Below are 70660 nucleotides of genomic sequence, written 5' to 3'. Positions count from 1 at the left end.
GTGGAAGGGGGAATTTCCGAATAATCTCGATTTTTCAATTATTTCCGTATAGAGGAGAAAAACACCGAAGAATTCGGAAACCTGGGGTGACATTTTGTGTTTCTTAAGGAAACACTTATCACGCAAGTTTGCCATGTAAAAGACTACGATTGTCTGGCAGGGTAAGGTAGGATACAAAATATGAACTTTTTAACATGTTTTAAATATTGCACTACCTTTACCCCATGTAGTAATCGAATATGCATTAAATCGATAGTTTTTGATATGGCGGAGACTTATTTAATAGAATTTTCTTAAGAAAGTTGTTGCGGAGAAAGGCAATATTTCAATTTGGCTAAATTTATTTAAAATTGTATTGCCAGCACAAATTGGGAGGTATGGAAATACATAAATAAATGAATTTTATATTATATTAAATGATGGACATAGTGGGGATATAAAAATGGTTTATCAAATTTCCAACTTCAGACATAAGTGCAAAGTAAACGACCAAAGAATTCTGAACTTTCAAATCAAAGTTAACAGAACTTTAAGAGATTATGTTTTTAATCCTGGTAGCTAAATAATGACAGAGCAAGATTCACAATCGCAAATCAATTCTCTAATGAAGTCGAATATTATAGAATACAAATTTCATTACTTTTCTATCTATGGTATGGATATTAAAATTAAAGACAATTTTGGTTCAGCTTGTAAATTTTGACATTGTTTGAAATTGTCAAATATTTTTAAAAGCTTTTGATCCGTGGTGTATAAAACCTTCAATAGCTTTTAAAATGTGAATTGAAGTGAGTAAAACGTTTTTAATTTTGAAAATCGGCCTAGAACTGGCGGAGATTTTGAACTTCAAAATTTACAATCTGAACCAAAACTGTCTTTAATTTTAATGTACGAACCATGGTGCGGTCTTATTTCTAATATTCTGCAAGTGGAGATGGATGAAAATCTATCATGAATTTGAGACCCATCGCACGTCTCGCAACTTGTAGAATTCGATATTTGCAAAATCGACGGGAACACTAGTAATAAATATTTCCATGCTTTTTCCACATTATATTTTAAAGAAATTATAGATATATCACACATTAAAATATAATGTTATAATGTTCAAATCTATATTATAAAAAACCCTTTATTTCATAGCTATAAAAAATTGCATCGTACTTACATAAAACTCTGAAAATAATTAAGATAGAAATTTACTGTCTCAAAAAAGCAATTTAATTAATTGATGAAAATTCATAAAGTAAATCAGCATACATTTACATACATACATATCTCAAGTGCTTTCAATAACTGGTCAATATTTCATCCCAAATTTAGTACCAAAAAGCCATTACTTAATTTTGAACAGGTATGTATGCACCTAATAACTTAGAGATGAAAAGCAATCACACTTTATTACTTTTCATTCATATTTTAGCATATTATTTAATTTATACATTTTTTATGACCTTCTGGACAATTAAGTTACTCTTTACCATCGATCTACAAGATTTTAAAGCCAACCCGGTGTCCAACAATACAAGAAAAGCTGTACGTTTTAAACTTCAAATTTCCAACTTATTTTTCAAAATGGGTCAAAATTCGAATCTAGAAATTTCATCTAATTCTCCAAAATATCGTTTCAAGTACGCTCCCTTGCCCATAATTAATATCACTTGGACCCATTTGGTCACAATTTACGGAATTTATTTAATCCTCTCGGGTCACATTTATTGGAAAACAATAATTTTTTCTTGGATTTACGGTTTCTGTGGACAAATCGGAGTACATGGGGGTGCACATAGATTATGGAGTCATAAAAGCTATAAAGCCAAACTTCCCCTCGTTTTGGTACTCGTTTGGTGGCAGACCATAAGTGGACAGGTAGATTGATAAGTGACTAATATTGCGAAATTAATTGCAAGTGTGATCTGGTAGTATTATTGCGAAAAAATTTTTAACAATACATATGTTAGTTTTTTTTTTTTAAATCGGCAACATGCATTCTAAAACAAATGGGGTATTCACGTCACCGTTCTAGCAAGCCTACGTATGACAACGACTGTAAATTTTGCCAAATATTTTTGCAACTTTACTACAAATATTTTTTGCACAACACCTCTAATAATTGTTTGGCGGAAAATTTAAATTATTCAATAAATACTTAGTAACTCTTTATTTATCAATTATAAAATTAAATTAAAATATTTTTATTTGATGCCATTCCAGAACTCGATCTATGAATGGGCCCGAGATCACAGGGTCCATCACGCCAACACAGAAACAGACGCGGACCCCCATAATGCAAAACGTGGCCTTTTCTTTTCCCACATTGGCTGGCTCATGGTTCGAAAACATGTCGATGTTATCGCAGCGGGGAAAAAGATGGACCTCTCTGACCTTGAGGATGACCCTGTCATCATGTTTCAATACAGACATTACAAAATTCTTGCGACAATTTTCACATTTGGGGGACCTATACTTTTCACATGGTACTTTTTTGGAGAGAGTTTGTTCAACAGTTGGGTCATGGTTGTTGTCCGGTACGTGCTGAGTCTTCATGGAACATTTCTGGTAAACTCGTGGGCCCATTGGTACGGGACGAGACCGTATGATAAGTAAGTTGCAATTAGAATTTCCCAAGTTTTTGTTATTTATTTTTTAAGGGAAAGTACCAACCAGGAAAGCAGGGTATGTGTAAGCGAGAGTAATTGCTTGTTAAAAGGATTCCAGGACAGTACATTCCCCACCTTTCATTCCGCCACATTTAGCAAAATCGTTCCAGTGGTTGACCGGTGGGGGTCAAATAGGTGATGGGGGTAATATGCCCCAAATTTTCAAAATAGTGATAGGAAGCTGAAATTTGGCACAAATTGGGATCTCTGATGACTTCTAATGAAAGAATATGAAGTGAAATTATAAAAAAATTCTTCTGGAGGTACCCTAAAGGGTGACCCACCGAGTTTGAAAAATTGTCTAATAAAGACGAAATTTGGCATAGGAGTCTTCAATGGCTTATAGTGACTTATTTCGACTTACTTCGAGTGTGGTGAATGGGAATGTGGAGGAATGAAATGTGTTGGGTATGAAATGTGGGGGAATGAAAGATGGGGAATGAACTGTCCGGACACCGTTGAAAGGTTATGTAGCGGAATTGTTATGCGGGCAATATCTAGGCTCTCAGATAAGAATTTCAGATAAGGATTTGATCTCGTTTCATTACGCAGACCATCTGTTAGGTCTCATAAAATGGATATTCTAGGATTTTTAAAATTTGTATTTTTCTTTCTAAATAGAAACATTAATCCATCGGAATCAATATTTACATCTGGTAAATTATTTATTATACATTGCTATTAATTTTCTGATAGTTTCGTTTTTTAATCTCCTAGTTTTTTCTGGCGGTGAAGGCTGGCACAATTACCACCATACGTTTCCCTGGGATTATAAGACTGGAGAACTTGGAGGTCATAGGTTCAGCACGACGACAATGTTTATAGATGCGTGTGCAAAATTGGGATTAGTTTATGGGAGAAAGTCCGTGTCTGGTGAAGTGGTCAAGAAGAGAATGCAGAGAACTGGGGATGGCTCCAGTTAATGGTCGTACATCATATTAATGATTTAATAATATGGTTAATTAAAAAATGTATATTGATTTAAGCAGAATAAATATTGTGCAATGAATTTGCATATCGGCTAAAATAAACCAAACACCTCGTTTATAACGCTTTTCGATTCTTTTGCGACGACAATATAAAGCAGATCTACATAATACTCTAATAATTTAATCTAATAATACATAATCAAATTAATTCGAAATACAATTATGCAACTATTTTATATTACTTGTATTTAAACGAGACTAAATTATGTTTTTATCGTTATGTTTTTCACGCTAAGCTAAATAATATTTAATATATATAATATAATTACTAATTTACTTGGTTCTGACCTAGAAAAAAACTAAATTAAACATATCTAATACAATTAAACCTTTTTGGTTTGTTCGTCTAAGTTTTTAATTAAATTTTAGAAATAGACTGCAGATAATTAAGTAAAATATTGCACGCTGAAATTGGACGAATTGGAGTAATGTCATCACATTTTCTGCGACGTAAGCTATGTAATTGTATTATTTTAATTGGAGTTGCACTAATTAAATTTTAAATATAAATACGTGCAAATTTTTGTTGAAATTCGAATTTATTACTATCTGTCTGTTAGGAAAAATATTAGATGAGGTGAAAAGTTTGAATTTTCTGACAATTAATGAAAAAATATGTACCATACGGTAGCAAGTTTAAATTTCCGTAAAATTATTTTTACAATTCTCACATCAAAATTTTAAAGTTTTAAAGTGGCTCTATAACGATTTTGATTGTTACATTTGTTGCACAAAGTAATTTTTTAAAGTAGGAAGCATGACTAAGTTCTTAATTTTTCTAAGAACCTCAATTCTACCAATTTATCTAAAATTTTTTTCCTTCGCTGAATCTCTATCCGAATCTAGATTCAAATTTATCATTACCCATCTAAAGTTTTCCTTGTTAACTAGCCCCATCCCTGTGCTGCTTGATACAGAGGGTGAGATTCCTAAATTTGTGGGACGTACGGCTAACTGGAAATATTTGTTGAAATGGTACTTTGATCTGGCAAATTTACTATTCCAAGTTGCCATTTGTATCAAGTGGCTGTGGAGCGAGATCTGTTTATTCAGTGTGACAAGTCTAGGGTGCCAAGATGCGGTTGAAACTTGGCAAGTCGTATTAGTCGTGTTTTTCGCACTACTCTATACCATCCTTTGGTTGTGGTTGGTTCATTCGGTGAGATCGTTTAATGAAATGTTGGCCTTACAAAATTTTTGGATGGTGGTGGATTACTGTGAAAATGAGAGATATCGTAAGTACACTGGAAACTATAGGTAATGAGGTAGAGAAATTTGGTGTGTACTAAATATTTTGGACTGTCCTCGACAATTGATTTGCGAAGTCGGATAAAATCGTTCATTTGATATGGTGAAATGGACGAAAGTATCAGATTAAAAAATTATGGTTAATAAAGTTTGCCGACAGTTTATATACAGCTAATTGCGCCTATTAACCAGGAAACAATTCAGAAAGCATTTGATCTCTCTTAAATTGGTAAATCGCAAATCATGCGAACCTGATTTACCACTTCACGCAGTACGGATTATGACAGCTAACAAACAAATTCCTTTACCTCTCTAATGTTCCCACTAAATATTGCAAAAAAAGTTTGTTAAACATGGATTTTTCTAGGTGACAGGGTTACTTTGAAAGACGTGTGCTTGATCACATTCTCATCAGCGGTACAGTTTACTGTCATCTTACCCTTGGCAATGGTTGCCTTAAGCATTTTTCAACCCTTCCTCCCCCCTCTGATTACAGGGATGGTGGGATCCGTGAACTGTAAATCGTGGGACGATGACGGAATCCAGCTCGGGTTATTGCCCAGGGTAGGACTTGGACTGTTGGCGGCGTATACGTGGCATTTTGTCCCGCTTTTTGGCGGGCCTGGAATAATTATGTTGATGGTGCACCCGACTCTGGTACAAGGGATTCTTCTCAAAGATGTTGAAAGGTTTGGGAAAATAGAGTTTGCAATCTTCAGAAAAAGTTTGACGGATTTTAGCAGATTTTGCAAAAACCTATGTTTCTAGTAGCCACCTAGCGGCGTATATCTTAACCATGTAATTTTGCTTGATGACGACTATTAAATTCATAAAATATCACAGAAATCACACAAACCGCAATAATAGCACGCTGATACTACTATGATTCTATTGTAGACTGATTAATACCGGACACACCCACAAAGTTCGAAAATATCGAATCGCTCAAATTCACGGACGTTTACATAACGAAACTTGGCGACACCCTTCTATGGCTCTGCTCGTGTGTGGCATCATCCTAGCCGAGGTGACCTGTCTTTACATGACACTTACATCGAGGGATGTCTTATCACCGCCAGGGTTCTTTATGTTTGCATTAATTGGTAACAATATGGTATTTGTGATCCATTATTACTTCAAACTTGTCTCCTACCCGGATATAAAATCGGACAAGTTGCGAAATACTTGGAAACAGAAGAAAGATAAGTGGGTTCGTGCTTATTTACGAAGCTGTCACCCTATCAAGTTGAGTTTGGGGGATGGAACGTTTTTCGATAAGATGACATCTCTGAAAATTTGGCAGTTTTGTATTGAGACATTGGTCGATATTTTACTGATATAGTCATACAGGGTTTGGATTTCCTGGTGTCAATTTGTCACCAATTGTGATAATTAAAAATCGCCAAATATACAATCGTGGGAGTCTCGTTAGTAACCACACGGTAATTAATTTACACCACGCTTGATAATTTTTTCGCAATATAAGTATACGTACATATGTATTTGTAGTTGAATTAATTAAGCCGGAATTAAATATCCACACACATATACATAATCGTCATTTTATAAATCAATTAAACTTTAATTAATAGCTATGCATGGATATTTATAAATATGTGTATAAATAGATATTAGTAAATATTGCTGCATAGTACTTCTGATAGTTTCGCTATAAGACGGACGACATGGCCACAATCGTATAAACGTCTTAAGTATTAATAAATGAAGAATACAGAATATGTAGAATATTGATGTTAAAAAAGCTCAGTAAATAAATTCAAACTTTTCGGCAGTTAAAATAAAGATAAAGACTTAGACAAGTATATAAATATGCAATATTGAGATATTTTTGCGGCAATAATTCCACTATCCTAAAGGTGCGCAGGTATTCTTATTTAATTACTTACAATGCGAGGCCGTCAAATGTTCACCTCCGATCTTGATGGGACTAATTTTATTTTGTTCACCGCAAAAAATAAGCAGACCCATAATTTTGCGTTTTCGATAATGCTCGAATTTGAGCGCGTGGCGGGAATTTCAAACTTTTTTTCAGCCAAAATCACGAATTTTAAAATCTTCAGAACTTTTCAATTTTGGCGCGAATTAAAAAATCCAAAAACATGTATGTTCAGAATTACTTCCTTGAACTTGAAAAAATACTATTTTTCGAAATTTCGAAAATTTGACTTTTTGTGTAGGGTTTGATTTTCGAAAAATTGCAAAACTCAGAAAATTTCAAAATTTTCGAAATTTCGAAAAATATTATTTTTTCAAGTTCAAGGAAGTAATTCCGAACATACATGTTTTTGGATTTTTTAATTTGCGCCAAAATGGAAAAGTTCTGAGGATTTTAAATTCCGGGTTTTTGGCTGAAAAAAAGTTTGGAATTCCCGCCACGGGCTTAAATTCGAGCATTATCGAAAACGCAAAATTATGGATCGGCTTATTTTTTGGGGTGAACAAAATAAAATTAGTCCCATCAAGATCGGAGGTGAACACTACACGGCCTCGCATTGTTAGTGTTATGGAACGATTTAATAAATATTTGATAGTTACCGTATTAGTTTTTAGTCTTTCCAATAGTAATAATCTTTCCTTTATTGCATAGAGAAATATAAAACTCAGTAATTTAAATTTTCAAAATAAATTGGATCAAGATTTAATCAGTTGAGACTTGATAAAACTAAAATTTCATAAATTTAATATCTAAATATCCTGCAGACATACATACACAGTGTATGTATGTCTGCATAATGTTAGTAAGATATGTGTATTATACAGAAATACTCTTTAAATATTCCTCAGGATAATGTAGACAAAACGCTAAATTCGAGAACTATCTAAATAAGAATTTTAATTCTACAAACCGTAATTCTATAAATTTGTTTAAGTTTCGCAGTCAGGTAATGCCTTTACATCGGTCACCACGTTAAAAAACAAGTTTGCAAGTTAGCAAAAAAAATATTAAAATGGCCTGAAATCCGATTTGCGAAGATCTCGAAGATCGAAGGTTAATATTCAATTAGTCAAATATTTTTCGAAAATTGCGAGTATGCAAACTCGTGATGAATTCGCTAAAACCTCAATTTAACGTTTAAATCCAAGCACAGTTGCAGAAATATTAGAACAAAATTCCGTATTTTCCCAAATTTTAAAAATGTCTGACAAACTTATATCTTTTCTTGTGAACTCAACCGTATTAAAACTGCACTGGGTTGAATCCTTGTTTGAATCACGATTCAACTTTATCATTGCCCACTTAAAAATGGCCTTGATAACTAAACCAGCTCCCATCAGTTTAGATTCGCAACGAAAAATCCCACAATTAATAATCCAAGGGAAAAATTGGAAATCAATGTTAAAATTAAGTTTCGACCTAGCAAATTTATTTTTCCATTTCGCCACTTGTCTAAAATGGCTGTGGAGTGAGACATGTCTCTTTACTTCTGACCCAAGATGTAACTCTGACGATGAAGAAACCTGGAAAGTTGTCATGATGGTGTATTTCGCCTTGCTTTACTTATTCCTCTGGTACGGCATGATTCACTTGGTGAGATTTTCGAAAGAATTCGTCACCTTGTTGAATTTAGGAATAGTCGTAGACTACTGGGAAGATGAGAGGGAACGTAAGTTAATATTTTGGATGGTGCAAGGCTTGCGTATAAAACTAAATCAAATTATTGCTAAAAGATTTGATTTAAAAATTTGCATAAATTCTGACACGGAAGTTAATTATTATGAAGGCAGTGATAATTAAAATTCTGAGGGACACGTTGCCAATTTTTTGGAATTTATTGATTACGAAATCAATTTTGACACACGTACTTATTTAGAATTTTAAAATTCCAAAAAATTACAGCCGGAAAATTTCGATTATAAGATTTATACACGTTATAATTTTTTTTATTGGTATTTTTTACTGATAAGGTTGATTTGAGACTCGTATCAGAATTTAACTCATTTACCATGATGCTGGGAAATAATTTATTTAAAAAATTTGAAATTCCAGACAAATTCTCTCGGATCGGATTCTTGAAGTTAAAAAATATCGAATCGCCCAACTCCACGCTTCCGTGCATAACGAGACTTGGAAATCTCCATGCATGGCGGTACTTGTATGTGGGGTCATCTTAGGCGAGGTCGCCTGTCTCTATATGATTCTTACTTTATGGAAAGTTCTCCCTCTCCCAGGATTCTGCATTTTTGCACTGATCGGAGTCAATTTATTTTTCGTGATTCATTACTTCTTCAAACTTGTTTCATACCCTTATATAAAATCCAGCAAGTTGCAGGACACATGGAAACAACGGGAAGATAAGTGGGTTCGAGCTTATCTTCGAAGCTTGTACCCTATCAGGTTAAGTTTAGGGGATGGAACGTTCTTCGACAAGATGACATCAATCAAAATTTGGCAATTTTGTATTGATAAGCTGGTCACAATTTTGCTCCTTTAAAACATAATAATATTGTCAATATTTATAACATTTTTAATTTGTCGTTTTGATATACATAATTGATAGTTTCACTAAATTCCATAGTCCATATACAGGTTTCAAATATTTGATGAAAGTTTAAATTCAAAAAATTTAGTGCTACCGCTCCCAAATGTATATGGCGGAAGACATGACGACAATCGTATAAACGAATTGCCTAAATAATGAAGAATCGAATATTGACGTTTAAAAAGTCTAATAAATAAATTCGAATTTAGCCGCTGTAAAAATAAAAATGAAGCCTTAGACGAGTATGTATGTAATACATATTTTGACATTTTTGCAGCAATAACTCCGCTATCGTAAAGGTAAGCTGGTATTCAGGGTATTCCGACCCTGGGTTTTATTGGGTTTGGGTTTTTGGGTTTTTGGGTTTTAATGGGTTTTAATGGGTTACAAATTAATAAAACCCTATGGGTTTTACCATGTTAAATGGGTTTTATTTGGGTTTTATTTGGTTTTATTTGGGTTTTAATGGGTTTTATTCGAATTTTGCCAAGTTTTACCATAAAATTGAATTTTAAAAGTTAGAAAACCTTAGAAAGAGTGTTTATACTGCAAATGAGAAACTTTTTTCATTATTACAATTTTCATGTAAATTTGATAAAAATCGATTGTAGACTTTAAGCTTGACAAACTTGGTAAAAAAATAAAAAAAACTAAAACAACTTCGTACAGTTTATACATACTGAACAAGGAATTATATATGCTAACACTTAAATTTTCAAATAGTTAAAAACTATTTTTTGTTGAAATTCTTAATAAAACCCAATAAAACAAATTAAAACCCAAAAAACCCAAAAAACCCATTAAAACCCATTAAAACCCGTAGGTCGTAAATTTTTGAATAAAACCCTGGGTTTTTTCTACCCCTGGTATTCTTGTTGAATTACTTACAGTTGTGGAACGATTTAATAAATATTTGATTGTCCAAATAAATTGGATGAAGCATTTAATCAGTTAAGACTTCCTTGGAAAGACAAAAGTTTTCATTAATTTAGTAACTAATAAAACAAGTCTTACTATCATTGTGTAGATATACATACCTACACAAATACTCTTCAAATATTCCTCAACATAACGTAGCAGACAAAACGCTAGATCCGATAAATGTCTAAAAATTTGAATTCTACAAACCACAATTATATTAATTTGTTTTAATTATCACAGTCAGGTAACGACTCTCAATCGTTCGCCACGTTAAAAAACAAGTTAGCAAGTTAGCAAAAAAATATTAAATTGGCTTGAAATCCGATTTGCGAAGATTTCCAAGGTTAATATTTAGTTCGTCAAATATTTTTTTCAAAAATTGCGAGTATGCAAACTCGTAATGAATACGCTAAAACCTTGAATATGTAACTTATAAGTTCAACTACAGTTTTAGAAATATTAAAAAAAGTTCTTATTTTCCAAAATTTTAAAAATGTCTGACAAACTTATATCTTTTCTTGTGAACTTAACCGTATCAAACCTCCACTGGGTTGAATCCTTATTCGAATCACGGTTCAACTTTATCATTGCCCACTTAAAAATGGCCTTGATAACTAAACCGGCTCCCATTATTTTAGACTCGCAACGAAAAATCCCACAGGTAATCTTTGGGAAAAATTGGAAATCAATGTTAAAATTGAGTTTCGACATATCAAATTTATTTTTCCATTTCGCCACTTGTCTAAAATGGCTGTGGAGTGAGACATGTCTCTTTGCTTTCGACCAAAGATGTAACTCTGAGGATGCCAAAACCTGGAAGGTCGTCATGATGGTGTATTTCGCCTTCCTGTACTTAATCCTTTGGTACGGCCTGATTCATTTGACGAGACTTTCGAAAGAATTCGTCACCTTGGTGAATTTAGGAATAGTCGTAGACTACTGGGAAGATGAGAGGGAACGTAAGTTTATATTTTAGATGGCACAAGGTTTAAGTATAAAACTAGATCAAATTCTTGGTAAAACGTTTGTGGTAAAATTGTGCATAAATTCTGGAACGGAATTTAATTACTTATTATGATAGAAGAAACAATTCAAATTTTTAAGGGCACGTTGCGAATATGTTGGACAGTATTGATTATAGGTTAAATTTTAAGACCCTAATAATTTAAAAATTCCAAAAATTTACAGCCGGATAACATCGGTTATAAGTTTTGTACACATTATAATTTTTTAAATTGGTCGCGCCGTTCAAGAGATAGGGTAGATTTTAGAATCCGACCATAATCTACTCATACCTTAGATGTAGCACAATTTAAGGTTTACATCTTCTCAGGAGACAAATTTTGTTAATAGCTGAATTTAGGGATAGTTGTGGACTACTGGGAAGATGAGAGGGAACGTAAGTTTAAATTTTAGATGGTTTAAGGTTTAGGTATAAAACTGGATCATATTCTTTCTAGCAAGTTTGATTTACAAATTTGCAAAAATTGTGACACGGAAATTAATTATTATGATAGCAGTGACAATTAAGATTTTGAGGGACACGTTGCCAATTTTTTAGAGTTTATAGATTACGGGATCAATTTTAGGACACATATTTAGAATTTTAAAATTCCAAAAACTTACAGCAGGATTACTTCGGTTATGAGCTTTACACACGTTATAATTTTTTTTAATTGATCGCGCCGTTCAAGTGATAAGATTGATTTGAGACTACATAGGATAAGAATTTATTCAGATCAATTTCAAGGTTGTATGTTTTCAGGTGACAAATTTTGTTAATTATAATTTATATTCTGTCCAAGGTAAACGAGTCACATTGAAAGATTTCTACTTGGCGACGATGTCATACTCTATTCAGTTTGCTTTGATCACTATACCCGCGGGAATAATGACGTTGAGTGTACTGCAGCCATGCCTACCCCCTTTGGTGACAGGTATGGTGGGAATCTTCAAGTGCAGGGGGTGGAACGATGGCGAAAAAGAGATCGGATTCTTCGCCAGGGTCGGGTTTGGACTTTTGGGAGCGTACACGTGGTGCACTGTCTGCATGTTGACAGGACCTGCAATGATGATGACGCTGGTCCATCCGACAAAGGTGCAAGTAATTTTACTCGAAGATGTCGAAAGGTGAGAAAAGATTCTTACTTACAAATGTTATACGTAATTTTACGAAGAACGAAAAGTTGAAAATCTATTAGGTGTATTCAACATTTAGTCCGAATTCATGATGAAGTGTTCCGACTGTGATAATCACGGTTCTGTTGCTTGACGTGCTTTTTATGATTAGCACAATTTCTGATTATAATTTGATTTTAATGTTCGCCATCTAGCGATATTACATATTTTGAAAAATACGCCGATAAATGACGACAATTAAAATCGCAATAAATCATAAAAATTGCTATGTATAACTCAAAATTTAAAAATTCTAAAATTATAATCGCTACAAGTGGAAGGATTATCGTTAGAATAAGCTACAGTAATCTTAAGAAATTTGAATTGGTCAAAGCTAAAAAAGTTCGGAACCTATCTCGATGAAATTTTTTTTAAATAGTGTCTAGCAATTGGAGGATCCCTGTTGGCTTCGAAGATTAATTCATTCATTTTGGAAGTGACCGAGATTTGTAAGTTTTTAACATAACTGGCAGTAATTTTTAAATATATCGTATCCATATTGGCAAGGTGTTGCATATTTAAAGATCAACTAAGGCATTTTTGACGCCATATATTCTTGCCAATATCGAAAGTTTAAGTTTACAGAAATTTGTTCAGAAGAAGTGGTAAATTGTGCAGGTGGGTCTATATGCTCAATGATTGGAAAACTAAAATGTATACGCTGCGTATTATAAATACATAATTCTTCCTTTGTCGAATCCCTCCAGGATATGTCTCTATTCCCTTATGAACGAAAATATACGAAGTGTTCACCAAGTGTTAGATACTATCCTCAAAAAATGTAATCGAAGTAACTTTTTTTTCATTTTGACCATTTTAAATTTCTTAACATTACTGTACCCATTAGAATAACCACACCCTTGTCATCAAATATCGACGTGTTACCATGATGTTGGGAAATCGTAAATTTAAAAATTTTAAATTCCAGACAAATCCTCTCCGATCGGATCCCCGAAGTTCGAAAATATCGAATCGCCCAACTCCACGCTGCCCTGCATAACGAGACGTTGAAACCTCCTGGCATGGCGTTGCTTGTATGTGGCGTCATCGTAGGCGAGGTCGCCTGTCTCTATATGATTCTTACTTTATGGAAAGTTCTCCCTCTCCCTGGATTTTGCATTTTTGCACTGATAGGAATCAATTTATGTTTCGTTATTCATTATTTCTTCAAACTTGTTTCATACCCTTATATAAAATCCAGCAAGTTGCGGAATACATGGATACATCAGAAACATAGGTGGGTTCGTACTTATCTTCGAAGCTGCTATCCTATCAGGTTAAGTTTAGGGGATGGAACGTTCTTCGACAAGATGACATCAATTAAAATTTGGCAATTTTTGCATTGACAAGCTGGTTACAATTTTGCTACTTTAAAGAAACACGGATCAAGTAAACCTCTAGCATCATCATTTAAATAAATAGTTATACTGAATAACTTTACGTATTAATTAAATAACTCAATTTATTGTAGTGAAAAGTCAATGCACGTAATATTTTACAATAAAAAATTTAACTTTTCTTCATAAGGAATTAGGCAATCGATTTATCAAAGCAATTGTGCATTTATGGCCATGATTCTGAGAGGAATTTGATCTAGGTTAGTAGTTCAATAAGTTTTATTTGCATGAAAAGGAGTTCTGAGCATTTAGGTTAGTGTAGCATTAATCAGCATTTTAGAAATGTTTCATGAATTTTCATATAGAGGTTATCCGGATATTTTACTAAATAAACAACTCCATAAACTAAGTAGTATTGACAGATTGAAGCTGTTGACACCTAGAAATAATTTAATAATTTCTCACTTGGGTTTACATAATCGTGATATAATGTTAAAGTACAATATACACAATTCCCAAGATGTCAATGTTCATAATAATAATGATTGTACATTTATTGCGCTGCCATATTATGGTATACATAGATATAAAACCATAGTACTTAAATATTTGTACCATTGCCTATGCAATTTTATAGGAGACGCAGGAAAGGCATTAAAAATAAGAATTGGATTTTATATTCCAAATACTTTAGAAAGATGCACCCGCAATTAGGAGAAGTTGTAGTTATAGCCATCTATCTTCAAAGTACAGTTTCTCTATTAATTATATGTATCCTGAATTTTCTACCGCACTTTTTACTTTGTGAAGGCAATCTTACTTTAATTATTCTTACACGGATTGATTTGTCATTTCTACAAATTAACCATTAATTTATTATTTATATATCTATTTTAATAAATCTTCCCCCAAAAATGTGTGTGTAATCATGAGGTAACTTTTACTTAATTTAAGCGAGAATATATGAATTTTGATTCTAATTTATATAATTATTTTAGATTTTGCATTCATAAACTAGTTAATTTATTATATACCAATTAACTTGTCCACTAATTAGGTGTGAGGTGAGTTTGTATTCAAGAATCAACGTGTCATATATATTTTTTTCAAAAGTGTGTATATATTATAAAATATTAAAATTAATTATTGTATTTAGCCTGATGATGACTTTGAAACCGGTTGCTCAACCATTACTGTGCAAATAAATATACATCTTGAAGAATAGACGTTCTGGCTGCATTTATTAACCAATTTTTGCAAAAACCTACTAAATCATTATTTTCACACCTAGAAATATTTCCTGTGTCGGCTAAATTCTAGCTTCTCTAGCTTCTCACTCCTAACAGTTTATCTCAATCTTTATCTCAATGGAGAAGCCAAATTGAGCAAATTCTTCCTACACATTGATGTACATATGTAACCATACATATATAAGCAGCATGTATGATTCAATAAATCAGCTGGTGTTTCTCGAATTCCTCTGTTCTTTTCATATTCGCTATCATCCGTTCACCAGCTCCACTCTTTCAGATTGTAATTAGCTCCACGTGTACTTGAATGTTCATTTTGAGTAAATATTTATTAAAGTAACTCCTTCCAATCATCACTTAATGGATATTTTGTTACGAAATTCAATCTAACGTAATACTTACATGTGTCCAATTTAAATAGAAGTTCAATTTAATTGCTTTCCAAGTATTTGATTTTTATCTATGGCTTACTAAATTGTTAGGTTATAGCTTGTATATTACATGCACATGTTTCTGACCCTTAAATATATTTTTAGATATAGTTTGTCAAATATTGTATTTACCAACCTCCAATCGCAAATGATTAAACGTAAATTAGTTATTGTTTTGAAAGACTAATACTTTTATATATATAGTGATAACCTAAAAGCATAAAGATTAAACTTTTTCATTAAATTGGACGAATAAATTTTAAAATCAATATTTAACAGCCCATGCACATACCAACCTAAAAGTTGACAAATAACTAATTTAAAGAAACGTATCAACCCACTCTTGCCAAAATAATATCTAAGAAACGATTAAATGCGAATTAACTATTTACATATGAACTCTATTGCTTCGAAAAACCTACCCCTAAACTTTTCCATTAAATGGTATTAATAAAAAGATAAACTTTAATTTATACATTTCGCTAGGTATGTTGTATATTTCAAAAAGTATACCTACCCATACCTACGCTAGTATTGTTCAAATGTTGACAAATTACAATCGCTACGAAAACCAATCCTATCACATACCTAAAAGTAACGAAAAACATCAAATATGTCTCAGAAACTTATTAATTTTCTTAAAACCAGACCAATATTTCAAACCATATACCTGTGGATTGACTCCATATTCGAGTCAAGGTTCAACTTTATCATTGTCCATTTAAAATTGGCGTTTAACACGAAACCATTCCCCATCGTGGTTGATACGAAGGACGAAATTCCAAAATTTGTACTATGTACGAAGAATTGGAAATACAAGGCGAAATGGTGCTTGGACGTGGCAAATCTAATTTTCCACTTCGCCATCTCCATGAAATGGTTCTATAGCGAGACGTGTCTTTTCGATGTTTCGTGTAGCATTGAAACCGCGGAAGTATGGAGACTTGTTCTGATGGTGTTTTTCGCCCTAATTTACTTCAACATGGGATACTTCATGATTCGCGGGCTGCTCAAGGATATCGTGGGTCTATTAAATTACGGGATAATGATCGAATTCTGGGATTATGAGAGGGAGCGTAAGTATAAATTTGGGGGTGATGTTGGAATTGACTTTTTATTAGTAATTATTCGTTTGACATGGTAGAATTATCGGCTATGCATTAATAGAAGATAAAATGATTGAATAAAGGTTACATATATTTAAATGTTTACAGATGGAGTTAATTTCGGGTTGCATTAGATTAAATAGTATAATCACAGCGATAATTTAAATTTTGACGGGCAAATTGTGAACTTGTTAATCTAGATTAATTAACGTGTAGGTAACCTCTCCTGAAAATTCGAGGCATGAACCGGTTTTAAATATTTAAAAAAAACTTCAAAAATTTAAATCTGATTTTAGTGCCCGGTTTCATTTTCATGGTTAAACAAAATTTAAATTCCTGATCTATTTTATAACAATTTAATTATTATATTTCTATTACAAAATTTGCAAACTTAACTTGTTAGTTTATATTAAATTTGTTAAATTTTATAACATTTTCTAGGTAAAAAAGTCCAATGGACAGATTTCTACTTGTTCGCGTTATCCTTCTCCATTCAATTCAGCTTGGTCACGGTACCAGCGGGAATTATTGCGTTGAGTATTTTACAGCCCTGTGTTCCCCCCATGGTAACTGGAATGGTGGGAATATTCGACTGCAATTCTGACGACTTGGATATTGGAATCTTGACACGACTTGGATTTGGATCTTTAGCTGCTTACACGTGGTGCATAATTTGCATATTCACCGGACCTGGTATCATAATGGGGTTGGTGCATCCCACAACGGTGCAGATGATTTTGGTGGAGGATGTAGAAAAGTAAGATATTCATGAGAAAAATTTTAATTTCTAGAAATTCATTAAATATTAAAAAAATAATTAGGACCAAAACTTGATTGCGTACCGTAGCATAATATTGGTAACAAATATTTTAAAGTCTAATAATACACCGACAAAAAAATTATTGAAGTGCAATTTCGCAACAAATTTGACAAAGTGCCAAAAAAGTTTATACCACGATTTAACAATTTCAGACACCTTTCCGCCGGTCGATTCCTCCTCCTGCGAAAATATCGAATCGCTCAAATCCTAGCAGCTGTTCATAACGAGGTTTGGAAAGCACCCATCATGGCGTTGTACGTTTGTGGCGTTGTGATAGCCGAAGTTGCGTCTCTTTACATAATTCTGACGTCATGGAAGATATATATCATTGCCAGGATTCTGCATTTTCGCAATGTTCGGAAACAACACCTTTTTCGTGATTCACTACTTCTTCAAACTTGTTTCGAAACTTGTTTCGAACTTGTTTCGCGAGTTGCGAAATACAGCGAAACAGAGGAACGATAGGTGGGTGCGGACTTACCTGAGAAGCTGTTACCCTATCAGGTTGAGTTTAGGGGATGGAACGTTCTTTGACAAGATGACGTCGCTTAAGATTTGGCAGTTCTGCATGGATAAATTAGTCGCTGTATTGCTATTGTAGAAAATTAGTTAAATAAGTAAGTTGTCTAGTTTCCTGTAAATTAATTTAGTTTTGCGATATTGTAAATTACGTACAGTACGGTGCATTGAATCGGTAACATGGACATGGTGTACCTGATGCAGTAAGTCAAGAATTATTAACTAACGAAGTAATTAATTAACGAATTACTACATACTGTATAGTTTCATATTTTTAATTTTAAAGTTGTAGGTTTTCTGAGTACAAATCTGATTTCTTGGATTTAGACAATACTTTTGAAGGACACATTATCGTCATCTTTTCGAGTGATTCGTCCAATTTTAGATACTGTATATTAAAGAAACTAATTCATAATAAATTTTAAGCATAAGGGCATGAGTTTGCGCCACCAATTGCCTCTTCAGCATTAAAAACTCGATAACCCCGTGGTATTTAATTTGGGAATCTGTCAATTTTTTCGTTGACCTGCTAACCGGTTAACTCTTGGAATTTACTGTAAAGTCAATTCTTCACAGATCGACCTGAAAGAAATCAAAGTTACCTTAATATATCTAAATTTATTGTAAGTAAAAAACTTTTTGGTCAGAACAATGTCCTGCATGGTTACCAAAGTACCACCCTAGTACAAATATCCCACAGTTAATTTGTCCTTGGTTATATAGTTTCCTTCATCAAATTTATGTAACTTGGAGTAATAAAGAAGCATCCAACTTAATAAATAAAAGCAAGTGATTGATTTTGATGTTGAAATTAATTAACTTTCTAAACTATAAAGTTTTGCAAATAAGTAATTTCTTCCAACTTTCTTACAAATTCGAATATGACTCAAAAGTCGTTTAATATTATGTTATTGCTAGAAATTAATCCTATGATCATTAATCCTTATGCTATCATTATGCTATCTGGTGAATCGTAATATTAATTTAGATTCCATGAAAATAAATTGTTATATGTTTACCTAATATTTTAAGCATTCCTTTAATTAACACGAGTTTATAAATTGTTTAATTACTGCTAGAGAATATAAGCATGACAACTTTCAAGACTGATTATTATTATTAGAAGAATCAAAATTGGAAGTCAGTACAGGACGGTAATTACTGGACCTGTAATTTTCCTATAATCGAAATATGTTTACAAAATCTAGAAATAAATACCATAAGCTTAGATTGCCACGTGCCTAATTAAATCTTGTCATTCAGGACATTGACTCAATGTCATTGAGGTCAAATATCACGTTCCTTGAAAGGTCTTTATGTGTCGCAAATTCATCACTACTATCTCAACGGGTGGACAGAACGCGTTAAAATTTAATTTGATCCGACATGTCATACAACACTCAGTTTATCCACCAGCTTAAATTTCACTTAAAAGTGTGTCACTTTCTAGAATGCGTACGGTACGAGTATGACCCCATATCGGAGAAATTAGTAACCTTGAAAAATTCCAAGATTACCAAAATTTCTAATTTGCAAGCAATCTTGTCCATGTTGTATAGTTGCGTTTTGTTCCTTAACCTTTGCTTCGGGCCGTTCGGAACGAGGGATAAGTTACAAGGTGCCGTCTTCTTTCTACTTGTCCTAGTAGCATCAGTGATGAGATGGAATCAAGGTTTGGAGGATAATCAATCAATTCAAGTGATCAATTCGTTCCTACACTTTGAACGTAACCGATTAAAAGGTAAAATCTGTGAAGATATTTGTTTAAAGTATGCATCACGACCTGCATCACAAAAATACTTATCTTTGAAACTTTTGTGGTGATAAAAGTATCGTAAATTTCAAATTATAACTAGATTTAGATTTCCTTGAAGTTTGCAAATAACTATGTTTTTTTATAAATACACAGATCTTGGATTACCAGAAATTCCAAAATCTCGTATCGTCCTAGCAACCAAGGCGTTCATCTGGCTTGTCGAGGCATCCATTCCTGCCGTATGTCTCCTCCACTTCGTTCTTCTCACCGTCGCCCCATGCACGCCACCCTTCCTTCTCTCCATGTCGCCAACTTGTAATAAAATCCAATCTGCCAGTATCAGCCATAACATCGTGACACGAATCGTCATCCACCTCTTTGAATCCTGGATTCTGATGCATACAATATATGCGGCGGATTATTCGATCCTCTTTGTCTTATTTGCTGGAATGGTGTCTGCCTTGACGTACTATCAGATACTGGAAAGGTAATTGTTTTTCTTAGTGATTCTTGCATTAAGGGGTTGTCCATAAATATAGTAACGCATATATAATGTATAATACACACATATATATCTACACATAGAGGTACATATATAAATACACATATGTAGTGTTCTTCAAAATAGCAAAAAAACATGGAACGATGCAATGCTAAATTGCTTTCTGTATGCTATTTTGCTGTTTTCCTCCTACTTTTTTGCTGTTATGCTGTTTTGCTACTGCTTTTATGCTGTTTTAACAGTCGCCACCTAGCAGCATACTAGGCATACTATACAACTACCTGTGTTAAAAGCTTCAATGAAGCAAGACAACAGAAAAGAATCCGATTTTGATAATCAAAAAAGCTATTTTTCAGCAAAAAAAGCATTTTTCAAAAAAGCGCTTTTTTCCTTTGGCCAACACTGCATGCGTCTTTAGAATATATTTTTTTGAATCCCTATGTCCCTATTCAAATTCAATATTATTTGAAATTTTAAACTCTGCAGGAAAATTGAAACTCTTACCTTATCTAACATCGCGTCATTTATCCATCTCTACAGAAGTATCCACATCTTGGAAAAATTTCTCAATGACTTCCTCATGCATAGAATTCTCCCCGCGTTCCTACTCTGTGGGCCGGGTATTCAAATAATTGCACAATTCATAACGATCAAACATCACAAAGATATTGCGATGCCGGAATTTTTGGTGTTTCCCATTCTCACAGGAGATACCGTCACCGCAAACATGCTCCTTCTCACGTTAGCATCATACGTCAACAAGGATTCTAGGAGAATACTTCACAAATTGATGTCCAGATGGGTGGAACGAGCTGGTAGGAAACCGTGTCGAAGTGCTCGAAAAGAATTGAAATCTCTGACAGAAATGAAAATCAAGTTCGGATCTAACTTCATTGACCGCACGACTCCTCTGATTGTCCAGACTTTCTGCATTAATCAGACGATATCACTAACTTTGATAAAGTAGAAGTAAATAAATTTGATATATCAATGATTAAGTAGTGGTGAAAATATTTGAATTGTAAAACTATATAATTGTACAGAATCAATAAAAACTTTATGTGATATAAAACTTGTAAATTATGTATTTTTTTAAATTAAATACATATTACATCATCTGATGAATATTTATTATGTAATTAGGATTATCATGTTTGGTACATAATGTGTGATTTGATCGCTTTTTCCGATTGTTTCGACCAACTAAATTTTTTTTCAAATTTGTAAAAAAAAACAGTTTAGAATTTAGCTAGCATGCCGTTAATAATTTATAATTTGTCTGAATTTGTATTTTACACCATGTACTATTTTATTATGAAAGTATGCAGTTTCAGCATGATATTACATACAATGAAAATCATACAAGTAAGAAGAACGATGTTGCAAGATGAAGATGTTTCATTATTATTTACACTCGTAATTAATATGTACATACTTCGTAATTTCTTCTGAAGACTTGATTATAAGTTATTGTGAATGTTAGAGAATACTACCACAATCTACGCATTTGTCCAAATGTTGGAGAAATTTCAATTAATTTGCTTTCTAGAATCAATTAATAAATTGTGCCGAAGTTTTAATTAAAAACTTAATAAATTCATAGCATTCAGTAAATATATTCACTAACGCATATTTAATTTCGCCTCCATTAACAACTCAAAGTTTGAAATATTACAAAAATCTATTCATTTTACTGTCAGTTCAATTGAGACGATTGGGTATACCTAAAAAATTAATAAAATTAAAATTAAAATATTCACGCAAAACATTGTTATTTTATTAGTTAGAATTTATTACTTTCGGAAAATATTGCAACTATAAGTTTATTTGGTGTGTACTTATATTTATATGTAAATAAGTACAACTATAACTGTAAGAACTATAAGTTTATACCGTATCATTTCCAATGCAATCATCAAGCATCAAATTGAAATCCAAAATGATTGAAAGCAAATTAATTATTTATATGTGTACTTTATTGCTTCGAAGAACCTATCGCATTTTTTCGTACACTACTAAACTAAACAAAAATGATTAGACTTTCCATTATATTGGTTCAATAAACTTTAGTCAATTCATTTCATAAGGTATATTAATATTTAAATAGTATGACACACTATACCAATCATAGTATTGTTAAAAATTAAATCTTTATTGGTTCATAAAGTTTGCATGATTATTATACTATGTACATATAAAAATATTAAGAAAAAGCTGACTACGCAGGGGATAAAAATTAATAATTAAAATCGGTACAAAAACCAATCGTATCAGCGTAACAGTTACCAGTGTGAATTTGATAGGTAATTCTAAGTCTTTAAAATGTCTAAAAAACGCGAAGTGTCTCAGAAACTTATACATTTTCTTAAAATTGGACCCATACCTGGAACCTATACCGGTGGATTGATTCCCTATTTCAATCAAGGTTCAACTTTATAATTGCCCATATAAAATTGACACTTATCACGAAACCATTTCCCCTCGGTATTGATACCAAGGGCAAAATTCCAAAATTAGTGCTACGTTCCAATGATTGGAAATACATGGCGAAATGGTGCTCGGATCTGGCCAATTTATTTTTCAACTTCGCCATCACCATGACATGGTTGTGGAACGAGACGTGTCTCTTCCCAATTTTAATATTTTAATGCAAATAACGTACCTTGCTTTAAATACAAAGCCTTTATTGAAGAAATATAAGTGGTATACATTATTATAAATATTGAGCATATTAATATCTGAATTTAAAACAATAATAAATTTTTCACACTTATAAATTATAATTGAGCTATGATTTTTCCTCTCCGTTATTCACAACCTTCTCCCAATCCCCACCTCCGTTCAACAATTCCTCATGACTTTCAATCTTTGCCCTAATATCTTTACATATATCTTCCACCTGTCCACACAGCTTGGGTTCTTTCCTCCAACAGTCGACAATCGTTTTGATATCGAGCGCGATGAAGACCACGCCAAGTCCCACCATGAAAGTCCTCGCCCCTAATTTAAGCCCGATAAGGGCCAGCCCCTTGTTCAGTTGCGGTCTCACGACACCAACTAACAACCCACCGAGCTGTTCTTGCGCACACATTGACGCCGTTAACCCACTAATTCCATAAATGTCGCGATTTATGTAGAGAAATTGATAAATTTTGGCAAACGAGATAACCTGGGCGGCATTTGCGGTCGCGGACACACCCATCGATGCGATATCTAACGCTTTGCTGATTTGCTTCCCGGTAAATTCGTACTGTTTTAGGCGGATTTCGAGAAGAGCTTCGAGCTCTTTTACGGTCCTCTTGTGTAAAATGGATTTCGTGACATCGGTACCAATCGTGGTGCCGACGCCGGCAACGGTGGTGGCGATACCTGCAAGCATTCAATAAATTTCTGATTGGTATTTGTTGCAAATTATGCGTAAAATGGTAGAGTATAGAGAAAGGCTATCTGCATAAAAATTAGTTTCCTAAATTTACTATCGTAAAATCAATAGATCATTTTAAAATTCAATTTTAATTTAATTTAAAATTTTAAGGTATCATAACTCTTTGCACTCATCGCGACTCTAAGTTTTCCTAACAATTGGGAGTGAAGTAATTTCATGCACAAATAGTTAAGTCATTCGTGTTTAAATGCACAAATTTCAAAATTTTAGATGATTTTTTTGGAATTTGTGTCGTCTATAAAATTTGTACTGTTATCACGAAGGTGATGTGAGTACCCCTAATAATTAGATTATAATATTTTTTTCGTTGCGTACACCGTGTACCCAAGTGAAAAATAATTCGCAATTTTTCCTCGCCGAATTAGTAGTAATCCAATTACCTGCCGCTGTCGCTGTGAGAGACAACCCTGCCGTAAAAGGTGCCAATAAAACGCCCGAAATCGTCAACACCGATCCCACAATGGACGCCGAACTACTCGCAGTTTTCGATATGGCACAATTTTTATGCCGTTTTCTTAATATGACACATATTTCGGTGAGCTTGGCCAGTAACTCGGTTTCAGACTTGATCAGGTCGACGATACATTGTTCCATGGAGATGGGGGATGAGGCTGATAGTTTGGGATCGTTGGGGTGTAGCTCGGGATAGATATTTGTGGGAGGTGGTGGAATTTCTGGGTATAATTTGATATAATCTATAATCTCTTCGCCTTCTTGGTTAGACCCCATTGTAGGAGATGAATTTCGGATTTTGCACAGATTTTCTGCAAGAATGAAAATGAAAATGAAAATGTATAATAAGATGCTTGGCAATCCAATGGTATGGACATTAAAGTTAAACACAATTATGGTTCAGCGTATAAACTTTGAAGATCAAAATCTCCGCTATCTCTAGGTCGATTTTCAAAATTGAGAATGTGTTTGCAAGCTATTGACCCGTGCTGTATTAAAAATTTTTAATTTTGAAAATCGGCCTAGAAATGGCGGAGATTTTGAACTTCAAAATTTACACGCTGAACCAAAATTATGTTCAATTTTAATATACGAACCACAAGAAATATCATAATTCATCCAGATTTTTTTTATTTACAACGTTTACCTCAGTTTACGACGCTGACGTGAATACCCCCATTATATATAAACTCATTTTAAATTTTATGATTTACCCAAGAGTTTACTTACATGTTTTTTCCTTATTTCAATAATTTACCCCTAGTTGATAATTCGTTATTGTAAAGTGCGTAGTTATCACCGCAGATAAAAGGATATCTGACATAACGTTGTGCTATAACTATACACTACCAAAATTAAATTGCAAACTAGTAAACTAGTAAAATAAATTTCATCTTAAATACTTAAATAATCACCGTATTTAATTAAATTTCAAAACAAATAATAAAACAAATCCGATAGTAAATACTTATCCGATTTTTAAGTAGTTTCGCAGCTGAGCAGATCCATTCAATGATGAATGAGTGACTGCATTGTCCGTTAACAGTTGGAAGAATTAGTGTGAAAGTATGTAGTACATGTAAATGCTGACATCATCATGGGACAGATCATCGCGTATCTATCTACTCTTGTTCAGTTGTTACTTGGCAAATGTCCATCTCACTCGTATTTCTGTGTCTCATGAAATCTGCATGACTTGCTTTTGTTCCCATCCCTACAGTGGGGGAAAAGGATTGTACTTTGTTCAGTATATATGTATTTCAGTCGTTATCATGGTACATTATGCATGCTAAATATGTCGGAGCATTATTACGAGATCAAATTCTTACTGATAGGTTTGCTGGTGGAGATTTGCAATTACTATTTGCTAGGACCTTAAGACTATGATAAGACATTTACATGAAAATGTTGCTAAATAGGGCAAAAATGTAACGCTTGATGATTTTAGTGATGAATTAAATATTTATCACACGTATTTATTTTTCATATTTTAAACTAATTTTATAACGAGGCAATTCAACTCCCCCTACTCCCCTTTGTAATAGTTTAGGAAAAATTTTACAAAATTAATTTTTCCTAGAAATGTTTACAGTGTTTACGAAAGAGTATGTTAATTGCCACGATATGTACGCAAATAAAGGTAAGATATACGTATCAACATTAAAAATATATATCAATCTGTCATTGTCAATAACTTATTCAGATATACGTACATATTTTGTATATGAAATTGGAGAAAATGTGAAATTAAGTTAATTTTTACCACAAATTTAGATATTTGCATTTAAACTTAATCTCCGAAATAGATCCAGAAGAGGCATCCTTTCATTTCACATAAATAAGGAGATAAATTATCAAAAAATTCCGTGGGCAAAAAACAACTAAGAACGTCTAAACAAAGACTAACCCCCTAATAAATCCCCCTTTCTCATCATCATATGAATATCATCCTCCAAAAAGCCATACTTTCTCCCCATTCTAACAAACTCTTCCACCCCTCTTGTCCTCTCTTCCCTCCACTTCTTGTCCAACACGTGATACCCCAGGTTCGGAAAAGTGGTGCGGACCCGCTCAAAAAACTCGGCCGTATCCTTCCACTCCCAGTAGTCACTTTTAGCGTCATCCTCATTATTACAGGCGTCACTTAAGCTGATACACTTCGCAACCCTAAACTTCACCCCAGCCGGGAAAGGGATATCTAACCGTTTCAACGTTCCACACGGCGTGGTACCCTCTGCCATAAAACTATTGTATAAAAATGGAACCAGTGCTTCAAAATAGGTGCCATCACTTAGCAAATCTTGACCCTCAAACTTCCCCTCGCTCCAATCCTTCTCAACGATAATGGACTCCAAAGCGGGAAATTGTACCGCGTAGTTCAAAACTTGACTCTCATACGTTAACGTAATTTGAGGTATTTTACCACTCCATCTCTCCTCCCCATAGGGAACTCTTGATAGTTTGAAGACCTTTAATTTCGGCAATATTGGCATCATCATGGCAAAAACGTATTCCTTGGGACAATCCCGGATCGAAACGATGTTCAAATGGACCAATGTATGGGCTAGCTTTGTCCCAAGGTTGGAACAAAGGAGTGGTTGCCAAACACTTGAAATGGGGGAAATCACAAGCCTCGTAATGTTTAAGGTGACCAAATCAATTATCGGGATGGGTGGATTTAGCTGAACGTATCGGATAGAATTTTTCACAGAAAACCCTGTCAGCGCAGGCGCAAAAGATCGCCACCACGCGGCATATTCCTTCGTCATTGTCCACCCCAGAGGACGTTGCCCACCCCAAGATGTGTAATGTGGGGGAAATGAGACACTATTCTGGGAATGAGATCTCTAACCAGTGCCTGGATATTAGGATACTCAACCCCGTGTTTGCCGATTCTCGGTTGCACGTTAATCACCAACTTTTTAACTTTCGGGAGTGAAAAGTTCAACGGGATGAGGTCAACGTAGTCATCCGATTGGAGTGATGGGGCATCCCGACCACGTCCTTGGTGCAAGAGGGGACACAACTCTAGAGATGTTAGGTTCGTAAATTTTTGTAAACTTTCAAAAAAGGAATTGTTCTCGTATCTTTCCGCATTCAAATGCCAGTCAATGTCAAGGTGGGTGACGAATGTTGCATTTTCCATGGCAAAAAAGTTAACTTGCATGGGTAGATTTCTCAAGTCTTCCTGTCTAATGAAGTAGAGGTTGACCATTTTGTGACAGTGGGACCGATACCGCATCAGGGTTACATAACGATGTAAGTTGGACGTAGTTATGGTAACTGGACGTCGGGAGAGGAGATGTTTTCGAACTTCCGACTCCCACTTGGAATTTACTTGAGTGCAAGAAATGAGGTCTCGACTAGGGAGGAAGGTTGCAATTTGATGAATAATCTGAAAGAGTGTGAGAAATTTCTAGGAATTAAATTGATTGATTATTTGGAAGGTTGCGTGTAAATGAGTAGTATGTAGTATCTTACCAAATGATTTGACCCGATTTCCCCAACTTCACTATATGTATCATTGTTGCTCATCATTTTTGCAGTATTTCTAAGAAATATAGAAATTATCTGTAAGGAAGGATTCACTAAAATTGTACAACATGGGGTTTAAATATTTACTTGTATTTCACCTCGTGTTTTTTTGCGAAGGAAAATTATTCGCACTTTGAAAAGTGTTGTGCTTTGTATTTAGAGTACACGAAACCAATGCGTTTTCCAAAATGACAAAACCGTTCCCTGCCCTGTTAATAACGGACTGTCCAACATTCACTAAAATAAACTAAAAATAGAAAGGTTTCCTGACTACTTTCTTTAAACACCAAAATAGAAAGGGACACACATTCTAATCAACCAACGGTTTCATTTTGGGTCAGTTGGGTCAGTAATGACCCAATTTACCCTTACTCAACTAATCCCTTCGACCAGTGTTCCGGATGGCATAAATTCCAGTGGTAATAACTGGTTTTAACCGGCCAGTTTGGCCAGTCAAAATGCATATCGTTGACGGTCAAAATTGGCTAAAATTAAATTTTTGTTTTGAATTTTCTAATTTCTAAGAATATATATAATAATACCCATGGTATATCGATAATTCCAAATCTAACGCAATTAACATGCTCGTCTTATAAAATCCAAATCTTCTACAGTATCAGAAATGTAATCGTATCAAAGTCAAGGGGAGAATACAAAAAAATAAATAACTCTCCACTTTCGTGATGTATTTTTATTCGTTGAGATGAAAGTAATTTACATAATTTTGCATTTCGACGAAGTTTTGGCAGTATATAAGCTTCCACTAATTTTGACCACTTCTAGCCGGCCACTGGTCAAAATGACTTGGCCGGTAGAGATGGAACACTGTCTTCGACCATTCGAAGAACTATTTTACGCAACCTTTTTCCAATACGAATCTCTATGGTTTCGTTCGAGCTGGTACCCAGTACTAAAGCTTATTTCAAATTTGCTCAGTTTCCCACAAAAAACGGGAGTATGGGGATTTTTCACCTGGGTGGGTACGTTGCTTCATCATCCCCGTTTTTGTTTTTTACTCAGGTGAAAAATCTCCATACTCACCATTTTTTGTGGGAAACTTGAAATAAGCAAATTTGAAATAAGCTTTAGTACTGGGTACCAGCTTGGTTTTGTTAATACTTTGCCCAGAATAAAAATATTTTTGTGCTAATCACATTTCCACATGATTGTGAACATTTTTTTTCTAAAACCAACCCACAGCATTCATCGCACTTCGGTAGTATTTACATACATATGATGCTAACAATACTTACGTATATGTATATATTCACATATATATTTAGATAAAATGGATGGTATTCACAAAGAATACTTTTTTTAATGCTTTGTTGTATAAAATTCTTTTAAAAAATACTCTCATAAATATATTACTAGAAGCAAAAATCAATGTGTTTCAAATTTATGCGATAGATATAAATATTACTTAACATTGATAAAGTTTAATATACAAGTAGAAACTAAATATTTGAGAAATGTGTTTCAAATCGGGTAGCAAAAAGTGTTTCATGTTATGGTTCGTACATTAAAATTAAAGACAATTTGGTTCAGGTTGTAAAATTTGAAGTTCAAAATCTCCGTCATTTCTAAGCCGATTTTCAAAATTAAAAAGGTTTTATGCACCATGGGGCAATAGGTTTTATAACCATTTAGAAAATCGGTCTACAAATAGCGGAGATTTTGAACTTCAAGCTGAACCAAACTTGTGTTAACTCTAATTTACATACATGGTTTATATTTATAACATTATACATTTTTACACCCAATAAGTAAATTCGCATGTCTCATCATCATGTGGATGTCGTCCTCCAAACATCCCAACTCTCTCCCCATTTTAACAAACTCTTCCATCCGTTTCACCCTCCCTTCCACCCACGCCTTTTCCAACACGTGATACCCCAAATTTGGAAACGTGGTGCGAATCCGCTCAAAAAATTCTGCCGAATCTCTCCACTCCCATCCATCGTCAGCATCACGCCCCACCCTGAACTTTAACCCCACCGGAAACGGGATATCTAACCGCCTCAACGTTACACACGGCGATGTACCTTCCGCCATAAAACTTTTGTACAGTAATGGAACCATTGTTTCAAAAAAGGCGCTGTTCGGCATCTCACAATTCGGTCCATTATTCCTTCCCCATTCTTTCTCGAAAATCAAGGCCTCCAAGGAGGGAAATTGGACCGCGTAGTTCAAAACTTCATTCCCAAACTTGAACATGACTTCGGGTACTTTGCCATGCCAGTCGTCTGTCCCGTGTGGAGCCTTAGTTAGGTGGAAGACCTTCAATTTGGGCAGGATTGGCAGCCCAACGGTGCAAACTTCATCCTTGGCGTAACTCCGGACACCAGAATATCGCAAATGGGTTAACCTTGGTGCCAGATTGTTAACAATATTTGAAAATTGGTCGGGAGCAGAAATGTACGAAATGCAGGAAATATCTAGCCTCGTTATGTTTATAGTGACCCCGGCAACAAACAAGATTGGTGGAACTGCCCTCACCAAATCGTCGTGGGTCTGCAGGGTAAAACTTGTCAATTTAGAGGCAAAAGAACTCCACCATGTGACATAGTCTTTCCTCAATTGTCCCCTTGTCAGGGGGACGTTTCCCACCCCGAGGTGGGTAATATTGGGGAAATGTGGAACTATCTTGGGAATGAGATTTCGAACAAATCTAAACACGTTGGACTTGTGAAATTGGACCCTAGGATTTCTGGAATCGTCGGGTTTTACTGTAATTATCAATTTTTTTAATTTGGAGAGACTAAATTCTGGCGGGATGGGATTCGGGAATGTGTCTGAATGCAGGGGTGGTTGCCCGAGACTTCGCACGAAGGGGCATAACTGTAAAGATTTTAGATTTGTAAATTGTTGCAAAACGGAGAAAAACTTGTGATTCTGTTCAATCGCGTTCAAATGCCACTCGAGGACCAGGTGGGTGACGAATGTTGCGTTTACATCGGCAAATGAGGCAAATTGGGTGACTATAGTGCTCAAGTCGTTTTGTCCAGAGAGAGGAAGGTTGACCTTGTTGTGACAATAGGATCGATATTGCATGTCTGCCAGGTATTTGGGTATCTTGAATGCAGATAGGGTTACGGGACAGCGGGAGAGGAGATGTTTCCGAACTTCTGTTTCCCACATGGAGTTTACTCGAGTGCAAGAAATTAGATCCCGATTGGGCAGGAAGGTCGCTATTTTCTGAATAATCTGAAGGAAGAGACATTTTTATTAATTAGAAACTGCTTTGGTTTATGAAAGGTTAAACTGTACCAAGCCATTTGTGCCGATTTTCTCGACACACGCGGTGCTTTCGTCATGGGGGGCCAGCATGTTCGCCTGGTTGAGAAATTTGTGGGATAATTTTTATCTGTAATAATGATAAGATTATTCACAGTTTTCCTGAAATCTTATCACAGCGATATGAATCACATACACATAAATAATAACATAAATCAAGTGGGATTTATTGTGATTTTAACAATCTCCAGGTAGAAATTTACTTAGATAATATATACGCTACAAGATGATGACTATTAAAATCACAGAAATCAATGTCTAAACTATGGTTATCCTCAGTTTTAATGATACGTAGTTGACTAATATTTAAATATCTTAAAATGCAAATTATTTTACTTCGTATTTTTTGCCAATGAATTTATTACCAAAGAAAAATATCAGAAAGGGCCGAATATGACTATGGGTAGAGGAATTAAAGTCCCTCGGCAGAAAAACGAGACGTGCTGCTGCTTCTCTGTAAAACTGGGAGGAATAGAAAGCACAAAATATTTATGAAAGGGTCGAAGTAAAAGTACAAAAATAAAATAGAAACCTTTACAGTGTCCTTGGATTTAGGAACTTTCCCACAAAACCAGACCAGAAGAATAGAAAGGGTCAGAATTCCTCACACAGAAAGGGACCAAATGTACCTTTCATTTAAACTCACCTAATCATTTTTTCGACCCTTCTCGAACGAATGGAAAATATTTTATTGTTGGGATCGTTCAGAGCATTCTACAATATAAACTAACCAGTGGCCCAGGGTACGGTGGGGGCACATGTATTTATATTGCAGGGTGAGAGGTGGACTAGCTTATTTAAGTGATGTAATAAGATGCATATAGAAACTGCGCGTCCCCACTCTTCTGCAGTACGCACTTCGATAAGGCATTGTCCAGAATTGACGTCAACTTTAATTACATTATGAGATAGGGAGTTATAACATGGAAGGATAGGGATTTTAAGTTGACGTCAATTCTGGACAATGGAAATATTTTTATGAAAATTTAACCTCACATATTCACGCATGACCTTTTCCTCAAACCGTAGGAGAAGTACCTAAGTAAGGTACATGCAGGGTACCAGTGGTACCACAGAACATTTAATATCTCTCCATGAATGCAATTCGTGCCCCAAGACGTTCTCCTCGCTGCGACGTTTCGAACAGCATTTCGACACTCTTAACCATGATGCCGAAGTTAAAGTTGAGGTAAGTACATAGGTGAGATCACAAATTGTGTCAAACTCTTATTTGACACCCCCTGGTGTAAAAATTGTTCAGAATCATGATTCTTCAGCTCGAAAACATGGACAAGTTGGAGCGTCTGGATTTATGCGAAGTTCCGGAGTTCAGGGGGAGTATTGTTATCGGGCATATTCTGAAGAAGGGGCATGTTTGGAGGGGGGTGACACAGTTCACAGTTGAGACTGTGTGGGTTAGAGAGTGCAGATTTGATAGGGAATATTGGTGAGTTTTTTTTAAACTTGGGAATATTAGGGTGATTTGCAGGGCTGGGCAAAATACATGGTTCTTAAAATAATGAAAATACATTTCTGCTAATGTACAAAATACAAATACAAAATACTAGGGTTGTCTTAAAATACAAATTACAAAATACTTTTCGCAAAATCTACAGAAGTCTAAAATACAAATTACAAAATACAAAATACTTATTTAAAATACTTTTCAAAATACATCGTAATTAATGTTGATATTTATAAACCCTTAAATGAAACAAGTTTCAAAATTGGCCAAATTTAATACCGAATTTTATTTCACAAAATAAGTAACAAAACATAATTAGAATAACTTGTTGAAGGAGTTAAAACTTGTTAACTCAACAAAGTTAGAATTTCGGAATTCTAATCAACAAGACTTCGTCGGTTCGGTGTCGAAATCATTTTTGAATAATTAAAGAGCCTTTTAACCTGTCCAGAAGGGAAGGGAGTGTTATATTTTAAACACACAGATTTAATAGGTGGAAACTTGTTTAACATTTGAATATCAACAATTGAACATTTGATAAAATTTTCATACTCTGTTCTAACTTTTTCTTCAAGATTGTTGGACGAATCGTTTGCATCCTCAAAATTACAGAAGTTCGAATCTTAAGAGTTCATTATTTCATTTGATTCGTTATTCTTTTAAGGAACTTGCATTTAAAAATACATTTTTGTATTTTACCGGGTTCAAATTGGAAAATACAAAATGCATTTCAACCCGCTGACACAAAATACAAAATACTTTCACGTGAAACATGGAGCTTAAAATACAAAATAGTATTTTGTAGTTTGTAGTTTGTATTTTGTATTTGAAATACTATTTTGCCCGGCCCTGGTGATTTGTAGTATTGGGGGTGTTCATGTCATCATTGTAAACAGCGTAACTTTGGTAAATGTTGATAAGTAGGTGAACTTTTACCATAGTACAATTGTTTTCTACGGTGACGTGAATACCCCCATTTGGAACAATTTTGCCAATAAGTATTTTGCCAAAACTTGCAAAATATTTATATCTACAAATATTCAGAGAAAATTTTATCTGAATTTTGTAATTTGTTACCTTTTTAAAATCGTGACGTGAATACATCTAATATTTGTTTACAAATTTCGACAAATTATTTATGACATGTTATTAGTATTGGGGGTATTCACATCACTGTAGAAAACAGTGGTACTATGGTAAAAGTAGTAAAAGTTTTCAATTTTCGATTTTTACACTATTTACCACGGTAACGTGAATACCCCTATTAATCAATCCTGTAAATATGTTAGGTCCAATGTTCCCATCTCTGAGGAAACTTAGCGTCTCCGTGAGCGAGTGGATGTCCAAGGGGGGAGAACAAGAGAACTTTCTGGTCACCGAATTTGACGAATTGGCCAACTTGACAGGTCTCACGCATATCGAAGTTCTGGCCCCATTTCCGATCAGCTTCGCAAAATTTGTTGACTTTCTCCAATATCTGACAAATTTTTCGCCCGGTAAGAATTCTAGAATTGATTTAATTGAAATGAATTAAAATGAGATCGAATTCTTGCAAAAATTTGCGAATTGCGAATTTATTGATCTTGATTGATTATGTAATTGGTCCTGATAGCTACAGGATCGGCTGCTTATAAAATATAGCAACATATATGTATAAATTTGATCTCATTTTAATCGAAAAAAATTAATTTTGATTTTTTAGATATCGACATTTTAACCAATTTTTTAAAATTTCCAGATGTTCCAGAAGTACGCGTGACACACTGTATCTGCCACGGTGACGATGACATGTCCGAGTACAAAGGGTATCGAAATGTGGAAATTGTCCAGGAACAGAAAAACAGATTTCTCCGACTTATCCCGGCCCTTAGGATTAGTAGGAATTTGACCCTGATTTCTGGACTTGTCCTCGCTCGCCAGATAGGTCTCGAGTTTCGCAAGGATGCCGAACTCACGTGCAGATTCTAAATTTTGCAAAAATAGGGGTTAAAATTTTATACTATTTTCCGAAGATATTGTGATACAGATTAATTAAATTTAATTGAAGGCCAATGTTAATCATATATTTTTTTGCACACGATATTTTGAATCATATCACAAATTATTTAGTACTACTTATCTTCGTAGAATTTAAATATGTTAATTAAAATTAAAACCTTGTCGGTTTCAAATTTATTTAGTAATTAAGCCGTAAATAAATATATTTATTGTGCGAATAATTTGCAAAAATTTTTCATCAAATATAAGATTATATTATCTTTTTAGAATTTATTTATAATGCAAATATGTACATGCAACAATTTCACGATAATTCGCATTTATTCAGAAATTCGGCACATTTTGTGATATACATGTTTCTGTAATACTTGTGTGAACCGATTTCACGCCACGCGTCGCCAAATACGAACCGCGGTATTTTTTGGGCGCACTTCTACATTACTATGCAGAAATCGGGCCGATTGATACAAATAAAATCCATCATTTAAAGTATCGTCATACCCAGATCGCCACCATGGACTCCATCCGGTCTGAGGAAGTTCTAAGTAATGCGGTTTTCGGTCATCCCAATTGTATCGTGTGTACTCGACTGCGGCAAGCTGTCTAGTCGCGTCACCTTGATTTTTTCCAAATGCAGCAGACCCGCTTCCTTCCGCCCGGAAAAATAGACCGGCATAAGTTGCCGTAACATCCCCCCACCCGACTTGTGGCCATGTAGCTGTTGGCGCGGGCTGGTTGGGTAGTTGGACATAAATGTATCCGACGGGAACTAAGAAGAGTGACGTGAAAAAAAAACAATTAATAAAAGCAGTAACTTAAATATTTAAAAATAATATAGAAAAGTGTTCTTTTCTTGCAGGTTCAATGCATAAATTGCACTGCAAAGCAAGAAAGTGCAAGAAATAAATAGAACGCCTATTAACTATATGGGCGGAAAGAGTTTCTTGTACCGATGCGTTTCTTGCAGGTGGTAAAATAATTTTAGTCCGCTGCAAGAAACGCAAAGGTGATTACTGTCACAAGAAACACTGCTATAGAAATTAGTACCCGGGTTGTCCCTTAGTTCATTGAGCGCTCTTCTCAACTCAATTATTGCCAATTGTGTCTCATAAGGACTCCAAACTTGAAAAGATTCGCAAACCGCCCAGTTTCCCGCTTCACAATTTACATCTTTCCACAATCCTGGCGTATCAGCCGCCATGGTCCAACCGGATTGTAGTTGGACACAATTCCGACCAATCGTCGCGGATGGGGAGCCAGGTACCCAGTTTGCATAGGTGGACACGATTTTACCATCAACCCATATAAATTCTTCGGGGCGACCAGCCTCAGTGTTTCTTGTTGCCCCAATCCAAACATTGTTGACGACGGAGGATGAATTGAAAAGAAGGTTGCTTATAAAATCTTGCTCAGATGCGGAATTTATAGTGGCCAAGCGGCAACCTTGACCGGCCATATTTCTACATTCTTCCAACGCCTGATTCCAGGTTAGGTAATGGTCAATAAGTTTGAAACATTTTGTGTCACTGTATTTAATTGAGGTTGGGTCGCCACAGCTGCCTTTAATTATGACTAAAGTACAAATTTTAATTTTAGCATGTAGTGTAATTAGAAAAAAATATTTATGACATATTATTGCCAGGGTTTCAAAAATTTACGACTCATGGGTTTTAATGGTTTTCTTGGGTTTTATTGGGTTTTTTGGGTTTTATTATAAATTTCAACAAAAAATAGTTTTTAACTATTGAAAATTTAAATGCTAGCATATATAATTCTTTGTTCAGTATACATGAAGTTGTTTTAGTTTTTAAAAAAATAATTTTTAAATCAACTTTGTCAAGACTTAAAGGTTACAATCGATTTTTGTCAGATTTATATGAAAATTGTAATAGTGAAATAAGCTTCTCATTTTCAGTATAAACACATTTTCTAAGGCGTTGTAAATTTTTAAATTCAATTTTATGGTAAAACTATGCAAAATTCGAATAAAACCAATTAAAACCGAAATAAAACCCAGTAAAACCCAAATAAACACCATTTAACATGGTAAAACCCATTAAATGTAACTCACTAAAACCCAAAAACCCAAACCCAATAAAACCCAGGGTCGGAATACCCTGATTATTGCTACGTATTACCCTCATTCGCTTCAATACCCTGTGACACACAGACCACGACAAGATACAATAAGTTCTGAAAATCCATGGTACTGGAACCAACGTTGTGGTTGTTAATGATTTTGAAAAATTAATTATGATATGATATTGGATAATTAATTCAATTGAAAAATATTTGGACAAGTTTCGTAACCACTTGCTGGTTGAGATGGGACAAGTTGTGGCAATATTTTATACTTTTTATACCCATAATTGACCCATTTCTGGATCTAATTTTAACTTTTGTCAATGAAATAGGTTAATTTAGAGTAAAGAAATAACAAACTTTCGGCGAAAGCATTTAATCAATTTTAAATGCTTATGAAACAGAAATTCTGATAGCGGAATCTTTTGAAATAAGATTACACGTGGAATTGGATTTGTGGGTTATCAGCAGTGATATAGATAAATTTAAATAGATACACAAACGTTCTCCTTTTTTAAGCTGAATGTATATCATGTGTTGTTTTAATTTTGCGAAAAAAATGTAAACATTGTCCTCCACCACCTATATATGTGATTTTGTGATGCACTAGTGTGATGCATAGATGGGGGGAATGAAAGGTGAGTGGACCAGGGGACCTCCGAAAGTCTAGAACTTATTTTAATGTTTATTTTTGGTCCAGAATGTTAGAAAATAAAAGGGATTCACTTGTTTCTGATTTTGTTTGTGGGTGTGGTTCAAAAGTGGGGTTTCCCAAAATTTTGAAAAAGTCGCAAAATGCCGCAAACAGATAATTTAATACAGATCAAAAAAGTGTATTGGACATGGGATCTATTAGCCCAGTCCAAAATAAAAACAGACCCTCGTGACCTGCTTTTGAGCGATCTTTTATGTCATTTTTCTAAAAACCCCCTGCATAAGCACATTTTGGCCGTGGGTTTTGAGAAAAATTACGTCAAAGTTCGCTCAGATCTAGATTTTGATCATTTTTGCCTGACTTGTCAGCTGTTTTTATTTTGGACCACACCCCCAAAAAAATCAGAACAAATGAATCACTTTCATTTTATATGGCAGGGTGGGAGGTGGACTAGCATATTTAAATGGTGTAATAAGATTCATATAGAAACCGCTCGTCCCCACTTTTCCGCGGTATGCACTTCGAGAATGAAAATATTTTTATGAAAATTTAACATTTTCACGCATGACCAAACAATGGGAGAAGTACCTCACTAATCCTAAGGATAAGGGAATAAGGGTGCATGGTTATCATAGACCATTTAAATAAAGTTTTCTTAATTATCTATGTTTTGGGATGGGACTATCCATTAATTATGTAACGCGATGTAACACTAGGAAGGGATATTACCCCCTTAAAGGGGCAATGCTACAGGTCAATTGACCTTAATTGAAATTAATTTGCGCCACATGTTCAAAAAACTGTTTACTGTTACGTGATGGGTTCTAATTTTTTGAATATTTTTGGGCCACGTAATTAATAAACCGTCCCTTAAACAAGTACAGATTATAGTTATTTTCAAGTCTCAAATTAACAAAGGTATGCCCAGCGCAGGTTAATTTGTTGCGCAAACAGAGTGCAGGAGCAAGTCCTCTGCTGACTCGGCATAGTTACAATTAATTAATTTTTAATTACTACATTTTAACTGTGATTATTTTTAACAAAGTCGACACATCCCTAAGTAAGGTAAGTATAATAATTATCATTCCTAAGTATTTATTTAGTTACCTTCCACAACATGTTTAATAAGTGTTCTAAATTTATTTAATGGTTAAAGGGGGGGGGGAGTACTTTTACCAAATACATATTTTAATTACCCATCATTTTTTCTAGGGAACTTATCCACCCAATAAATCCGTCAGGAATATCTCTCCGTGAAGAAAATGGAATCGTCACCATCATCGTCATCGCCATCGTTACTAATCGAATGCAATTCTTGCACCCAGTCGTTCCCCACGGTGCAACTTCTTAAACAGCATGTCAGCGACACTCATGACCATGATGTTGCAAAATTATGTGAGGTAAGTACATACGCGAGGTCACAGGTTGTGTAAAATTCCATCAAATTTATATTTGTTACCCCCTGGTGTAAAAATTTATTCAGAATTGTGACCTGATAAAATTTGTTTCTGGAAATTCTTGTCGCAATTTTTACCCACATTCCACAATTCTTCACAAATCTAAGTGATTCGAATCTAAAAATTCTCTAATTTTCCCAGGTTTGTGCCGACATGCTGAAAAATTCTGCCGACCTGTCCGCCCACATGCGAAGCTGTCACAATTCATCCCCTCCCCGAGAAGATGGTGACGCCACGGAACGTCCCCGAGTAGAATGTGACATCTGTCATGAAAAATTCAAGTCTGCCAACGACCTACGCCTACATGTCGAAAACTTGCACACCGGCACGTCACAACCTCGCCACATCTGCACATTTCCTGACTGTGAAAAGATATTCTTCACAAAGTTTGACGTCATACAGCACGAGAATCAGGATCATAAAGAGGACCCTGCACGATTTAAGCCCCCGCTGTCAGGAGGTCTTCATAACAAAACCTGGCGCACAGTATCACCTACTCGTTGTCCATGAAACAGAAGGAAATCGTCACTTGTGCACATTTTGTGACGAGAAGTTCTCCACGTGGATCTTTTTGGAGAAACATGTCAAAGCGAAACACTCTGCAAATGATGAGCGACACCATTCCTGCACATTACCCCGCTGTGAGAAAACGTTCCCTTGTAGTATTACCTGCATGCTGCACGAGATTAATGATCATCTTCAAGACAAAACCTGCGATCGCTGTCCGGAGATCTTCTTGACAAAACCTGGGACACGGTTCCATCTCCAAACTGCCCATGAGATAGGGGGAAGTCGTCACTTGTGCACATTTTGCGACAAGAGGTTCTACACATGGAACCGTTTGAAGAAACATGTCGAAACGAGACACTCGGAACATAAGGAGCCACTCTTATCCTGCAAATGCGGATACAAGACGAGTGTCAAGGCCCGATTTGAGAGTCACTGTAAACGGAAACATGGCATCGGGGGGGAGAAGGGGTACGAGTGCTATTTCTGTGGCAAGAAATTCTTCACATTTTACGAATTGAATAGCCACTGTGGGCGAAAGCATACCATGGAGAAACAATTGTGAATTGTTATAAAATATTTAAGTAATTTGGATTTCATTGAGTATTTATTTTATTTATTGAGTTTTCTAATTGTCAGCTGTATTGGAGAAGATTTTAAGTAGGATTATTATTTTTTTAATGTCAATTATTTTTAGTGTTTAATTAATAACTTATTTAATTATGGGTACATATTTTATTTTGATGCGTATCAGTAGATTCGTTATTTTTATAGCCAGAAATTATCATATATGTTGTATCGTATAACTTAATATAATGATTAATTAAATGTATGGTTAGATTAGGATTTATTATAATGATATGTCTGAAATTAATGAACCATTAGTAGAAATGGACGCTAATTGATATTGAATTTTATTTTTGAATATTATTAGATATTTCTAGAAAGTAAACTGTAAAATATTTAATTATTAAGGATGATGAAGTCAAGCTTATAAAATAAATGGCGTCTGTTAATTATCCATCTTTAATGAGTGTTGTGTTTTTGCTAAAATGTACTGATTTTAAATTAACTCCGAGTAGAGTTGTGCCCATTCCCATGGAATTTTGGGAATTCCCAATTTTTCCGGAATTTATTTGTATTCCCTCATATGCTCAGTGTTAAATTAAATTCGTTCGGAATATTCTCAAATTTCGGGGAATCGCTCTCAGGGTATTGCACAACTTCGAGCAAACGAAATTATGTAAGCCAAAGTATTAAAATAGTTGCATTGTAGATAGTTTGTACAGCGATTTTCGTGCAAAATTGAATTATTGTATTTACTTAAAAAATATGCTTTATTATCCAAACTTTTGCAAATATGCACTTACTTCAATATTCGCAAGGTTTCATGTTGAAAGAGAAATTTGCATTATTATGTAAAATTCTACACAAGGTAGAAATGCAGTCAAATCGTGCTATATGCGACTGTAGGTGTGGCACACCTGGGTGCCATGACAATATTTTGGTTGTACTGAATAGAGAATCAATTTTATAAAAATAAGGATTGCAAACTATTAATGCAATGCAGTTTGTCATTATCTTGTCATATATTTGAGAATATATCGATATTCGAATTATGCAGGTTTCGCAATCCTACCAAAAAATTGTAGATTCAGATGACATAATTCTAACCCCAAAATGCTAAAATACTTATGCAATTCTATTTATCTTGGCAAAACCATATGTTTAATGTTTACTCTTTACAACCTTTCACGGACTCTGCCGCAAAATAAGCTAGATTTTATTCTCAATTATCTAGCCTTGACAATCTGTTGTGTACATTTCTAACCAACAACACACCTTGCGTCACCACATTGCCATTCAAATGTGCCAGAGATGCCAAGCCTCTCTCTCAAAATGCAGAATTGATCTATAAAAAGCTAAAAAATCTAGAATTAATCTCACATTCAGTAAAAAAAACTCCAGAATCCTGCACATTCATCCATCCTGCTTCGAGATGGCAAATCTTTGCCTAATTTTTGGCCTCGTGTCTACCTTTTGCTACGCTAATGCCCAATTTACGGAGAATTGGGCAGGCTCGTCATCCCAAACTTTCGTTACGTATGGGACCCATGGTAATTATTCGTCACAAATATAAATTTGCTTAATAATTGATCACAAACAAAATTCCAGGCACTCCCCAATCCGGTTTCGCCGACCCTGACGCCCTTGACGGTCGATCGCTTCGGTTCACTTTAAACCCCAACCCTCCCGCCGGCGTTGGTGGCGCCCCTGCGGCCGAAACTTTCGGCCGCTACAAGTACGGAACTTACTGGACCCGAGCTAAAGCCGCGAACTGCTCCAACCAACCGTTGTCCGGCGTCGTTTCTGGAATCTTCACCTACTTCAATGATCAAGGTGACCGGAACGGAAACGGGATTCCTGACAATTCTGAGATAGATTTCGAATGGCTTTGTGCCGCCCCGGAGGTCGTGCATCTCTCGATCTGGACCGACTATCAGGAAACAGATCCACCAAATATTCGCGTCGTTTACAGAACGATTGACCTCTCGACCGGGCGTGTGCTGATGGACTGTTATCGCGAAAGGTTTGGGGAATGTAGACTTCTTAGCGCGCCGGAACGACAGCCGTCGCAAGTCACCCCGATTTCAGGGTATGATTCATCCACGGAATATTTCTGGTACGGGTTGGAATTTGCGGCGGATCGGGTACACTTCATGATGCGGGGAAGGAATGGTGAGACTATTACGCTGTGGGATTATCGAGGACCGACGGCGAGAATGCCGCAGGATGAGATGCACTTCATGCACAATGTTTGGCACACGAATAACTGGTGGCCGGAGGGGGATGACGGGACGATGATTGAAGCGCCGAGGTCACCGGTCTATATGTATGTCGATTCTAGTAGTTTCACACCGGCATAAATGGAACGGAATTCTAATTTGGAAAACAATATGATTTGATTTTATTGAAAGCCTAAAAACTGCCCTGAATGAAATCGGAGTTAATCAATTGGTCAATAAAAAATCTATTACATAATTTTACATCGAGTCTAGTCGAATAGTCTGTTGTCAATCATCGCTAAACGTTAGCAGGGTTCGAAACGTTCCGCGGACAATGCCCTTCAAGAACTTGAGTACACTTAACCTCTTAATGACAAGATAACCTTCATACCCCGCACACAGAGGGCGAACAGACTTTCTCCATTTTTTCAAAAATTTACTCTTCTCCCCAAGCTCGCGCCACGATTCTTTATTCCTTTTAGACGCTGCGTAAAACCTTCCGCCAAATTCTAGCATTAGAATCCAATAGATGAGCAAACCCATTTCCACCGAGACCAAGACTAGCCGTAGAATTCCTAACGTGCCCCAGTAGTGGAGTAGCATCCAGTTAGCAATCATAGAAAATTGCATCACAACGGCTTGAAATGGGATAAAGACGGGCCCGAAAATCGGCATGTAGAAATTATGCAGTTGTTCGTACTTTCGGTATTCTAACGGCATGAAGTCTGCGGAGCGAAAATCGGGCAGAGTTAGACGTCTCTTACCAGATTTAGGGGCTAGACAGAATTCTGAATAGAATGGGAGCGTGAATGCTGTAAATAAGAAAGCGTTCAATTAATATGCCAGTTAAACATAGTACGCATAATTTCTGTTATGGCAGTATTTAGGCTCACAATACATTTCCTTACCTAGTTGAAACGCTATAACACAACACACCGATACAATCCCTACCCCAGACATAGCTATGACATACGCCTCCCAAGAATGATCCATCCATACCAAGACGGTATTCCTATGTTCCACTGGTATCAAAGAAATCCAGTTGCTTGCCACAGTTCGGTGCAAAATTACACCGGTACCTCCCGCAAATGACGAAAGGGTCCCTGTCGCGAGCAGTAGATAGAACAACCGCTCCAATATCAGGGAAGTTGGAAAAGCTCGAAATTCTTGAAACCTCGAAAAGCAACACCACTTGGACTCGATGTACTTCGAATATCGAAGAACCTGTGTAAGACTTCGGGCCAGAGCATCGCCTCTGATTGAAAGGAGAAGGAAGCAAATGATTGGAATGATTAGGCACATCATGGTAATATAAATAATGTTAAATTCGACGATTTCATCGGCGGTAGATTCTTTTGTTAACGTGGGGAGACAATAGAGACGATAAGTGCCGAATACCCATTGTACCAAGAACAATGTTGTCATCATCCGACAGCAGAAACGAGTTCGGACAGTACAATGGAATCTTTTCGAAGGGATATCGAACCGTATTGGTGAAACGCCGAGGTATGATGACACGCCGAGGATGACGTGAATGAGAAGAAGGACTCTTTTCGAGTACATGTTTCTAGTTCGGAGTATTACTGAATTCTGAACTTATCTTGACTTTTTTCAGTGTGAAATTAAAGGAAGAGGCGTAATTATAGGGTCCATTTTATAAAATGGGACATAATTGGGAATATTTTAGTAAATTCTTCCTCTCGAATTATATTAAATTGCCTGGAATTTTTTTCCTAAGCTGATTATATCTAAATAATAAACTAAAGTCTATAAAATCTAAATTGTTCAATATATTTGGAAATAGTTATATATACGATCACCGTTTTCATGTATTGGAACATGCATTCAGAAATTAACCATCTTCTATAATGATTGTATATAAATGTAACTAATTTGTGTCAAATTTGTCGTAAGTACAAACGTTAATAAAATTGGCGGATATGGGCCATATCTCAATCTATTATGGAATATGGTATGAAAATATACTTTGCTCTGAAACTTTTATGGCGTAATTACCCAGGTAAAATTGGATTTCTAATTGAGACTAGTATGTAATTTGGAACACTGCCAATTAATGTTTATTTCAACCTAAAGTCAACAAAATTTCAAGCGCTCCGGATAGACAGACAGAACTGACAAAAACTTAAGCCGTATCGACAATTATGTAAATAATTTGACATTATTACCTAAGACGGGGATAACCATAATTACAGTCATAAGGCCGATTTCAACATATTCTAGCGACAAATCAAATCATTGGGATGAATACGAGGGTATTCCGGTGGAAATTTACAATCGGTAGGTTCCGCACCGTTTTTGACCAAATTTTTTTCTAAATAACATAATTTGAACATATTAAGAAAGCTGTAATTTTTTAGGTCAATCCATTACCAATTGACTTCTTGGCTAATCTGCAAAGTTATCCTCGAAAATACTCACAAAAATATGATTTCATGTCAATTTTATTTTAAACTTTTTGAATAATTCGTCAAAGATTAGATACTGAATGTTAAAAAACATTATTCGCCCTAAACTTGAAGCATACGGCCATTAATTTGCGATTGCGACGCCACGATTGCCCCTCCAGGGTTAAAAATTCTATGACGCTTCGATATTTAATTTGAAAATCTGACATTTTTTTTGTCGAGCTTAACTTTGCAGGTTCACCACGAAATCAATTCGTAATGGATTAACCTAAAAAAATTACAGCTTCCTAAATATGTTCAAATTATGTTATTTAGAAAAAATTTTGGTTAAAAACGGTGCGGAACTACCGATTGCAAATTTCCAATTAACTTGCGCCGTGAATTATGCTTTTCCTTGAACTTGGCAAGATGGTGAATGTAACTTGACTCAAATAAATAAACCAAAAACTGGAAACTATCTGGAAAACTGGAAACTTATTGAAAATTTGAAATGAATTTTATTCACACAACTGGTCAGCATTAAAATTACACGACTACTTACTACGAGCTTTTCTTTGTACTGTTCTCTCTTCCAGCCCATGCTTCACCAAACCTTAATGGTAGACTTACACTACTTATTTACTAAATCTTATTATTAAAATGAATAAACAACTTAAAAACATTTAATATATTACCATATGACAATTAATGTCCATAATGAGTTACTCTAAATGGATAAAAAAGATTTAGACGTGTTCGAGCTATAATAACTGAGATTTTGAACTTATAGTGCCGATTTTGGACACTTTTCTCGAATCCCCTATCCTTAACCATTGCGACTTTGAGGTCGATTTTGAAAAATATGTATTTTCAAAAAATTACGAAATAATATGAACTAACACCTATAATTCAAACTTTAATAACAAAAAAGGTGGTCTAGTTCGAGCAATTATTACGCTGCTATTAAATTTTGAAATTCTTATATTTAACACTGTATACTCACTACCGATACACCACAACTCATTACCAAGGAGTAGAAGAATCAAATCCCTAACCTTACAAGTAAATCACAAAAATCGCGAAAGAATTAGATTTCATTAAAAATACTTATTAACTCGATTTTCAGGTAATTAACGACCATACTTAACTTAACTTAATTCTATTTTGTCGACACCCAAACTTAAAATTTTGCATGCAATTTGACATTGACATTTATTTTATAGTAAACAAAACACATAACTTGACCTTAGTTGATTTTGACTTTAACACTTCTATACGATATTATATAACAGTTATATAAAAATGTATCTCAGCATAAATTATAAGAAAATGAATGGATGCCAATAATTCATATAAAAATTGTAAATCCACCAAGATTGCAAATATTATTTTATTTATTTATTTATTTATTAATTCGTCAAGTTTGCCATGTAAATGGCTTATTACACTTGATAAAGAAAGGAACGGATTACAAGAATTGCATTTAGAGAATTACATAAGACGCAGGTATGAGTGAAATGATATTAAATATGTTTAAAGAGTATAATATAATTATTGTCGGATTATAAATTTGAAATAACGTAAAATAGTCAGTAATATTTAGGTAAAGGAAGAGATTCAGAGTAGTAAGTTACAAATTTATGTTAGTATGCTTCCATTTTCAAGAATGAACTTTTTCAGCTCACGTTTAAAAATGATAACATTTACATTTCCGGTGAGACAGCTTGGTAATTTGTTCCATGCATTAATTGCTAAATAGTTCATGCATTTCTCACCACTTTTGTTTTTAGGACAAACTGTTGATCTAATTGTATCATTTCCGCGTGTAAAATGGTCATGAATTTCTGAACTTCGGACAAGAAAATCATTAAAATATGGCAATTTACGTTGGGAAACTTGAAAAATGAAGAGATTAATTCTATAGAAATGATTTTCTTGTGGCAGCAACCACTTCAGTTTTGTGTGCATGTAATCACTTACAGGGTCAAATTTGCGCATGCCTAATATGTTTCTGGCTGATTTTCTCATACATGATTCAATAATTCTTAAGTGTTTTTTCGCTGCTGTTCCCCAAATTGCAACCATATAGTTTACAAGCGAAATTACACATGCATTCATGATTTTTAGATAGTTTTGCATAGATATGATTGGTCTTAGAGGGTGCAATGATTTGGCAACAAAATGGCATTTACGGGAGAGATCATTAATATGGTCATACCATGATAGCTTCGAATCAATTTTGAGCCCGAGACATTTAATAGTACTTTGGCTTGTAATGGTAACACCATCAAAATTGATAGTGATTTGGCCGATTTTAGCAACATTGTGGGCATTTCCAAGAATAATTAACTGTGTTTTCTTGACATTTATTTTCATGCCATTACCTACCATCCAGTTTTGTACAGCCAGGAGGTCGGATTCAACTTTACGAATCAAAAAATTAAGGGAGGAAGGTGGACCAATGCACAACTGCGTATCGTCTGCATACAGTATTGTTAGGCAATTTTTTATCACAAGGGGTAGGTCATTGACGTAGACACAAAAGATCAGAGGGCCTATCACACTTCCTTGCGGACAACCATGAATTGTAAACTTGACATGAGATAATTTACCGTTTGCGCCTTTTACAACTTGAGAGCGATAGCTAAGGTATGCGGAAAACCACTTAGGGTCTATTCCATACCAACGCAATTTCTCAAGAAGGAATTCACGAACCAATACGTCAAAGGCTTTGGAAAGGTCAAGCGACACAAGGATGCAAATATTGCCTAAATTGATTTGGTTATGGACCGAATCAATCAAAGCTATCATCGCAGTTTCGCAAGAGTGGAAAGGACGAAACCCAAATTGGCCTTGATAGAGGATATTATGCTCAGACAAATAGGTCATGATTTGATTGTGCGCGCATTTTTCAATTAGCAAAGATAGGAAGGGTTGTGCGGCAACAGGTCTAAAGTGTATTGGCTCAGTTGCATCATTCTGCTTGGGGATAGGTGTAATAACACTGGTCTTGAGATTTTCAGGAAACTGTGATTCTAATAGGGATTTATTAATAATGTTCAATATACCAGAGATAACGTTAGGTGAGCCTATTGTCAGTTTGAGCATTAAGGGGGATAATCCAGTAATATCTGGTTGTGTCTTACTTGAATTTTTCAATTTACGAAACTGGGAAATTAAAATTTTGTAATCTACTGGTTTAAAAGTGAACGTTGATTTTGAGCTGAAAGGGAAATTAGGAGGCTTACTTGGGCAAGGGGTCAGAGTCGATTCATTTGAGACACTACAATAATAATTATTGAGCGTGTCGGGGTCGATGTCTATTTTTTGTGCCTTATTGTCAATTAGTTGTTTCTTCACCGTCCAAACTCCTCTCGTATTTATCATGGAATCAACCTTATGTTGCGTGTCTATGATCAAGTGCAATTGTATAAGTTTATTCAAAATGTCCAGCCTAGTTTTTGTTACTAAATTTGGATTTCGTTTATGAAATTTATAGATTCCATCCCGGAACAGTTTAAGCTTGATTGTTTGTTCGGACAGTTGTTTTGGCCTATTGGATGGTATAAACGATTTAGTGCGTGTTGGGCATATTTGTCAAATAGTGCGATGTGAGTTTTTGTAAAGTGTGAAATTGCTTCGTCAATCGGTAAAGTATCTATATCAGAAAAGTCAAAAGTGTCAATTACATCGTGAGCAAGTGATGAATAATCAATTGCTTTAAAGTTACGATACGAAAAGGTTTCCTTTTTTGCTTTCTTAATTTTCATATGTCGTGATATAAAAGTTGCCTCATGATCTGACTGTAGTGGCTGATGAATAAACGATGTTATACTCTCATCATTGTCATTGGTTATAATTAGGTCAAGTCGCGCCTTTCCTCTCGTGGGTCCGTTAACAAGCTCACGAAGTGATAAGCGTTTGAGCAGATTTTGAAATTTTTTAATTTGAGTGTTATTTGTATCCTCCATATGAATATTAAAATCGCCACATATATAAAAGTTGCATTGTTTCTCCAAATGCTCAGAAAACAATAGCTCCATTTCGTCAATATCAGAATTTGAAACCGTGAACTTCGGCCTATACAAACAGGTAACAATAAATGATTTAAATTTGTCAAGTTGGAATTTTATAGATAAAAACTCTGCTTTTGCCAATTCATGTCTCTCCAGTTGAATGCGTTTATGAGTTAAGGACTCGCGAAATAAAATTGCCACACCTCCACCAAACTCATTCATCTCTATCATGTCTAACTATCCTGTATCCTGGTATGCTCATGAGGTATTATGTAATATTAACAGGTTTAAAATTTAGCATTGTTTTTAAATCGGGATATTAATTTCGCTTGGATAAAACCATTGTTTCGACTGTGATAATTACACTGTGATTTGTGACTTAATTGAAATACTGCGATTTTTGTGATTTTATTAGTCTCCAGGAGTATGATCAAATCACATTAAATCAAACTGCGATGTGATCCAAGGAACATTGGACAGTGTTCAAAATATCTAGTTTTGGACGTCAAAAACGAAACCCTGGTAACAATACAGTGGAGGAACTAACGTCACGCGAGATTCGTCTCATATAATTAGTCCAATCCTGCATAAATTATTCGCTTCCCACTAAAAACAGTGCAAGTTAAAATAAAATAAAATTACATTATTATGAGTGCAATGACCAGTCAAAAGTGTTGAGGAATTTCGAAACGCCCATCATTATTTGCTCCCAACCTTATCCAAGAAAACTTGTAGAACGCAGAAAAAAAAAATTTTTATATTTATTTGCAAATTTCTTTGCATAATAATTAAAATTTTCTACTCATCTAAGTCGGAACAGATTAAAAATCTGATAGTAAAGCATCTTTTCCCTGGAAATTCCAGGCAGGAATATGGAAAATCATTTACAAAATCGGCCCAATTTTTGTTATTAATCGCAATAAATAATATTTAATAGCCGGCACGATCTTATCTCCAAGTTTGCCTATTTACTAAATATTTTCCTCAAGTTTCTCATTCTGGTTAACAACTATAATTAATTTGTACAAATTCAATCCCACAAGGAAGTCCGTGCTGCATGTTTTTTTTTAATAAATTGGAAAAATTATCCACTTAATAAAATCCAATTAAAATCAAGAGGCAACCGTTTCTTTCTAATCTAAATACAACAACTTGACCATGTTGCCATGGCTACTCTCCTCTTGCATACATATATTTAACATCCGGTCAAGCAACGTGGGAAGACAGTCACATAAAAAATGCTTTGTAACTCTACACCTAATTAAGAGAGACACGACTTTATGTAATAGAAATTATATAATACTTTTAAGTTTTTAGCATATGTTATGAACAAGTTGCGTAATAATAATTTGCACTAAAGATCGGGGTTTTTACCACAAGGTAATAATTACCCTGTAACTTTTCCCTGTCTGACTGTAATTTAAATATTTCCTGAAATGCAACATGCAACATCCTGCCCTACATAATTCCATCCCATCCAGCGTATCTAATCCCTAATGAGGAAAAGCGTTACCTGTGAAAAGTCACTTTTTTAAAAAGCAAAGTTCTCGGTCTTTCTTTCTTCTCCATGGCAGTCAACCAAGACACATCGGACACGATGCAGCTCCTCTACATGGTCACAGTTTTTTTGATAAGGTGCTACAAAAGGGTGGAATATGGGATTTTAAGGTTAATTGGGCCACTCATTTTGCCAATCGTGATCAAGAAGTTGGACCAGGTGGGGATCACGATTAATAAAGGGGGTCCGTGCGATATTAAGGTGAGGAGATGGAGTATACATATAGTGTGCAAATTTAGTTTATATTATTTTTACGTGTTTCGCAATTTTGCAAGAAATAATCTGTGTATTAAAATATATTAAATTCTTGATAAGCGTTTGATATCCAAAATGTAAATTTTAGCAGTTAATATCCATAACGAGTTCGCAATTTCGCATCGCAGCATATTTTGCAAACTAGACTTTGAGATGAGAGATTACGAGATTGAGAGATTGAGATGAGATGAGATAAGAAAATTTTCACACATTGCCAACTTCGCTTTTTTGCAATTGTGCGAAATTTTTACTAACATTGCACCTGTTTTTTACAGAATCGAAATTTCATGACCAGCCAAGACACCGTGTACATTCGTGCCATAAATGAAGGAATCCTTGGTTTTGGCGAATCCTACATGGACGGGGATTGGGATGCGGAGGACATTCCTGCCGTCTTTTACAAAATATTTGCCAATGACGCCCCAATTTTGAGAATGTTTATGAATCCCTGGAACAGATTTCTGTACTACATGCAATTCTCCTTCTTTAATTTGCAAACTAAACAGAGAGTTTATGATGTAGCGAAAATTCATTACGATTTGGGTAGGTGGAAAATTTCTAAAATAGAATGTCTTTTTTTGCAAATTATTTTTTATAAAATTGTCAAAAACACAGATAAATATATTCGCATGTTTATTTTACAGGTGTTTTTATGCTTTTTTGGTTGCGGTGTTTTAGGTTTGTGCATATTTTAGTGTGTTTTTCTTATTTAATGAATTTTTTTCGGGGTATTCACGTCACTGTTGTAAATAGTGTGATTGGCGAAATTTCTAAAAAAAGATACATCTATTTTTGGCAACTCCGTTGTTTACGAAGAGGAGGTGAATACCCCCATGGTAACATTTCAAAATAAAAATTATTGATAAATTCACAAAAAGTTATTGCAAAAAAGTTAAATCCATATGAAAAAATTAATTTGTGAATTCTTGTGAACAAAATTTGCCAACTCGTTATGAATACTACTATCGCAAAACTAATACTAAAACACATTTGTTAATGTTGAATTTTGTATCAAAAGTTAATTGCGTTTAGAGGTATTCACGTCATTTTCAACGTCGATGTGACAAACGTTGTAAATTTCAGCCAATTATTTTTGCAATTCACAATTTTGCTGCTTTACGCGAATACTCCCTTTAAATATTTAATTTGCTTAATACCTATTTACAATTGTAAAAATTTTACAATCAATTAATTATTTTTCCTTTTTTCCCCAGGAAACGAATTCTTCGAAAACATGCTCGACTCCACGATGAATTACACCTGTGGATATTTCAAAGATACCGACAACCTTGAAAAAGCCCAGCTCGCTAAGATGGACTTTGTCGCAGCAAAGCTTGGAATTAAACAGGGTATGACTGTGCTCGACATCGGGTGTGGATTTGGCGGGATGGCGCGCCACCTGGCGATAAATTATGGCGCTACGGTAACAGCTGTGACAATTTCGAAGGAACAGGCCACCTTCGCGCAACAAGCTTGCCGCGGACTTCCTGTCACGGTGAAGGTGATGGATTATCGGGACGTGTCCGGAACGTATGACCGTGTCGTTTCCTTGGGAGATTTGGAACATATCGGGCCTGCGAACTACGGGACATTTTTTAAAACTGTGTCGCGATGTTTGAAGGAGGATGGACTTTGTTTGATCCACTGTATGGGAAATTATCATGACGTGATGCCCCATCAGGAACCATTTTCGGCAAAATATGTCTTTCCAGGAGCGTGTCTTCCGTATTATACAGAGGTATTGTACAAATTCAGAGTTTCTGGAGTAAAAAAAAGTATTTAGAAAGCGGAAAACACTAGAGAAAAGCGAAAAACACCAGGAAATAGCAAAAAACACCAGTAAACATCAAAAACACCAGTAAACAGCAAAAAACACAAATAGACATAAAAAACACAAAAAACGAAAAAAATACTTTTTGCAACAAATTTGAAACTCTAGCCTGATTTTTTAGACCCTTGCCGAAATTAATCTCAAATTTTGAATTCTAAATTTCTGAAACCCTTATCTTATTTAATTTCCAGGTAATGGGTTCCCTCCAAAATTTATTTCTAATCGAAGACTGGCACAATTTTGGAAACGATTATAATCTCACGTCTGTCGCGTGGAGGGACAACTTTATCAGGAACTGGCCAAAGCTACAACAACTGGACAAGATTAAGTATGACGACAGATTTTACAGGATGTGGACCTTCTACCTTGGCGTGGCAATAGCGTTATACAAAGCTAGAAAAATTCAATTATGGCAAATTGTCCTAAGTAAGCATGGAGTCGTGGGAGGATATCGGTCCGTGCGATAGGCGAAAAAAAATTGCGAATAAACAATACATTTCATGACAAAATAGATACATAACAATGTTGTATATTTTATAATACTTTGAATTTTAATAAATCATTGGCACTATTTAATACAACTTAAACAATACTAACTTAATACAAACTTAATACTTCCAAACATGTTAATAATGAAATAATAATATAATAAAGTAACATACTCTTAATTTTGAGTACATCCTGAGTCTCAAATTTTAGGATGGATTTAATTATTTACACGGCACACGCATTGCAATTACATAATACATCAATTACTTTCAATACGCATGTCACGCGTATTTTATTGTTTGTGTTACTTATTTTTAGTACGGGAATACTTGAAATAAGGACTAGGATGTTTTAGATTGTAGGTACAATTTGAAGTTCATAATCCTATACCTAGTACGAAAATTATGGCATCATTCTACTACTTTGTTAGTGGTAAATGTCAATGTTTTATTTAAGTACGCTCTCCATACTAAAATCTAGTGGGGACCTCTCGATGTGACAAATGCGATACGTACGTCCTTAAATTTTAGTGCGTTGCTACTTATTTACCGAGGGCATTTTTAACAGTGTGGGCGGATCACGTCACCCAGGTGAATGCACAGTTGGAGTCGATTCATCCCCATGATTCGATTAGTAGGAGTGCCGAACCGCTCGGAAAATTGGGATGGGTTACTGGGGGGGTGACTTTGTCCTCTCCAGGGTTGCGGGGCTAATGTCGTCAGGTTTGGCGGAGAAGTGGTACAAGCTCGTGAAGGAGAAGAGTGTCACGAAATATGTAAAAATTGCGGAAAGGGAGAGACAGGCTTGGAAAGGGTTGAAATTTGAGAATTTGATGGGCATTTTGCCAATATTTCTTGCCTGTTGTACCATTTCAGCTGTAACTTTTAGCGTAGAAGGGTTACTATTTTGTAAGAGGAGAACGAAAGTTTTATATTTATAAATAGCATTTTATTTTAATTATGTAAATATTAAATAAAATAGTCATGTAAACTTAATAAAATATTTGACTTCAGTAATTTTGCTTAATGTTCATGAAATTGGAAACAACTTTTGGAAAGTTTCATGCAGGATGATTTTGTCCAAACTGGGATTCTGGAGAAAGGGGTGTGGCTTCTTGACATGGATGAAAATGTCGTATTTTTTTAATATGCGACTAAAATGTGTGAAGTTTAGTAAAGTTACAGCAATAAAATTTAACCCTGGAGAGTCTGAAGTTTTTATGTTTCATAATTACGTAATTTTTTTTCATAGTAGCGAAAAAAATATTCATGCAATTCGCAAAGTAGACAAAGTGGTGGTGGCAAGGTAAACACTTCGCACATCTGGTTTGTGTATTTTGTTTTGCAAGAAATATTTAAAAGGTGAATAACTGCACTATAATTAGACTATAATTAGTTCCAATTAAGTTTTACATAATTTTCACTGCTTAAACTACGTTGCTATAGTGACATGATGGCGAACGAAGAGCCAGGATCCATTTTTGAAGTAAAGTTATTAAAAAATGAATTTCTGACATTTTTGAAGTAAAGTTACTAAAAATGAATTTCTGACATTTTAAATTTAAATTTTCATTGTTACTTTTTTAAGGAGGGCGATTCCACCTTGATAAGTCAAGATAATGACCATGCTGCCATCCCCCACTCATTTACTGGACCTTTACTTAATCATGATGTATAATTTTTTCACCCATAGTTTTGTATTTATGCTAAAATTTTAATTTTATTAATTTTCCCCAGATAATTTTACACGTCTGCAAATTTCTCGCCATCTCGGACATCAAGGAATGCCGTCTAGTTTCCCAATCCTGGAGTGATGGTGCTACCCCCATCCTCAAAGCTAGGACAAGGATCGACATCTTCCTCTATCCCGAGGGGGATGAGGACTGTGACGATTTTGAGGACCGGTATATCTCCAATGTCGTCAAAAAATTGAACTTTAACAAGGTCAATATCCGCCTAGAGATTCCAACCCGACGAAATTATGATCTTCCACCCATCAATTTGTCAAATTTTCCAATCAATACCCTCAAATCAATATGTGTCAAGTACACTAACACGTATAGAACCATAATTATGACCTCGTCCCCCACTCTAGAAGAGCTAATCTTTGAAGGGAACCACCCCTCTGATTTCCATCTCTGGAAGGAGTTATTTTCCCAAAATTGAGAAAGTTGGTGACCATAGGTTCCTTGTATTGTGGGGATATGATTCTGGGAAAATTTGGTCGCGCAATAACCAACTTATTCCCAAATTTACAACATCTGGAAACCAACTGCTGTACTTTATCTGGAATTGCAAGGATGGGAATGTTATCAAAGTTTCCGATGTATGTACTTATTTTTTTATATTTTAGATGATGATTCTAATTATTTCATTATTTCCACCAAATTCTGTCAGATCGCTAAACTCTTTGGTGTTTGATTATATCTTTAATATAAAAAATATGGAATTTCTCCTACAAATCCCTGGCAGCCTGAAGAAATTGCAATTTTTGGTTAACAATGGCCATTATTTTGACCAACTGCCCTCAATTTTGTACGAGCTGATGAAGAAACATGCCCCCACTTTGGAAGACGTTTCCATCACCAGAGACAGGAGTGGATGGAAGAATGAACTGGAATGGAAATTTCCAGTATTCCCGGCCCTGAAGCGGTTTACGCTCTGCGGTGTAATTTTTAGAAATTGTTTGTTCGAAACTAGCCCAGGAAATTTTGCAGGAATAGATTACAACGTGTCGTTCCCGGTGTTAGAAAGCTTGAAAATCTTACACATTTCAACTGCAAGAATTAATTTGAAGTTCAAATTTTGAACGACGAGTCCGCTGTGGCTGCATTTCTTCCAGAAAGATGTGCAGCTATGCGATCGCTTAAGAATGTGGATATCAAATTTGTCCCCCGAGGGTGGCCAGACAATGCAGAATTGTTGGATCAAGTTCGCCTCTATATGCGAATGTTGGATTTATTTCCGTACGCGAAAGATTCAGTGACGAGAAATTGCAAGGAATTTGTGGGATCGCAACGCTTCTCCCACTGGGGTCAACCAATATCAACTACCCGTCGATAAGAGACCTCCGGAATTTACTGTGAACTTTGAAACAACTCGCGGATGAGGAGATGATAACTACTCTGTACGTGCACTATTGACTGTTGACTTTAAAATAACTCCTTATTTTACAAACCTAAGGCAGTTTAATCTTTAGTAACAGTTTTATTACACGTACTATCAATTTACAATCACACAATTACAATTAACTCATTAATTGCTAAGAATTACCGGATCACAATTTAATGTATGTCCGTATCACACAAAAGTTGGCTGCGTAGTGCCGGACTCAGTCCGTTCTCTTCCTCTCTACTACTCCGGACTCAGTCCGTTCGTCCTGCCTTGCTTCCATGCCGGAACTCAGTTCCGCCGCTCTCCATAGGTGGCGACTCGGAACACTTGAGTCACTTACTTACTAATTATTCTAGCACAAGAATTACTCTTACTAATTATTCCTTGCGCCAATTTTCTATATTCTTTCTAAGTTAGATAACTAATTATATTATCTATAATATACAACAATAAAAAACCCCGTTGGCCTTTGCCCTTTCCGAGTTATCTCTATAATAATACATTGGGCCCATAAGAGTAAGGTTAATTTCGAAACTTTTTCCTTTGCACCAAATTTCGATATTATTAGCTTAAAATACTCTTAACATATCATACAATTATAACAATAAATAATATGGACTTTGGCCTTTACAGGTTTTGACCTAGAGCCCACTAAATGACCAATTGTCTCAAAATGCCCCCAAAACTACCTTTAATTACAAAATAATGCCAACTAACACCTGACTAATGACTGCTAATGCCGACTAATGGCGACCAATGGCGACTAAAGGCAACTAAATGCTGCTAACTACTTAATAACACCTGTTAGCACCCTATTAGCAACGACCATAACTACTAAGACCTGAGTTCAATTTCCTCTTAATTAACGATTTTAGACTTAGCACATAATCTAGTTTCCGATAACCTTAAATTCTATACACCGGAAGCCACTCAGTAAAAAGTTATCCTACTCACTACCTGTTGGATTTAACATTTCTCCCACCTCTTTTCTAATATTGCGCATTAATTATAGAAAAGAAAACACTTATATTCAATTACTTAATTATGTATCTAACTATTTTTAAACTGATTACATACAATTTTAATAACACAAATTGTCAAAAAACACTCCACGATAAATATTTCGAATCAAACACTTGAGCACTGTAACAACAATCAGTCCTTTTCACTCACTTGACTCTCCCACCGTGTAAATCACGCCCCCTCCAATTTGAATCCTCATCCGACGACGTGTCTGGTGGGTACTGATATGTAAGGAAGGCTAATCGGCGGGTTATCTCTCGATTCTGCTTGTTTATTGCCTCTCGATTGGCAGATATTCTTTCTCTCTTGGTAGGTACTTTCTCCCATTTTCCAGATAAAGTCCACCCAAGTCTTGTTTGGATCGCCTTGTCCAGGTTTTTCTTGTCTGTATTTTTTTATCCGCATTTTGACTTGTCCAGTAACACGTTGTCCCATTATGCCCGGAACCCTACATACATACCTTGTAAATAATTTCGTAATAATTACCCAGTACTCGCAAAAGAACTGTTACAAGAAAAACTTATTGTAGCAACCACAGTTTGTCGAATTTTGAAAAAATAAGCACATCACTGAAAAGCCAATGAAATTCTTTATAGGAAATATTATTCAGCTTTCATAATTTCAACCTCATTAGGCGACACGAGCCAGGAGACTTGGTGTCCACTTCACGATCGCGGTACGCATGCGTTCAAAGGGATCTTGGTGCCATTTCTAGAGGATAGATTTTTTCTCGTACTCCAAACTTGTGTGGGGTTTAGCACATGTATCTGGCTTCAGTTTGGGCCACATATCATATTCCAGAAGGTTGAGGTTCGGCGATGATGAATTTTATTCTTGGTCCGAAATGGAGTCAAGAATTTTGAACTTTAACCACCAATTTACTATTTTTACTTTATGAATAGGACCTGAGCCATCCTTAAATGACTAGTGACTATTTTTGAGTCGAGAGTGGTTCATTAGTACCCTAATTCGCTCGATAACTCGAAAAAATATTTTTTGACACGAAATTTCGACCTCTGAGGATGAATAATCACTTTTCCGACCAAATCCGAGTTAAAGAATCACAGAAGCAGTATAGTGGGTCAAATTGATATTTTTGAAATTTGTGTACATAATATGGACCAATGGGGTGTAGACAAAGTGCTTTTGCTTATGTTATATGGCCTCAAGGGTGAAAGTTTGCTCATCTTTTCAAAATATTTATTTTCATTTTTCAAGCGCGTACCGCACGATCAGCGCATTCTGATGGCTCTATTTTTACTTGACGTGCGGTAAGGAAGTATTTCTCCTCACGCCTTAAAGACATAAGTCCAATGTCTAGTTTAAGGGCCCGGGACATAGTTTTACTCAACCCGTTCATTAGCAGGGAAATTTTTCTTAGGGTCCGGCATGAATTTGGACAAATTCAGGTTTTCTGCACCTTCATCATTTTTTATGACCTTTTTGACCGTTCCTTTCCACCTTTGTTTCACTCATCAACACTACTGGTGTCAGTGGATCGTTGTATAGTTCGGTCACTCATCTTGCGATCAGTTCGGATTTTTATTGAGCAATTGAAAAATGATGATTTTTTTGTTTACCAAAATGTTGCCAAAAAATCGCAAGATGTCTTCTTCACCAGTCTATCAATTTGGTACCTTGGGTCACAAAATTTTTTGAAACATGGTTTCTGACGGACAATTGCATGGAGATTTCAATAAAAAGCAGTACAACTTTCTAAAAAAAATGTCTAGCCTGCTTAATTCACCCGGGGAAATCTTGTAACACTTCTTTTGCGAGTACTAGGTATTATCTGAGAAGGTGCAGGAATGCCGATCTGGAGCCAAGACGTTTAATTTTTTAATTTTGCACATTATGTATGATGGTTATGGTGAGAATAAATCAGTATGCAAGACTTGAAAAAATTACCTCCAACAAGTCTTCTTGGCCAAAAATTTAGCATTTCGATATAAAGATAAAAATCGACATAAGTATGTCTATTTTGCTCAGGGGACATTATGACTAAAACGGCTACATATTTCTGAATACGACCAACGACAGAAATTATGATGCGATTCTAAGGAAGTACTTGTGACCTTTTGGAGCGATCTGTCAGTTGTCAACAAACTCTACGAATCCATACCAAAAAAGTTCTTGAAGTTCCGAGCCAAATAGGAATTTATCGGTAAGAAAAATAACCATCCGAACCGAATCCGAAGTTTCGGTTGGAAAAATAACCATCCGAATTTATCGGTAGGAAAAATTTCCATCCGAACCGAATCCGAATTTATCGGTTAGAAAAATAACCATCCGAACCGAATCCGAAGTTTCGGTTGGAAAAATAACCATCCGAATTTATCGGTAGGAAAAATTTCCATCCGAACCGAATCCGAATTTATCGGTTAGAAAAATATCCATCCGAACCGAATCCGAATTTTTCGGTAAGAAAAATAACTATCCGAACCGAATCCGAATTTATCGGTAAGAAAAATAACCATCCGAACCGAATCCGAAGTTTCGGTAGGAAAAATATCCATCCGAACCGACTGATTCGGGTAGACACTTTATCCGAACGTCGTGTCTCACTTCACGCTCTGCTCAATTTGAGCACGTGGCGGGATGACTAAAACCTGAAAATCATTCCGGCTCACATAACATCTGCTTCGCTACAAAAGGTCAGCAAAAACAACTTTAATTATTGCTTTAATTAATTTAACACCCACATCAGCAATTTATTTATGTCTCATTCGTCCAACTCCCCCATAAAATTACTTATTATTCGTGTCACCAAAGTAAACAGACTTTTTACTTCAATTTCATTTCCAATCTGGTTTTACAAACGTTTTTGATTTTTTAACACAACCAAATTAATATATTAATATATATTATTATACCATGCTAACTTCATACATAATTTTACTTGCAAAAATTAAAATAATCTTGTTTTTTTACAAAAGTTGCAGAAAACAAGATTTCTAATAACTCGCCAAAAACCCGATAACTTTTCAATTGCACGAGTAAGTAATTACACAAATTATAAGTTTTCATCAATTAATGTTTAATAATTGAGACGGCACCAATTTAATTTTGATTATCACTCACTGATCCTCTTAATTTATTTATAAAATTCTAATTATTAATTATCCTTCCTTAACTGAAATTAACTTGCTCGTTACTAAAAAATCCACAGAAACAGACTGACTCCGTCCGTAGCCGCCATGGGTGATAAGACGACTCTGGGGTCAACCTTGGAGCCCTCGAACCAGGAAACGATTGAGGTACGCTCGAATTTTTATAGCCGGTCACCTCATTTGCATAATTTGACGCATTCGCTAGTATTTGTTCAACACGGAAAGCCGAGGAAAACGGGCATACATAATGAGATTTATGCAAATAAGATAACCATACGTCGGTTATGAATGAAAAATAACTTTTTTCATTTATTGACCTACAGTCTTTCTGAGAATGTTTACGGTCACTAGTAGGTCACGTAGGTCAAAGCATATTTTCTCATATTGGTCATATTTTCGGGTTTTAGGACATATTCATATTCCCGATCATATTTCGGGTTTTTCTTGTTCATTTTATCATTTTTGGCAAAATTCTAAGATTTGGTAACCAAATCGACAGAAAATGACAAAAAAGTCAGTTTTCTCATAATGATTCATTGTGAGAAACTTTCAGAAATTTACGTTCACTTTCGCCTAAGGTGATTTAATTCATTGGGGATGAATTAAATCACCCCAGAACTTGTTTAATTGATAAAAATTGAGCATTACAAGAAAATGTATTAAACAATTAAGCAAAAAATTTAAAAAATAAAGTCATTTTTATGGTCATATTTTAGAGATTTTTACGGTCATTTTTCATTCGTATTTCGAGGTTTTATCGGTCATTCATATCCGACGTCTGATCATGATCAGAACGTACCTTATGGACGCTCCCTAACGAGATATTTTCCCTTTCAGAACGGTCCAGCTTCGACGGGACACCTGTTTCTGGTGGTGAACGAAATGACCAGGCGCGGCGGAAGATGATTTTGGCCGGGGGGACAATCCTAAAAATTCTCCAAGCCGCTCGCGCCTACGGCGCTCGCGAAACTACCCCACTGCAAAGTGCAAAAAGGCTATCTTTTCTTATTTTTCATGCATTTTTGCTATTTTCATGCCTTTTTGCTGGTGGAATATCTTATACGACCTACATAACTCACAATGTAGATGTGTGAGGTGGTTATCGGCGATTGCACAATGGGCCAGGTGTCGGAAAATGTGGCCATTAAGGCAGTATCTTGAATTGGCTATTCTGATATACCATTGTGTACTACATAACTAACTTGTCCTCCGTGAAAAATTTTTAATCAAACGTTACACCCACTCAGGAGAACCAAGGGTGTAAACTTTTTTAAAAACATTACGGAGATGGGGAAAATGTATCTACTAGCATCTCCGCTCATCTCCGGGCTCAATTGACTCCCTATTGATGTCAATCGGTACCCAGTAGTATGATAAGTATTCCCTGCTGCGTGTAGCTGCGGTAACCAAAACCTGCTATGACCACACCCACTCAAAGTTGTTGAAATCAAGAAATCAAATTCAAGCTAAATTGATATAGTTTAACAAACTCAAAATATCCTCTGGCATGCTACATGCCACAACAGTGTGTGGTGCTCACAGGGACGTATTTTGATTGTCAGACTCACACCCTCAAGGGGGTGGGGCCATCATAAGCATTTTTATTCTAGGTAACATAGTCATGCGACATATCATTCTTCTGGGCTATATAAGGGGATTGTTATGGAGAACGATAAATTTAACAATCAGATCACTAGGGGGTGTGGCCATTGTATTTTGGGCCAGATTTTACGAATTCTGGCCAAAAATATATATAGGCGGCACTTAAAGTCATAAAAATAATTGTTTGCGTACAAGTATAAACTAGAGTATGGGCTGCCAGAGGTAATGTTTAATAGCAAACTGGCACACCCACAGGGGGTGTCATTAGCTCCATTTTTAGTCTAAGTAAACCCAGGCATGCGACCTATGATTCTTCTTGATTATATGAGGAGATTAGGATGCAAAGCACTAAATTCTAAAATCACACCCCCAAGGGGTGTAGCCATAAACGCCTATTTTAGTCTAAAATAGGCGTTTATCTAAAGGTGGTCTAAAATAGGCGTCAGTTAAAATTATTTAGTCCCCTCCCAATCGATTGGGAGGGGACTAAATAATTTTAACTTTGGTCACGCTCATAAATCAGCGGACCCGTATTTTTGCGTTTTCCTGAATGGGCATGTTTGGTGGAATTAAAAAAAAATTTCAGCCAAAATTCAGGTTTTTAAAAACGCTGTAACTTTTCTAATTCTAACCCGATTTAAAAAATAAACCCAATTTGTGTTCAGAATTACATCCCTGAAAATATAAAAATTGATTTTTATGTAGTATGCATTATTGGTGCGTTATGCATCAAAGCCCCCAATTCTTTCGCATCATTTGGTGTTTCCGATTGTCAGATACCAACGGTGCTATTAATCTATGGAAAATTGGACCAGGGACACTTTAATTTGCATCAATCGATGCAAAAAACTCGTCAACAGACCGACGGACATACGGACAGACGGACGGACAAGAGGAATTCAATAGCTCCCGTGCTATGCAGGGTGAGCTAATAATCCAAGAATACGAAATTAAAATTAAATGTAAACCTTGGAATAAGGGATTATAGCACAATTAATTCTTATCTCAACAATTAGAAACAGTAAACATGTTTATGCTCGAAAAATGCTCCAAAACATGCTATAAAAATGTATATTAAAAACCGAAAACGAGTTTTCGAGTGTGTTAAAACCGGTTTTTCGGAAAATTGCAAAACCAGTTTTCGGTTAAATTTAAAACCGATTTTTAACATGTTCTACGAAATAAGAACAACCAATTTTGGATGTCCTACTTACAAATCCTTCGAGACTTATTTTCTAAATAATCAAAGAGTTATGTAAATTCTCTCATTTCTTGAAATCAAATGTTACATGATATTATGAATTCGTGGAGAGAGGTCTGAAATTGTAATCCTATATTTTGTATGACTCATATCAACGTTTTCATTAGCTGAAGGTCTATCCCCGCAAGAGAAGATTCGGGTTTAAAATTGGTAAGTTGTTGACTAGGAACATCGGGGCTCGAAAATGAAGGACTACATTTTCCCACACTTAATATGCATTTATCTTGTGGCGTGGGACAGAACAATTATATCTAGTGTATAGGGCGTGCCGGTACGGCCCTTCGGGCCGTACGGCCTGGTGCCAGCGCTCCACCTAGAAGCATCGTCGGTACGGGCCTGGATCTTTCTCAGATACTCCTATGAAATTATACAAATTATAAAAACGTTTAATTTAAAAAAAATTATCGTTTTTTGCATTTTTGTAAACAAAGAAACAGATTGAAAATATTAAATTTGTCAAATTTTAAAAATCGAATTTTTATAAATTATATAAGAGAAGCCTGAGAAAAATTCTGCTTAATTTTTGAAATCGGGAAACTCGAAAAGTTACTGCATTTTGAAAAATCCTGATGTTGGCTGAAATTTAATTTAAAAATTTTTCCAAGGGCGAAAACATGCGCAATCTGGAAAACGCAAAAATAGCGGGCCACCGATTTATAGGTCCATAAATTATGGACTATACAGACAGTATGTATGCAAGTAAGTAGTATGAGGGGGCTAGAATTTGACCTCAAAAAAGGGGTTATGGACATATCACGTTGCTAAAAGTGGTGCAAATGGGGCGTGCAAAGATGCCTTGACATGGAAACGGTTATGCACATATCACGTCGTTTAAAGTGGTGCAAATGGAGCGTGCAAAGATGCCTTGACATGGAAACGGTTATGCACATATCACGTCGCTAAAAGTGGTCCACATAGAAAACGTTATGCACATAGTGTATCATGCTATTTATAGACCACGTAACATGCTTTTATGATGTGGTATGATATATACAAATGGTACCAGTAAAAAATACAAATGTACAGTTTTTATTTTTTCTTCATTTTTAAGGTAAATTATTATTATATACAAAACAATACTAAAAACTAAAACAGTTAGGTGAGGTTGATAAAAATTATGCTCATAAATTTATCAGTTTACTGCAGAACATTGCAACATAAAAATACTAAAAAAATTTAACGAGTTTAATCATAAAATTATGCTTGTAAATTTGTCAGGACATTGCAACATAATAATTGTAAAAAAACTTGAGTTAGGATGATGTGCTCATAAAACCTATCCTAATAAATGTTACAAAAGTAAACTCATTGAAGCCTAGCATGCTTTATTGTTACAGAAGCAAAAAAGCGCTGATTTAATTGATCCCGTTCTTTTCGGAGATCATCTGGCTCGTAATGATCCGGTTGAATTGGATAATCGATTGCTTTCGGCAAAATACCGTCATGAGCTCGTTTGCGTGCTTTTTCATTTAAGCGGTTGAGGCAGTTTATCTTGCTATTAATAATTTTTTCTCGTTCTTCCCAATCACGAAAGTCCCTAAACGCTTTGCAAGAACGTCTGCCCTCTGTGATTATGCGGATACGGTGTCGGTTGTCACGACCAAATAGGTCACAACCAAAAATCCTTTATGTATGCCAGTAATTTCCTTCGAACAATGTAGTTATAAATAGAATTTCATGCCGCAGTTGGTGCATAAAAGGTACTGTGTAAGTAAAGCATATTGAGTCCATGCAGTCACGAAATGTTAGATAGCCGAGCTGTAATAGTTTTTTCCTGTTGTCCTCTATTAAGGACACAATATTCGTAATTGGCGCAGAATCCTTTGACTGTAGCGTTGGCACATACCGTAAACACACAGTCACCTCTGCTGTCTGCCATATATGGAAAAAGATCATGGAGACGATTTTTAAATTCTTTTAAAGTGAATGTAGCATCATCAAACTCGCTATAACGTGGCTCAGTACTGTCACGGATTTTAAATGTTCGTCCCCAAATTTTAGTCAACTGTTCAGCAACATAGACAATTGCGGTAGTATAAATATAGCGAAACTTATCGTTATAGTTTGGATCATAAAACGCCACTAGATTTTGGATTGTATCAACAAGAACAAATGTCGCATGGCCGCTGTTGATACTTTTTAAAGGCAAAAAGTCACGAAAATATGAAGCACCAAACGTAATGGGAATAAAGAGATAGGTTTTATTTTCATCGCGCATCGCGAAAAGAAAGTCGTAGTTGCAGAAGAAATAATGCATACTAGTAGAAATTTTTTTACCGTCAAGGGATGAATCAATACAAAAAAATTTAAAAACTGCTGTGCATGTTATTTCAACGTTCGCCGGTGTTCGTAATGATGCCAGGAACCCATTGGTCGTACAGTCATATGCTCCAAAAGAGTCGTCAGGTCCATCACCGCTCACATCATACGACCGTAATAAATCCTGTGCCTTGCTTGTAGTGTAAGCATGGTCGACGTCAGAATCCCATTTCAATCTGCCCCAAAGTTTCTGATGGTCCGGTCTCCATTTTGAGACAGGATTTTCGTCGCCAAAAATTGTTGTGGTTAATTGGTCCATATATTTTTCTACAGCGACAGCTACCGAAACTGCTTGGAATACCTATAATAGATCCAAATTTAAAATAAGTAGAAACCCTTAGTAAAAAACTAAACTTAGATGAGTTTGGAATGAAAAGTGAGACAATTCTTAGGGAAAAAATTAAAAAATCGTTATATAATAAAAATCGTTATATAATCAATAAAAATAAAGCCTTTGCTGAGGTTGAAATTAGGAATTAGTGAAAAAACAAATTACAAAAAAAAACTTGCAAATAAATCTCGAAGTCTTTCCAATCTTTTTCCTAGACAAATCCGGAGTTTTTCGTTAGAGATTCTTTTCACCAACTAAGTATTTTGAACTGCAAAGGTAAAGCTATTTTACGGGTTAAATTTGGCCCTTTTTGACCTTATTTTTGAACTTTGCATTTGGTGACCTAACTCACAAGCAGCCGGGGAGCCGGCAATTAGACTTTAATGCTCTTCCGCCGCAGCCTGGCTTTCGGGCCAGTCTACCCACCAAAGTACATACATTTGATACATTTACATAATTCACAAGCAGCTGACATATTTGAGTTTGAGTTTGACATATTTCAGCTTTGAGTTTGGGTCTGACAATGCAAATCTTATACGTGTAAAACTCAGATCTCAATCGGACCAATTTTACTTTGTTGGCCACCAGAAATAAGCACACCCAGATTTTTTTCATTTTTCCTAATGCGCTAATTTGAACATGAGGCGTAAATTTTAAACTGTTTTCCAGCCAAAACCTCGGTTTTAAAAAATTCTGTAAATTTTCGAATTTTAGCGCAAATCAAAAAATTCGAGAACACGTCTCTTCAGAATGATTTACTTCACTTACAAAAAATACACATGCTACATTTTTTGAAAATTCGATAGAGTTTGTAATTTTACTGAATTTCAAAAACTTGCAAAAATTCTGAAATTCAAATTTCATGTCAATTGAATTTTTTATAAGTTAGGTAGATGATTCTGAAGAGACATGCTTTCGAATTTTTGGATTCGCGCTAAATTTCGAAAATTTACTGAATTTTTTAAAGCCGAGGTTTTGGCTGGAAAACAGCTTAAAATTCGCGCCTCGCGTTCAAATTAGCGTATTAAAAAAATGCAAAAATATGCTTATTTTTGGTGGTGAACAAAATAAAATTGGTCCCATGGAGATCTGAGTTTTACACGTGAAAGATTTGCATTGTGAGTGTTTTCCTGGCTTGTCAGAGCGTCGGTATTTCGAAAAACGCTAAGCGTTAACTTTTAGGGGGGGGGGCTGTTACCTTAGACTAAATTAACAGGAAGACAGCCATGCTAATTTAGATTTTCATAGAATTCCCATGGAATTAAATACCCAAGACCCTATAGAACAAGAAACACTACTGATGAAGTCATGCATATTTTTTTCTGCGTGGCAATTTTCCTACGGAGAAAAGTTTCATGTGATGTTCTACTTCGGAAGGCAATTTTCTTGGCATGTCTTAATCAACCATTTTAAATCAATCGTTTTATGAACGCTAAATAATCGCGTTTCTAGAATAAAATTAAATAAATATCGAAAATCCTTCTCGCCCTTAATTTTCTCAGTTTTTGGTTTGATCAAAATAGCATAATTAACCCTATATGGATGGAACCTTTCTCAGATTGAGAAAGAAGCCATTGTGCAACTGGAGAGTAGGCGTCGTTGTTGTTCCCAAGTTCTTCTATAAAAATTTTTAAGAAAACTGAACAGCTCGTTAGGATTGATATAACTTAAATAAATATCCTTTTGTGTTAGTGCAAATCTCTTAACTAAATTCATCAACGGAATTAAGGAATTAAATGGCAAAATTTTATTCTTAAAATAGTAAAGCCGAAAAGGATTTTGGAGATATTTATGTGCACTCTAAGCCAATTTTATTTGAGCCTCATATTAGTCTCAATTTCTTTGAAATAGAAAATAGCATGCAAAAAAGTTTTTTCATTATTTACAAAAAATGAATAGAAGACATATTTTTTGATTTTTTCAACGATTAAATGCTTATGTAAATTAGATAATTGAATGATTTTAATCTCAATGTTTTTCGGGGGGACATTAACGTTACTTGTCCCCCCGGCACATTTTCTGGGGGGACATTGTCCCCCTGTCCCCCCTGTTTCCGCCGCCACTGGAAATGACGGAAGCCAATCGTGAACTAGCCGTTCTCCTTCTACGGACCATGGGAGTTGTCTACACGAACGGCCAAATTCTGGCTCCAGGCTCACCCTTGCCTCATCATCACCCCGTTCCGGCAACAATTCAGGTACGTTGTACATACAGGGTGGTTTAAATTAGGGATGCACCGAGTGGTGAAAAATAAGACTCGGCCGAGCACCGAGTACTCGGCAATTCTTGAAACGAGTACTCGGCCTAGCACCGAGTACCGAGTAATACATAAAAATCTGGCAAAATCTAATAGCAATGGGTATCTGTTAACGTATTCTTCTTGATTTTAACGGAATTATATAGTGTCAATCGATTCACTATGTAATTAATACATGAAGTTTGTGAAATTGTGAAGCGGCTAAAATTTTGTCGACGGGTATGGCGGGGATATTTCCATACGAAGAGCTGAAAACGCGTCTGAAGCTTAGAAAAATTACACTTTGCAAATTCACTGCACGTTTTTTTCCTATTCCGAAACAAATATATCCCATCCTCAGTATAAAGTGATGTTGTCTTATGAAAATGTGATATTAACTATGTACATATATCTGTGATCGACTGAAACTAGTTTGGTCAGATTCGGTGACGTTGGGTGATATTCATTGCTAGGACAGTACAAAAAATTGGGTTATTTCGTCGTCGCTGATGAATTTCGACTAAAAATACGCAAAAATGTGACGAAGTATATTTTGCAAAACCCAAAATGCAAGAAAACTTCTTGAAATCAATTTCATGGACAAAATAATTTGTTAAAAATGACCACAAAAATTGAGAAAATACTCGGCCGAGTCCGAGTAGTAAAAATACAGGCCGAGTCGGCCGAGTACTCGGTGCATCCCTAGTTTAAATGTCAGGTTACAATGGAAAATTTTTCGATGGGAAACATTCGTAAATTTCCATTAGTTACGGATTTGGGATTGAGATTTTCATTAATTTTTATCAAAACTTATGGAACACTGATGACAAAATTATTAAAATATTGAAGTTCAGAGGCAAAATTTCTGTAACTTATGGAGATTTGCGAATTTTTCCCATTGAAAAATTTTCCATTGTAACCTGACATTTAAACCACCCTGTACATAAGTACTCTCCATCTCCATTACTAATCCGTATTAAAATTTGGGGGTCCTTTAACTTTGAGATTTTCATCATAACAAAAACTGATTATAAGTTCCTATTAAGAACGTTCCCTAACCAACCAGATATACTTGTTTATTGTCCATTACAGAGCGGCCAAACATCCTCGACGGAAGCCCCCTTATTTCTACTGGTGAACAACATGACGGAAGCCAATCATGAAATAGCCGTTCTCTTCCTACGGACGATGGGAGAGGTCTGCTCGAATGGCCAAATTCTGCCTCAGATCACGGATGTGGCCACAATCCAATACGTTCGGGAGAGGGTGGACAGCTATTTGGAACAATTGCTGGCTGAATCCGCAGCGGATGACTGGACCGACGTCGAGGACGACGACGACGACGACGACGACGCCGACGATCGGGCACCGGTTGAATCGCAACCGAATTAAAAGGAAGTCTTGTTTTGATGAATTATTACTTGGTTTGATTACTTGCTTTATAAAAATTAGTCTTGTTTCGTTATGTAGTTTATGGTTGTATTTATTCTCTATTTGGTAGTAGATTATTATTGAGAGGTGCTTTCTAAATTTCATTGTTATACCTTTTTCTGATCCTAAAAAATAAAGGAAGATATTTGCTCACGAAATTGTTTAGAGTGTAATCTTTGATATCTTAGGCGTGATGACTTTATTAAATAATTTCCATCAAAATACTGCATGGAATGTAGTGCAGCATCGAAACAAACGTATATAAATGCATCCCTGCCCAGTGTTCGCCAAAAAGCAGGGCTTGGTATATGATTTTTTTAGTGACTTTTTTGCTGTTTTTGTGCGTATTTTTGCCAAATTTCATAGTGTTTTTGTAGTGTTTTTGACATGTATCTGCTCAGTTAACATGAGACGAATGCCAACAAATGACGCACATTTGTATAAACTTCTAATTTTAAAGATATGAACAAAACATGTAAAAATGAAAATTAAATGAATTGCATTACATGCAAATTAGAATAATTCTAATTTGCAAGAGTTATTATCATAATTATTATCTTATTTTTCACTATAGAATCAGCAAAGTATTTGCATATGTCAGCCAAATGTGTAGGCTAGAAATATGTATTAATTAAGCATCGATGTTTAGGTTTCATTAATTATCTGCAAGAGTGTAAGCTTGTGTATGTAATTTATTTTTCATAAATGAGTAAACAATAAAATTATTAATATTAATTAGCATTTATACTTCTATACATAATCTGTTTCCACTATGCAAATCTATGATGAGGCGAAAATTAGCCAAATTCTGGGCAAAAATTGTTAGCCTGCAAACAAATTGTGCAGAATTATACACACAAAACTTACTTACAATGCAAGTTTTTTACGTGTACAACTCAGATCTGGTTGGGACCAATTTTATTTTGTTCACCACAAAAAACAAGCATACCTGTATTTTTTCGTTTTTCATAATGCGCTAATTTGAGCGCGAGGAGCGAATTTTAAAACATTTTTCAGCCAAAACCTCGGTTTTTAGAAATCATGTAAATTTTCGAATTTTAGCGCGAATCCAAAAATTCGACAACATGTCTCTTCAGAATGACTTACCTGACTTATGAAAAATCCAATTGTCTCGAAATTTGATTTTCAAAATTTGTTGCCAGTTTTTGAAATTCATTAAAATTATAAACTCTTTCAAATTTTTAATTTTTCAAAACATAATTGATGATACTAAAAGCTCGCTACGCCCTCTGGCTAGGGCGTAGCGATCTTTTAGCCTGAGCGATAACTTGTTTTTAGCTTTTGACGTTTTCGTTTTATATGCTTTTTCACTTTTATGCTTTTTTGCTTTTATGCTTTTTCGTTTTTACATCTTTTCACTTCTTAAATTTTATGCATCTATTTGAGAAAAGACCCTATTAATTGTGTACTACACTATTCATATTATGTTTATTTATTTGTCTTAAATTGTTTGGTTAAACTTTCGTATAGGCTATACATACTTTACAATTTGACTCTGGATAACTCAGAATCGTAGAATATTCCTAAAACCATGGTGTTTGTATTGTCACTTATTTTATATGTAATTGGGTTACTGTTAATTACTTCTGTAACTTTATACACTTCATTCGAATAAGTTGACGCATATCCTTTAGTGAATATTTTCTTATTAATCTTAATACGAACAAAATCATTTACTTTCAAAGTAGCAACATGTCGCACCCTAGTGAGCAAATCAGCATTGCTATTAAACCAAACATCCATTTGATTGTATTTCGTAAC

The 70660-nt window shown here is 35.2% G+C and overlaps 10 protein-coding genes and 1 long non-coding RNA gene across 12 annotated transcripts; 7 read left to right on the top strand and 4 right to left on the bottom strand.

Annotated features, from left to right (window-relative positions):
• Nucleotides 1–1575: 1575 nt before the first annotated feature.
• LOC110860098 (acyl-CoA Delta(11) desaturase) lies at nucleotides 1576–3583 on the top strand. The gene is made up of 4 exons (XM_022109164.1): nucleotides 1576–1869; nucleotides 2215–2603; nucleotides 3282–3316; nucleotides 3378–3583. The coding sequence occupies exons 1-4, from the start codon at nucleotides 1576–1578 to the stop codon at nucleotides 3581–3583; spliced, it is 924 nt and encodes a 307-aa protein (XP_021964856.1).
• A 19282-nt stretch (nucleotides 3584–22865) lies between these two features.
• Nucleotides 22866–25188, bottom strand: LOC110860137. 2 transcript variants are annotated; one of them, XM_035860017.1, is made up of 3 exons: nucleotides 24764–25188; nucleotides 24045–24428; nucleotides 22866–23588 (listed from the first exon to the last, which is right to left on the bottom strand). In XM_035860017.1, exons 2-3 carry the CDS (start codon nucleotides 24391–24393, stop codon nucleotides 23008–23010), a joined length of 930 nt encoding a protein of 309 aa, XP_035715910.1. In that variant the 5' UTR covers nucleotides 24394–24428; nucleotides 24764–25188; the 3' UTR covers nucleotides 22866–23007. The 2 variants fall into 2 exon arrangements, with proteins under 2 accessions (XP_035715910.1, XP_021964891.1); XM_022109199.2 differs by having other exon boundaries at nucleotides 24847–25187.
• A 444-nt stretch (nucleotides 25189–25632) lies between these two features.
• LOC118438967 lies at nucleotides 25633–28050 on the bottom strand. Its single transcript, XM_035859946.1, has 3 exons — nucleotides 27750–28050; nucleotides 27598–27667; nucleotides 25633–27511 (listed from the first exon to the last, which is right to left on the bottom strand). Exon 3 carries the CDS (start codon nucleotides 26883–26885, stop codon nucleotides 26019–26021), a length of 867 nt encoding a protein of 288 aa, XP_035715839.1. The 5' UTR covers nucleotides 26886–27511; nucleotides 27598–27667; nucleotides 27750–28050; the 3' UTR covers nucleotides 25633–26018.
• Nucleotides 28051–28335: 285 nt separating this feature from the next.
• Nucleotides 28336–31411, bottom strand: LOC118439038. The gene is made up of 3 exons (XM_035860056.1): nucleotides 31314–31411; nucleotides 30922–31018; nucleotides 28336–30858 (listed from the first exon to the last, which is right to left on the bottom strand). Exons 2-3 carry the CDS (start codon nucleotides 30979–30981, stop codon nucleotides 29395–29397), a joined length of 1524 nt encoding a protein of 507 aa, XP_035715949.1. The 5' UTR covers nucleotides 30982–31018; nucleotides 31314–31411; the 3' UTR covers nucleotides 28336–29394.
• Nucleotides 31412–31943: 532 nt separating this feature from the next.
• LOC110860174 lies at nucleotides 31944–34501 on the top strand. The gene is made up of 4 exons (XM_035860015.1): nucleotides 31944–32137; nucleotides 32226–32395; nucleotides 33703–33909; nucleotides 34152–34501. Exons 3-4 carry the CDS (start codon nucleotides 33708–33710, stop codon nucleotides 34379–34381), a joined length of 432 nt encoding a protein of 143 aa, XP_035715908.1. The 5' UTR covers nucleotides 31944–32137; nucleotides 32226–32395; nucleotides 33703–33707; the 3' UTR covers nucleotides 34382–34501.
• A 155-nt stretch (nucleotides 34502–34656) lies between these two features.
• Nucleotides 34657–35978, bottom strand: LOC118439014. The gene is made up of 2 exons (XM_035860021.1): nucleotides 35459–35978; nucleotides 34657–35180 (listed from the first exon to the last, which is right to left on the bottom strand). Exons 1-2 carry the CDS (start codon nucleotides 35865–35867, stop codon nucleotides 34795–34797), a joined length of 795 nt encoding a protein of 264 aa, XP_035715914.1. The 5' UTR covers nucleotides 35868–35978; the 3' UTR covers nucleotides 34657–34794.
• A 2432-nt stretch (nucleotides 35979–38410) lies between these two features.
• Nucleotides 38411–39677, top strand: LOC110860097 (telomere zinc finger-associated protein). Its single transcript, XM_022109163.1, has 3 exons — nucleotides 38411–38548; nucleotides 38747–39065; nucleotides 39121–39677. The coding sequence occupies exons 1-3, from the start codon at nucleotides 38411–38413 to the stop codon at nucleotides 39675–39677; spliced, it is 1014 nt and encodes a 337-aa protein (XP_021964855.1).
• Nucleotides 39678–41035: 1358 nt separating this feature from the next.
• Nucleotides 41036–42159, top strand: LOC110860131. The gene is made up of 2 exons (XM_022109194.2): nucleotides 41036–41229; nucleotides 41288–42159. The coding sequence occupies exons 1-2, from the start codon at nucleotides 41112–41114 to the stop codon at nucleotides 42037–42039; spliced, it is 870 nt and encodes a 289-aa protein (XP_021964886.1). The 5' UTR covers nucleotides 41036–41111; the 3' UTR covers nucleotides 42040–42159.
• A 7756-nt stretch (nucleotides 42160–49915) lies between these two features.
• On the top strand, nucleotides 49916–52565 carry LOC110860096 (cyclopropane-fatty-acyl-phospholipid synthase). Its single transcript, XM_022109162.2, has 4 exons — nucleotides 49916–50078; nucleotides 50408–50675; nucleotides 51347–51870; nucleotides 52155–52565. Exons 1-4 carry the CDS (start codon nucleotides 49917–49919, stop codon nucleotides 52428–52430), a joined length of 1230 nt encoding a protein of 409 aa, XP_021964854.2. The 5' UTR covers nucleotide 49916; the 3' UTR covers nucleotides 52431–52565.
• Nucleotides 52566–59208: 6643 nt separating this feature from the next.
• LOC118439037 lies at nucleotides 59209–60758 on the top strand. The gene is made up of 4 exons (XR_004837200.1): nucleotides 59209–59242; nucleotides 59525–59584; nucleotides 59758–59845; nucleotides 60536–60758. It is a non-coding gene; the product is annotated as an uncharacterized LOC118439037 (long non-coding RNA).
• Nucleotides 60759–66290: 5532 nt separating this feature from the next.
• Nucleotides 66291–69110, top strand: LOC118438993. Its single transcript, XM_035859987.1, has 2 exons — nucleotides 66291–67408; nucleotides 68540–69110. The coding sequence occupies exons 1-2, from the start codon at nucleotides 67280–67282 to the stop codon at nucleotides 68837–68839; spliced, it is 429 nt and encodes a 142-aa protein (XP_035715880.1). The 5' UTR covers nucleotides 66291–67279; the 3' UTR covers nucleotides 68840–69110.
• Nucleotides 69111–70660: the final 1550 nt, after the last annotated feature.

This window comes from Folsomia candida, unplaced genomic scaffold (genome assembly GCF_002217175.1).
Source record: "Folsomia candida strain VU population unplaced genomic scaffold, ASM221717v1 Fcan01_Sc029, whole genome shotgun sequence".
NCBI lineage: Eukaryota > Metazoa > Arthropoda > Collembola > Entomobryomorpha > Isotomidae > Folsomia > Folsomia candida.
This window is presented reverse-complemented; position numbering and strand designations above follow the sequence as displayed.

Excerpts from the sequence above, each read along its gene's own strand:
- LOC110860131 (XM_022109194.2), top strand. The coding sequence starts at position 41,112 with ATGGCAAATCTTTGCCTAATTTTTGGCCTCGTGTCTACCTTTTGCTAC. Across the intron at positions 41,230-41,287 it reads CGTTACGTATGGGACCCATG|GCACTCCCCAATCCGGTTTC; the intron begins GTAATTATTCGT and ends ACAAAATTCCAG.
- LOC110860174 (XM_035860015.1), top strand. The coding sequence starts at position 33,708 with ATGTTCCCATCTCTGAGGAAACTTAGCGTCTCCGTGAGCGAGTGGATG. Across the intron at positions 33,910-34,151 it reads TCTGACAAATTTTTCGCCCG|ATGTTCCAGAAGTACGCGTG; the intron begins GTAAGAATTCTA and ends TAAAATTTCCAG.
- LOC110860137 (XM_035860017.1), bottom strand. The coding sequence starts at position 24,393 with ATGGGGTCTAACCAAGAAGGCGAAGAGATTATAGATTATATCAAATTA. Across the intron at positions 23,589-24,044 it reads TCTCACAGCGACAGCGGCAG|GTATCGCCACCACCGTTGCC; the intron begins GTAATTGGATTA and ends GAATGCTTGCAG.
- LOC118438967 (XM_035859946.1), bottom strand. The coding sequence starts at position 26,885 with ATGACGAAGGAATATGCCGCGTGGTGGCGATCTTTTGCGCCTGCGCTG.
- LOC110860098 (XM_022109164.1), top strand. The coding sequence starts at position 1,576 with ATGGGTCAAAATTCGAATCTAGAAATTTCATCTAATTCTCCAAAATAT. Across the intron at positions 1,870-2,214 it reads GGCAGACCATAAGTGGACAG|AACTCGATCTATGAATGGGC; the intron begins GTAGATTGATAA and ends ATGCCATTCCAG. Across the intron at positions 2,604-3,281 it reads GGGACGAGACCGTATGATAA|AAACATTAATCCATCGGAAT; the intron begins GTAAGTTGCAAT and ends CTTTCTAAATAG.
- LOC110860096 (XM_022109162.2), top strand. The coding sequence starts at position 49,917 with ATGCAGCTCCTCTACATGGTCACAGTTTTTTTGATAAGGTGCTACAAA. Across the intron at positions 50,676-51,346 it reads GAAAATTCATTACGATTTGG|GAAACGAATTCTTCGAAAAC; the intron begins GTAGGTGGAAAA and ends TTTTTTCCCCAG. Across the intron at positions 51,871-52,154 it reads GTCTTCCGTATTATACAGAG|GTAATGGGTTCCCTCCAAAA; the intron begins GTATTGTACAAA and ends TTTAATTTCCAG.
- LOC110860097 (XM_022109163.1), top strand. The coding sequence starts at position 38,411 with ATGGAATCGTCACCATCATCGTCATCGCCATCGTTACTAATCGAATGC. Across the intron at positions 38,549-38,746 it reads ATGTTGCAAAATTATGTGAG|GTTTGTGCCGACATGCTGAA; the intron begins GTAAGTACATAC and ends TAATTTTCCCAG. Across the intron at positions 39,066-39,120 it reads TAAGCCCCCGCTGTCAGGAG|AAGGAAATCGTCACTTGTGC; the intron begins GTCTTCATAACA and ends TCCATGAAACAG.
- LOC118439014 (XM_035860021.1), bottom strand. The coding sequence starts at position 35,867 with ATGGCCGGTCAAGGTTGCCGCTTGGCCACTATAAATTCCGCATCTGAG. Across the intron at positions 35,181-35,458 it reads TGAACTAAGGGACAACCCGG|TTCCCGTCGGATACATTTAT; the intron begins GTACTAATTTCT and ends CACTCTTCTTAG.
- LOC118438993 (XM_035859987.1), top strand. The coding sequence starts at position 67,280 with ATGACGGAAGCCAATCGTGAACTAGCCGTTCTCCTTCTACGGACCATG. Across the intron at positions 67,409-68,539 it reads CCGTTCCGGCAACAATTCAG|AGCGGCCAAACATCCTCGAC; the intron begins GTACGTTGTACA and ends TGTCCATTACAG.
- LOC118439038 (XM_035860056.1), bottom strand. The coding sequence starts at position 30,981 with ATGCTGGCCCCCCATGACGAAAGCACCGCGTGTGTCGAGAAAATCGGC. Across the intron at positions 30,859-30,921 it reads AAATCGGCACAAATGGCTTG|ATTATTCAGAAAATAGCGAC; the intron begins GTACAGTTTAAC and ends CTCTTCCTTCAG.